This window comes from Alosa pseudoharengus, unplaced genomic scaffold (assembly GCF_046254945.1).
Source record: "Alosa pseudoharengus isolate Yale_2024_CS ecotype anadromous, Long Island Sound unplaced genomic scaffold, YU_APseudo_1.1 YU_APseudo_1.1_scf_7, whole genome shotgun sequence".
In the NCBI taxonomy this organism is placed as follows: Eukaryota; Metazoa; Chordata; class Actinopteri; order Clupeiformes; family Clupeidae; genus Alosa; species Alosa pseudoharengus.
The window spans coordinates 30,966,413-31,027,360 of NW_027468859.1; the positions used below are offsets into that span (position 1 = coordinate 30,966,413).

A 60,948-nucleotide genomic window follows, 5' to 3' on the forward strand; every position below is an offset into this window, starting at 1 on the left:
GCGTGTGTGTGTGTGTGTGTGTGTTTCTAGGTACCTCAGAGGTTGTCATCAGACTCAGCATCTTCTTCATGGTGCTGATTGTACCTGTTCTCATTGGAACTGTTCATTTAGTGAGGAGGAGGAAGCAGACAAGTAGAGGTGAGAGTGACACACACACACACACACACACACACACACACTGCTGCTAGAGGGGATTGCTGTGGGATCGATTGGAAATGTGACCAATTCATAAGTAACACAATAACACAAGTTATTTGTTGGTGGGCGTCACAATGAAACACAGATGAAGGAAGGTGCCTAATGGGACGGTGGTAAGAAGTGGGGAAAGCTGTCTGTAAGGAGTTCGCACTACGTAAGAAGTTCGTCAGGAGTAGCCTACTCTTGAACACCTGAGAGAGTCTACTGTAACGTAAACTCTTTATAACTTTAGCATATAGGCATATTAAGGAGACTAGTCATCGTGAACAGTAGGATCACCCAATCTATCAGATTTTTTTCTGCTCGTTGTTCTATTGTGACATCAATGGAACCCTGCAAAATCATTATTTTATTGGTCAACAGCTCTTTTTCACATGCGAAATTTCGCATGAAATGAGACCGTTGCAAAAATGTTTTTAATCGCAACGAATTTCGTCCTCGGTGTGTACAGACTAATACGAATGCATGTGTTTAATAGGCTGCGTAATTTCGTGCGAATAATCGGACTCGGTGTGTACGGGCCTTTATTCATAAATCACAAAGGCTGCTCTGTTGGTGTTTTTGTTGTTGATGATAAATAAGCTTGGTTGTTGATTGGCTGCTGTGGGATATCCTTTAGCACAAGGAATTTAGCACCTCTTCTGTGAAGATCTGTCCATTAGCTTGACTCATTAGAGCTGTGCTAGTTTCTGACTGTTTCAGATGTTCTTAAATTGTATCCTTCATCTCTGTCTGTCCACAGAGGACCCCTCAGCCATGGAACTGCAGGTGCTGAACTGACCGGATATCGTTTCAGATTTCCAAAAGGCTTCATGCTGATGCCAGCACACCTTGAACATTTGTCGAGAAGTTTCCCCCCAGTTTTCCCCCACTCCCATGGTTTTCATTGTGCCTCTTAGTCTGAACATCTGATCATAATTTTATACTGTCGCGCTTCTGAAGCAGACCAGTGACGCAGATTCAGTAAAATACTTACGAATTGTGTTTTGTAGTTTTAAAGTGTACAGTACTCCACTAAAACATACTTACACATAGGAGTACAGCAAGAGTTTTAAAGTGTACTCTACTAAAACACACTTGCATAGAGGAGTATAGTAAGCCTGTTTTAGCACACTTTACTAAAGCATATGTAGGCCTCCATAGAGGAGTACATGAAAAGCAGGCTCGTCTGATTTACAAGTAGCCTTAAAACATACTACACTGAGTAGAGCAGGCACGGTGTCTTAGTGCCAGCATGACACACACACACACACACACACACACACACTCTCCTACGTGTAGAGCAAGAAGAGATGCTAGGGAAGATTATCCATACTGTGTGTTGTCACCATTCAAGTGAAGTTTGTTTATTCTTTCGTTAAAAGTTATTTCTTCATAGTTAAAGCCAGTGTTGTAGGTGTAGGCAGGTTTCTTCTCCAGAGGGCCAGAGAGCTAGCTGTGCTGACTGGTTGAGGGGAAGGTGGGGGTGGGGGGAGAGACAGGATGCTACATCTCTAAATAGTGCTTGCGTCTTTAACACGGATATCAGGTCACCCATGTCCATATCTTTACACGTCTTGCACCTCCGCACTGGTCCTCTGCTCTCCTGTTTAGTTCTTGTGAGATACGAAGGTGTTGCTTGTCATAGCACACATTGTCATTAGGTAGTCTTACATGAAATATGACTAAAATGTGCCGCTTTTAAGTCCTTACACAACCATCACACTCACACGCACAGACACACACACACACACACACACTGCTCTTTTACTCACAACCATGTGCAACAGATAGATAGATAGATAGATAGATTTGGCAATGTTGTATCAGTTTTTATCAGTTCAGAATAATATCCCGCATCATATCTTTCATATCTCATAATGACCTTGAGAAAGTTATCCATGCCTTTATCACATCATGGCTGGATTATTGCAATTTCCTCTCCCTTGGCCTCCCCCAATCCTCACTTAGACGTTTGCAGCTGGTCCAAAATGCAGCTGCACCCCTTCTAACTGGCACCAGGAGGCATGAACATATCACCCCTATTCTGGCCTCCTTGCACCGCACTGGTGACCGTGATTTGTTCAAGTAGCAGTTGTTCCTGGACCAACATTCTAAAGACGGTCCTGGACCAACAACTCTTTAACCAATCACAGCCTTGTGATGTCATCAATGTGAGTCTTCTGCTTCTCCCATTGCCATTTTGAAATTTCCCTCCAGAAACAACCAGTGGATCACCAACTTGTATCTCAATAAAGGTAGGTCCTTGCATATTTGTGTGTAAAATAGTTGTAAAATAAAGTAATTCCGAGTGGAATCTGAATATATGCACCTTAGATTTTTTTTTTTTTTCGTTTTAGTTGACTTGGTTCCATGTTTGTCTACTGTTAGCTGCCAGGCTAGGGACCATACATTTACTGTAATACATTAGCTTCCTAATAGGTAATTCAGTGGCTATGCATCTTTTAAATAACTTATTTCGAAGGGATACAGTAGTTGAAGTAGCTTTGAAGCTCATTTAGCAATCTTGGTGCCGCTGTTATTATGTTAGAGGCTAGGCTAGGGAACATAAATTTATGCTACCAAATTAGCTTGCTAATAGGTAGGTGCAGCATGCAACTATGTGAAGTGCCAAGCCGGTGTTATGTTAGTTCACTTGCTAAGGAGCACACTTTTGGACTACTAATGTAGCTTGGTAATAGGCTAAAGCAGTAGCTTTTGTGTGTACATGGTCCTGGAGCGACGTTGCCATGTTGGTCTTGGACCGTCTTTACAATGTTGGTCCAGGACCCACATTGTCATGTTTGTCCAGGACCGTCATTACAATGTTGGTGTTGGTCCAGGACCGGCTTTACAATGTTGGTCCAGGATCCACATTGTCATGTTTGTCCAGGACCGTCTTTACAATGTTGGTCCAGGACCGACATTGTCATGTTTGTCCAGGACCGTCATTACAATGTTGGTCCAGGACCCACAATGTCATGTTTGTCCAGGACCGTCTTTACAATGTTGGTCCAGGACCGACATTGTCATGTTTGTCCAGGACCGTCATTACAATGTTGGTCCAGGACCGACTTTATGGGCTGTATTTTGGGTCACCAGCGCATGGCGTAAAGTTCGTTATTCACCGGCGCGAAGTTGAATTCGTTATTTTGCACCTTTATTTTTTAAGCATTGCGCCCAGGGGTGTGGCAATTAACAACCTAGGGAGGGACCTGGCGCATTGTCTAAAAATCGCTATCATACACCACCTAAACCTGGTCAGAAGTCAATGGCGAGTTGTTCATATGCTATTTTAAGAGCGCATGTCAACAGTCATATTGGCAGGTGCACGCACCATCCTTCTATCATTCATGAACGCACACCAGCGCACGTCCATGCAAAGCATTACAAATTGCATGATTACAATGGTAAACATAATTAGAATAAAGATATTACGAAATACTGTACATCTCATGATGAGTAGTTATTCACCATCATTTGCAAATTGGTAATGACGGTTAAAAGTGATTAGGGGAGAGGCGAGAGACACGTATGGAGCACAGCTGAAGATGCACTGTCACGAGATATAAGCAACTCCTCTGCAGGATAAATGTTGTTTTATTCAGTCATTTGAGCAACATTAGGGTAAGTGTTGCTTTTTCCAGCCTATGTTTTCGATGGTAACCCATTGTCAGTCAATAGTGAAAGTAACTGCATATAACTGTCTTGTCGTTGACTGACTCCTTGGTGAAGTTAGTTTCACTTTGCCAATGAGTTCAAATAATAGACGAGTGCAAATGCGTGAAGGCTATGCTAGGTTTTAGTAAAGCATGGTTTAAGAATGACTATTCCATACGGTCTCGCAAGCAGCCTCCTTCAAATGCGCTGTTGAATGCCAAAATACCGATGCATTTATTTGACATATCGCGCGTTGCGCCGTTAAAGGGAATGACAGATGTCATTCTCATTGGTTTAAAATGATGTTACGCCCCAAACACACCCATATGACTGATTAAAAGACCTAGGAACACCTTGTTACGCCATGCGCTCCACTTTTGAGAACGAAACCCCTCCCAATGTGAACTGGACATCCTACTAAATTTGAATAGACTTTTGACGAGTGACGATGCACTTTAGAATGTCATGATAGGGCCCTATAGCTTGCTAATAGGCAATACAATCTGTCAGTTGTCATTAAACTGTTTTTCTTTTTTTGCTACATTTCTGAGAAACTTGCCGTGTTTAAACCTTTATGCAATAAGCTACAAAATATTTTTGTCTGCTTTGTTTATTCCAGGAAGTTTGTCCCTATACATGACAGGGAAGTTGGTCAAGGTCCATCATAAGGAAGTTGGTCCAGGTCCATCACAGTGAAGCTGGTCCAGGCCCATCACAGTAAAGCTGGTCCAGGCCATCACAGAGAAGTTGCTTCATGTCCATCACAGGGAAGTTGGTCCAGGTCCATCATAAGGAAGTTGACCCAGGTCCATCACAGGGAAGTTGGTCCAGGTCCATCGCAGGGATGTTGGTCCAGGCTCATCATAAAAAATTTGGTCCAGGTCCATCACAGGGAAGCTGGCCCAGGTCCATCATAAGAAATACCAGTCTGCACACACTCTGCTTTGGTCTGGACCCAAATGGATGGTCAAGCGATACATCACTGTTTCAATTTAATTTTCTCCTCATTAATCTGTTTATATACTATAATTAAAGGGGGTGTGACAGCAGTTTAAGAAAGATGTTTAGTAGGGGATTGACTTTTACCATGTTAAGCTATAGAGAGTGACTGAGTGTGGGTCGTTAAGGGCACTTATTTGGAAAAATATATTGAAATATATTTTAAGTGTCAAAATTGTTTTTTTTTCTGTCAATTTTGAATATGTACATATATTTCAAAATATATTGTGAAAATATTTGTCAAATATTTTTTTGTGTATGGGGAACATTATATTAATATGAACACTTACTGTTACAGCTATAGAAATGGCAGAATCATTGTGAGGTGGGCTACACGCTTCACAATGACAGCAAAGAGTTGTCATCGTTATGTGCTTTGTCCATCAGACAACGCAGCTTTCTGCAGCAAGACACGCATGCTGATTGACTTGGTTCCACTTCCTATATACCACATAACGATAATACTGGAAATTTAAATGAAGGATCAATATTCGGTTTTCCTTTATTTAATTTTAAAATATTCGGTCCTCGGTCGGGTATATTTTATAATATTTTATAACATATCATTAATGGCACTTCCAAAAGTTTTTATTAGATAGATTGGTGCTGGGTAATAAGTCTTAGTGAATGTCTGATAACAACTCTTTGCTGTCATTGTGAAGCGTGTAGCCCACCTCAAACATGGGACTGCCATGTGGCTCACACTGTCCATTCACTTCCCCCTATTGATGGACATTGCTAGGCAAGCTTCAAAGTGCCTCATAAACAAACCACAGTATATCGGTTTCTAAATCTGCAGTCAGCAAGTCCCCAAATAATGTATGCAAGATCAGCCACTGTTTCCAAATAGGAAATGTGACTCAACTGTACAATAGTTCAAAGATTACCCAAAAAGAAAAAGTTAAAGGCTATATTGGGTAAAGTTATACTGATGTCCCTGACTCTATAGCGATGTTAACTGTTCTTTTGTGACACATTATGTTACAATATTACAATAAATTGTGAATGCTATTCTACAGTATGTTGCCACTGTCATTCCACAATCTACCCCAAACTCTTTTGCAACCAATAAACATGATTCTCTGAGATTGTAAAACATTTATATATGGCTTGGTGACACCTATACAGGTAAATTCAGAGATTCTTAGAAAAGTGTATGGCTCCATTCTCTAACAACTTGTAAAGGGACTTTGTGCACAATCCCAGATACAGGACAAAAACAAGGAAAAGTGTACACACTCCTTGGTATTTTCTTTTCTTGATTTTATTTTCTCATAGTTTGGCAAGACGTTATGACCTTGATTGTTCTTCCTCAGATTCACTGCAAACACAGGCATTGCACATGGTCTAAATCACCTGGCCTACAGTATAGGGGGGAGCCAGCTCAGTGACTCATTAACCCTTACAGGTATGGCAGGCAAGCTTGTGGCGTGACTAATGCCAAACAAATGCATAAGAACATTATAAGAAACATTAGTAGAACTTTATATAAGACCAAAACAGATCTCTAGTGTATACAAATGCAGATTTGAAAAAATATAGTTAAATCAAACTGTAAAGTTCCCTGGTGGTAGATCTAAAAAGCCTCTCTTTTTAAAAGCTGACTGTCTATGTTCCCTCCTCTTCGGTGGTTTTTGACTTGTTTTATACCTATGAACCTCCAAATTTGTTTAAATGAACCGCCAGGGGACTCTTATCATGATTGTTTCTGATGTTGCTTCTGTGTTCACATTCTTGTCTTCAGAGCCCTGCGTGTTTTTCCTATATATGCTTTCCCACAGGGACATTTGATCAAATATACCTAATTAGTAGTGCTGCATGTGATTTTTCCTTTAACCCATAGTTCTTTTCCTGTTATAGGGTGATTAAAGGAGTGACATTTGTGTGTGAAATTGTCCTTTGCTCAGTGCCCACATGGATAATTTCCATCTGGAAATATTGCGGTGTTGGTGCAGGTGGGCAGTCTGTTTTCATAGTGTCTGATGTTGTCTGGCCTCTTGTAGAAAATGAAAAATATAATATAAAATATAATATATACAAAAAATATATTTTGACAAAATATATATTGACAAATATGACAAAAATATATTTTTTTGACACTTATAATATATATTAATATTATATTAACAATATAATTCAATATATTTTTCCAAATAATTACTCTTACCGACCTACACTCCATCAGTCTCCATAGCTTAACATGGCAAAAGTCAATCCCCTACTAATCTTATCTTTCTTAAACTGCTGTTCCATGTCCCACCCCCTTAAATTATAGTATAAACAGATTAAATTGAAACAGTGATGTATCGCTTGTGTAGCAGACGTTGCTGCCATTGCACAAGGCTATTGACCATTCATTTGGGTCCAGACCAGAGCAGAGTGTGTGCAGACTGCAGAGTGCCATTGGACCTGGGCCAGCTTCCCTGTGATGGACCTGGACCAACTTTCTTATGATGAGCCTGGACCAACATCCCTGCGATTAACCTGGACCAGCTTCACTGTGATGGACCTGGGTCAACTTCCTTATGATGGACCTGGACCAACTTCCCTGTGATTAACCTGGACCAGCTTCACTGTGATGGGCCTGGACCAGCTTCCTTATGATGGACCTGAACCAGCTTCACTGTAATGGACCTGGACAAACTTCCCTATGATGGACCTGGAATAAACAAAGCAGAAAAAATATTTTGCAGCTTATTGTATAAAGGTTTAAACATGGCGAGTTTCTCAGAAATGTAGGAAGAAAAAAAAAAACAGTCTAACGACAACTGACAGATCTGTATTGCCTAATAGCAAGCTATTTTTTTGTATTTTACCTAGCCTAGCAGCTAACATTAGCACTAATTACCATGGCAAAAAGATTGCTAAATGAGCTTCAAAGCTATATCAACTATTGGGTCTCTTCTTGGTAATAGGCTAAAGCAGTCACTTTTGTTTGTTGTACATCTTCCAGGAGTGACCACCATTTTGGTCCAGGACCGTCTTTACAATGTTGGTCCAGGATCAACATGGCGATGTTGGTCCAGGATTAACATTGTAAAAACGGTGCTGGACCAAAATTCTAAAGACGGTCCCTGACCAACATTGTAAAGACGGTCCTGGACCAACATTGTAAAGACAACATTGTAAAGTCGGTCCTGGACCAACATTGTAATGACGGTCCTGGACAAACATGACAATGTCGGTCCTGGACAAACATGACAATGTGGGTCCTGGACCAACATTGTAATGACGGTCCTGGACAAACATGACAATGTGGGTCCTGGACCAACATTGTAAAGATGGTCCTGGACCAACATTGTAATGACAGTCCTGGACAAACACGACAATGTGGGTCCTGGACCAACATTGTAAAGACGGTCCTGGACAAACATGACAATGTGGGTCCTGGACCAACATTGTAATGACGGTCCTGGACAAACATGACAATGTGGGTCCTGGACCAACATTGTAAAGACGGTCCAGGACCAACATTGTAATGACAGTCCTGGACAAACACGACAATGTGGGTCCTGGACCAACATTGTAAAGACGGTCCTGAACAAACATGACAATGTGGGTCCTGGACCAACATTGTAAAGCCGGTCCTGGACCAACATTGTAATGACGGTCCTGGACAAACATGACAATGTGGGTCCTGGACCAACATTGTAAAGACGGTCCAAGACCAACATGGCAACGTCGCTCCAGGACCATGTACAAACAAAAGCTACTGCTTTAGCCTATTACCAAGCTACATTAGTAGTCCAAAAGTGTGCTCCTTAGCAAGTTAACTAACATAACACCGGCTTGGCACTTCACATAGTTGCATGCTGCACCTACCTATTAGCAAGCTAATTTTGTAGCATAAATTTATGTTCCCTAGACTAGCCTCTAACATAATAACAGCGGCACCAGGATTGCTAAATGAGCTTCAAAGCTACTTCAACTACTGTATCCCTTCGAAATAAGTTATTTAAAAGATGCATAGCCACTGAATTACCTATTAGGAAGCTAATGTATTACAGTAAATGTATGGTCCCTAGCCTGGCAGCTAACATCAGACAAATATGGAACCAAGTCAACTAAAACGAAAATAAAAAAAATCTAAGGTGCATATATTCAGATTCCACTCAGAATTACTTTATTTTACAACTATTTTACACAAAAAATATGTAAGGACCTACCTTTATTGAGATACAAGTTGGTGATCCACTGGTTGTTTCTGGAGGGAAATTTCAAAATGGCAATGGGAGAAGCAGAAGACTCACATTGATGACATCACAAGGCTGTGATTGGTTAAAGAGTTGTTGGTCCAGGACCGTCTTTAGAATGTTGGTCCAGGAACAACTGTTACTTGAACAAATCACGGTCACCTCCTTGCACTGGCTCCCAGTTGTTTTTAGGATTCAGTTTAAAGTTTTATTATTTGTTTTTAAGGCACTTAATGGGCGGGCCCCAATCTACATCACCGACCTTGTACAGCACTACTCAGTTCAAAGGTCGCTGAGATCCTCAAACATCCTCAACATGTTGAACGAGTGTCCTGTGAAGTGGGATTCAAACCAGGTACGGGCCGAGCTAGAGATGCCCATGTTTGTGACTATAGAGAGAAGGATGCGGGAACATGAGCTTTGCAGCCTTTGGGCACTTTGACAATGATTGCAAGAAGTTACACAGGTTGTTCATAAGTTATATATACATATATTCTGTATATATTTCACTTGTAAAGTGACACACAAAGACTACCAAACAGTGAGTGGTGGTTTATCTTTAGATTGGTTAATAGCAGCATGCACATTAACAGACATGGTGGAAGTGGCTTCTCTCTTTTATGGGTGTGCATATATGTCATCTCTTTTATGATGTGTTGCTGTCCTCTGTGCATGAGAGCTCTCAGAGCCACCAACAGATAGACAGACAGCTTCACATTCACACAAAACAGGCTGCATTTTGGTCTATGGATAGATGGCGCTGTTGCTAATCTAGTTAATCTACCCACCCCTGGACAGATAATGACTTCCATACAAACGTCCTATGGTCATTTCAGTTTACTTTCTGGTTGGTTTGATTTTCAGAAAAACAAAATGATAAAACAATACTTTTATTTTACGATGTAAAATTATGTGAGTTTTTCCCTGCATTATATTTTTGCAACGTCTTTGACACATTCTGGTCGCGGTCAAAATTGACATGTTTTTAAAATAACAATAACGTTGGTTCTACTTCATTGATCCGAAACCAGCTTAATTTGATTCCTGAAACCTCCCCCTTTGACAGACACCAACGGCACCTCCGGACAACGAGTGTAAATCTGTTAAAGTTAGTCATTTCCCAAGGGTGCTTCAGCCCTGTGCCGCTGGAGTTCTAAGGGTTAACATTCTTTTTTTTCTCTTTAACCGGTTTTGCCAATACTCACTATACTGGAAGTGCATTTTAACAGCAATGTATAGCAGACATCCCAACCTAACCTACTTAGATACTGAAATTCAGATGTTTGTTCAATAATGTCTAAGTACACCAAATAAGGAAGGCCTATTGATAGAAATTGTTATAGTAAAATATGTAGATTTTTTTTCATGTAGCCTTGGCAACTAGCCATCTTGTAGCCTATAGGCCTGAGTAATATGCAAATGAAATTACACTTGTTAAACTCACCTCAACAAGTCTTTTGCAATCATTTAACCCGCCGTGAGCAATGCTAAAGTTGCTGTTACAAACAGTGCAGTGTGCAAGATTATCATTATGTTTTAATCTTTTGAGACAATTGGGTACGCTTTTGTGTAGTCTGATGTGAAATGGGTCTTAAATCTTCCTTTTTGAGGGGCACTGACGCTGCCATGACGCTTCTGTTCCTAGATACACTGACTGAACTGATTAATTATGTTTGGGAGAAAAGAGATATAAGCACTTACACTGAAAACGGATTGGTTGATTTAGCAAAACAGACCAGGATGCTCTCTGTCTTGGATGCGCTTCAGGCAGAAACGCACCACTCCTCTCTCTCTCCCTCTCCTTTGTGTGCGCATTAAGCTATGCACACGCGATTTGAAGCAAAGATTCTAGAATCTTTGATTTGAAGTCCGGTCTGGCTTGCGTGCTCTTGTTCGCTCTACTGTAGGTTCCGGGAGATTTTATGTAATTTGCGGGCGTCAAAATTGTTTTTTTTTCTGTCAATTTTGAATATGTACATATATTTCAAAATATATTGTGAAAATATTTGTCAAATATTTTTTTGTGTATGGGGAACATTATATTAATATGAACACTTACTGTTACAGCTATAGAAATGGCAGAATCATTGTGAGGTGGGCTACACGCTTCACAATGACAGCAAAGAGTTGTCATCGTTATGTGCTATGTCCATCAGACAACGCAGCTTTCTGCAGCAAGACACGCATGCTGATTGACTTGGTTCCACTTCCTATATACCACATAACGATAATACTGGAAATTTAAATGAAGGATCAATATTCGGTTTTCCTTTATTTAATTTTAAAATATTCGGTCCTCGGTCGGGTATATTTTATAATATTTTATAACATATCATTAATGGCACTTCCAAAAGTTTTTATTAGATAGATTGGTGCTGGGTAATAAGTCTTAGTGAATGTCTGATAACAACTCTTTGCTGTCATTGTGAAGCGTGTAGCCCACCTCAAACATGGGACTGCCATGTGGCTCACACTGTCCATTCACTTCCCCCTATTGATGGACATTGCTAGGCAAGCTTCAAAGTGCCTCATAAACAAACCACAGTATATCGGTTTCTAAATCTGCAGTCAGCAAGTCCCCAAATAATGTATGCAAGATCAGCCACTGTTTCCAAATGGGAAATGTGACTCAACTGTACAATAGTTCAAAGATTACCCAAAAAGAAAAAGTTAAAGGCTATATTGGGTAAAGTTATACTGATGTCCCTGACTCTATAGCGATGTTAACTGTTCTTTTGTGACACATTATGTTACAATATTACAATAAATTGTGAATGCTATTCTACAGTATGTTGCCACTGTCATTCCACAATCTACCCCAAACTCTTTTGCAACCAATAAACATGATTCTCTGAGATTGTAAAACATTTATATATGGCTTGGTGACACCTATACAGGTAAATTCAGAGATTCTTAGAAAAGTGTATGGCTCCATTCTCTAACAACTTGTAAAGGGACTTTGTGCACAATCCCAGATACAGGACAAAAACAAGCAAAAGTGTACACACTCCTTGGTATTTTCTTTTCTTGATTTTATTTTCTCATAGTTTGGCAAGACGTTATGACCTTGATTGTTCTTCCTCAGATTCACTGCAAACACAGGCATTGCACATGGTCTAAATCACCTGGCCTACAGTATAGGGGGGAGCCAGCTCAGTGACTCATTAACCCTTACAGGTATGGCAGGCAAGCTTGTGGCGTGACTAATGCCAAACAAATGCATAAGAACATTATAAGAAACATTAGTAGAACTTTATATAAGACCAAAACAGATCTCTAGTGTATACAAATGCAGATTTGAAAAAATATACAGTTAAATCAAACTGTAAAGTTCCCTGGTGGTAGATCTAAAAAGCCTCTCTTTTTAAAAGCTGACTGTCTATGTTCCCTCCTCTTCGGTGGTTTTTGACTTGTTTTATCCCTATGAACCTCCAAATTTGTTTAAATGAACCGCCAGGGGACTCTTATCATGATTGTTTCTGATGTTGCTTCTGTGTTCACATTCTTGTCTTCAGAGCCCTGCGTGTTTTTCCTATATATGCTTTCCCACAGGGACATTTGATCAAATATACCTAATTAGTAGTGCTGCATGTGATTTTTCCTTTAACCCATAGTTCTTTTCCTGTTATAGGGTGATTAAAGGAGTGACATTTGTGTGTGAAATTGTCCTTTGCTCAGTGCCCACATGGATCATTTCCATCTGGAAATATTGCGGTGTTGGTGCAGGTGGGCAGTCTGTTTTCATAGTCTCTGATGTTGTCTGGCCTCTTGTAGAAAATGAAAAATATAATATAAAATATAATATATACAAAAAATATATTTTGACAAAATATATATTGACAAATATGACAAAAATATATTTTTTTGACACTTATAATATATATTAATATTATATTAACAATATAATTCAATATATTTTTCCAAATAATTACTCTTACCGACCTACACTCCATCAGTCTCCATAGCTTAACATGGCAAAAGTCAATCCCCTACTAATCTTATCTTTCTTAAACTGCTGTTCCATGTCCCACCCCCTTAAATTATAGTATAAACAGATTAAATTGAAACAGTGATGTATCGCTTGTGTAGCAGACGTTGCTGCCATTGCACAAGGCTATTGACCATTCATTTGGGTCCAGACCAGAGCAGAGTGTGTGCAGACTGCAGAGTGCCATTGGACCTGGGCCAGCTTCCCTGTGATGGACCTGGACCAACTTTCTTATGATGAGCCTGGACCAACATCCCTGCGATTAACCTGGACCAGCTTCACTGTGATGGACCTGGGTCAACTTCCTTATGATGGACCTGAACCAGCTTCACTGTAATGGACCTGGACAAACTTCCCTATGATGGACCTGGAATAAACAAAGCAGAAAAAATATTTTGCAGCTTATTGTATAAAGGTTTAAACATGGCAAGTTTCTCAGAAATGTAGGAAGAAAAAAAAAACAGTCTAACGACAACTGACAGATCTGTATTGCCTAATAGCAAGCTATTTTTTTGTATTTTACCTAGCCTAGCAGCTAACATTAGCACTAATTACCATGGCAAAAAGATTGCTAAATGAGCTTCAAAGCTATATCAACTATTGGGTCTCTTCTTGGTAATAGGCTAAAGCAGTCACTTTTGTTTGTTGTACATCTTCCAGGAGTGACCACCATTTTGGTCCAGGACCGTCTTTACAATGTTGGTCCAGGATCAACATGGCGATGTTGGTCCAGGATTAACATTGTAAAAACGGTGCTGGACCAAAATTCTAAAGACGGTCCCTGACCAACATTGTAAAGACGGTCCTGGACCAACATTGTAAAGACAACATTGTAAAGTCGGTCCTGGACCAACATTGTAATGACGGTCCTGGACAAACATGACAATGTCGGTCCTGGACAAACATGACAATGTGGGTCCTGGACCAACATTGTAATGACGGTCCTGGACAAACATGACAATGTCGGTCCTGGACAAACATGACAATGTGGGTCCTGGACCAACATTGTAATGACGGTCCTGGACAAACATGACAATGTGGGTCCTGGACCAACATTGTAAAGATGGTCCTGGACCAACATTGTAATGACAGTCCTGGACAAACACGACAATGTGGGTCCTGGACCTACATTGTAAAGACGGTCCTGGACAAACATGACAATGTGGGTCCTGGACCAACATTGTAATGACGGTCCTGGACAAACATGACAATGTGGGTCCTGGACCAACATTGTAAAGACGGTCCAGGACCAACATTGTAATGACAGTCCTGGACAAACACGACAATGTGGGTCCTGGACCAACATTGTAAAGACGGTCCTGAACAAACATGACAATGTGGGTCCTGGACCAACATTGTAAAGCCGGTCCTGGACCAACATTGTAATAACGGTCCTGGACAAACATGACAATGTGGGTCCTGGACCAACATTGTAAAGACGGTCCAAGACCAACATGGCAACGTCGCTCCAGGACCATGTACAAACAAAAGCTACTGCTTTAGCCTATTACCAAGCTACATTAGTAGTCCAAAAGTGTGCTCCTTAGCAAGTTAACTAACATAACACCGGCTTGGCACTTCACATAGTTGCATGCTGCACCTACCTATTAGCAAGCTAATTTTGTAGCATAAATTTATGTTCCCTAGACTAGCCTCTAACATAATAACAGCGGCACCAGGATTGCTAAATGAGCTTCAAAGCTACTTCAACTACTGTATCCCTTCGAAATAAGTTATTTAAAAGATGCATAGCCACTGAATTACCTATTAGGAAGCTAATGTATTACAGTAAATGTATGGTCCCTAGCCTGGCAGCTAACATCAGACAAATATGGAACCAAGTCAACTAAAACGAAAATAAAAAAAATCTAAGGTGCATATATTCAGATTCCACTCAGAATTACTTTATTTTACAACTATTTTACACAAAAAATATGCAAGGACCTACCTTTATTGAGATACAAGTTGGTGATCCACTGGTTGTTTCTGGAGGGAAATTTCAAAATGGCAATGGGAGAAGCAGAAGACTCACATTGATGACATCACAAGGCTGTGATTGGTTAAAGAGTTGTTGGTCCAGGACCGTCTTTAGAATGTTGGTCCAGGAACAACTGTTACTTGAACAAATCACGGTCACCTCCTTGCACTGGCTCCCAGTTGTTTTTAGGATTCAGTTTAAAGTTTTATTATTTGTTTTTAAGGCACTTAATGGGCGGGCCCCAATCTACATCACCGACCTTGTACAGCCCTACTCAGTTCAAAGGTCGCTGAGATCCTCAAACATCCTCAACATGTTGAACGAGTGTCCTGTGAAGTGGGATTCAAACCAGGTACGGGCCGAGCTAGAGATGCCCATGTTTGTGACTATAGAGAGAAGGATGCGGGAACATGAGCTTTGCAGCCTTTGGGCACTTTGACAATGATTGCAAGAAGTTACACAGGTTGTTCATAAGTTATATATACATATATTCTGTATATATTTCACTTGTAAAGTGACACACAAAGACTACCAAACAGTGAGTGGTGGTTTATCTTTAGATTGGTTAATAGCAGCATGCACATTAACAGACATGGTGGAAGTGGCTTCTCTCTTTTATGGGTGTGCATATATGTCATCTCTTTTATGATGTGTTGCTGTCCTCTGTGCATGAGAGCTCTCAGAGCCACCAACAGATAGACAGACAGCTTCACATTCACACAAAACAGGCTGCATTTTGGTCTATGGATAGATGGCGCTGTTGCTAATCTAGTTAATCTACCCACCCCTGGACAGATAATGACTTCCATACAAACGTCCTATGGTCATTTCAGTTTACTTTCTGGTTGGTTTGATTTTCAGAAAAACAAAATGATAAAACAATACTTTTATTTTACGATGTAAAATTATGTGAGTTTTTCCCTGCATTATATTTTTGCAACGTCTTTGACACATTCTGGTCGCGGTCAAAATTGACATGTTTTTAAAATAACAATAACGTTGGTTCTACTTCATTGATCCGAAACCAGCTTAATTTGATTCCTGAAACCTCCCCCTTTGACAAACACCAACGGCACCTCCGGACAACGAGTGTAAATCTGTTAAAGTTAGTCATTTCCCAAGGGTGCTTCAGCCCTGTGCCGCTGGAGTTCTAAGGGTTAACATTCTTTTTTTTACAAGGAAGAGTGGAGAACACACACACACACACTTCTCTCTCTCTCTCTCTCTCTCTCTCACACACACACACACACACACTCTTACTCACACACACACACACGCACACACACAAACGCACACACACAAACACACATTCATTCCTCACACACACATATCCTCACCCCTCTCTCTCTCTCTCTCTCACACACACACACGCTCACCCGTCTCTCTCTTTCTCCCTCTCTGTCTCTCTCATACACACACACACTCTTAGTCACTCACACACATACACAAACACACCTTCATCCATCTCACACACATACACACACACACACACACACACACACACACCTTTCATGGAAATAAGAACTGGATTCCACTTGTTTCCCTTTTCCTCTTTTTTCTATTGTTTTACAAAAATTAAAATGAGAGCACAATTTAGCATGTGCATGCAATTTTGTAAAATGGTTATACACCAAAACATATCTTGCAATGACCCCTCCAGAGATGAGATGATTGTCAAAATCAGGAGTATGCGCACCACAACAAAAAAAAACACTGGTGACGGCGCACCATAACATACAAGTTTGTATGCCCCTTCCAAACTGCGTTAAAAGGGTATATTTATCAGCCAGAATTTCACATTTTTCCCGGGGGAGACACCCCCGAACCCCCCGTAATATGATCAGCACCACCTCTCACAAAATACTATCAACGTCCCTGCTACCGGTCCGTCAGAAATATGACAACTGTTGTCCAGTCCGTTATGTGAAAAATGTTGCTGTAGACTGTTTGGACAGCAAAGAGAGATTACAGCCTAATAATAAAAACAGCTGCTGGAATTCATTTCTGTGTGGGCCTGAGTTATAATATGTGACATAATGTACTACATTTTCATTGTGTGAAATTGTGCACCAGCCTGCACAGCGACAGCAAAGAGAGAAGCGCTGGCTGCACGCGCACCTCACTTGCACACGCAAACGCGCCAGTCGCGGTCAGGGGGAGGGGGGGCCTTTTTTGATATTGTGCACAGGGGCCCATATTTGTTTAATCCGTCCCTGCGCACCATACTCCAAAAAACACTGGTGACGGTGCACCATAACACACTGTAACTCATTGATATGACTGCACACACATAGGCTTAGGCCCAAATACATAAAAAGATTATCACTTACATCAGAGCTGCATTTTCCTGACATTCTCACATACTTACAGTATGGCAAATCCCACGAGTCTGTCCCATTGAGCTCCTCAGGTAGCTTTTTATTAGTTTCAATTTAGAAAAAGAAGAGGCCACTGTCACTGGGCTGGTCAGAAAAGACATGAAAACAGTACAAACTTCCCCAAAGCTCAAAGTGATGCATCTGTTCTCGATTATCAGCATCTTCATCAGCTCCTGCACTGCACTTCATTTGGGAAATACACACACACACACACACACACACAGTCACACACACATACTGCAGGAGTATCACTCCTCCTCTTGTGACTTGCACGATGTTTCATCAACGTTTTGACCTGAGCTTTGTATCTATTCTGAGACTGTGAGAACATGGACTGTAGTGTAGAGAGTGACCCACCACAACAGGATGATGACGTGTGGTTTTAACTTCAGTTCCCAACAGAAACCTTTAACACACAGTGTGGGGAGGGGAGGTAATGAAGTAATGAAGTCACAGACCCACACAACCCATATATGTTTCACCCCAGACGATGGCATGAAGACTGACTGCTATCAGAGACTTTCTAATGTGGAGACACATCACTCAAAAATACTCCATAGAAATGCATGGGGCTAGTTTGTCACGCCAATATGGCCGTTGTCTACACATATCCCACCCCTTCCTCAGCAAAACGTCGACATGTGAATACGTTGAGCCAATCATGTGGTGTGATGTGAATACATTGAGCCAATCATATGGTGTGTTGTGAAGACATCGTGCCAATCATGTGTTGTGATCTCGCCGCTGGAGCAAGATTGGTGTCGTGAAGCCTTGGGCACGCGCATTTCTGCTGAAATGGATGCCCGACGAGTGCCCAAAAAGCGTTGTCAAATGGCCGCCGAGTGGAGGGACTTGCCTAAAAGGACTTTGCTGCTATTCATTTGTACTGTAGGCTGCATGTTAACTAGATATTAACAAGTGTTGTACATCACCTCTGAGTGTAAACATGTTCACTCCTGAGTCCAGAGAGGAAAATACAGACACTGATAATGACCATATCAGAAGTACAGACACTGATAATGACCATCTCAGAAGTACAGACACTGATAATGACCATCTCAGAAGTACATACACTGATAATGACCATCTCAGAAGTAGAACAGACAGCACAGTGTGGAGAAAGGAACTCATGGCAAAAGAATAAAAAAAAAACTGAGTTGTTCATTGGTCAGTATGCAGCGCTGTGTCATCTTATCAGGAAGTGATGTATGTGCGATTGGCAAACAAGTTTTCGTCACCACCTGTGTGAGGCTCATAGCAGAGACACACCAGCTCAGAGATCAGAGGAAATGGCAAAGCTGCACAACCCAACAGTGGGACTACTGCTGACTGTGCTGCTGCTACTGCAAGGTGAGACCAGGACAGACATATTACAGGATGGTTCATAAACATGTCTCATACCTCAGGGTTGTGAAAGCCTCTTAAAAAAAATCCACAGGCTTTGAAGGTGATTTAGATAGACTAAAATAAAATCATTCATAAAATGTAAATACAATGTGCACAATTTTAAATAAAATGTCATGTTTTATAATTTCTCTGGAATGTTTACACTTTCCAGGTACCAGAGGAGACTCTGATGTCACTGTGTTCTCCAGTAAGGGAGGGGGTGCCACTCTGCCCTGTAACAATGTGATCTCATATTACCCAAACTGCTCATCAACTACTTGGACCTACAGCAGAGATGGAGTGAATGTTGTTGCAGAAGTCGCCCTTGGGAAAATCATACCAGGTATAACCAAAGTGAAGAGACTGAGTCTACTGCCTAACTGTTCTCTCCACATTACTGATGTCACCACTCAGGATTTCGGACTCTACACCTGTCGGCAGTACCAAAATGGAGGATCTCAATATGGACCTAATGCTCCAGTTCATCTCTCTGTTCTTAGAAGTAAGTGTGATAAATCAGACACTCTCACTGAAAAGCTTTAGCTTCTGCTTTGGCATCACATTTCATATCCAACTGCACGTATGGGTTATTATATGTATTACTTGAAGAGATGCATAAAACATCACTGCACAAGACACGTTCTACACACTGTAGCAAGCTGTAATGATGTGATCCATTATTTAATTAATTTCCTGTTAATATTTGGTTATTCTTAGTAATTAGTATTTTATTCTGGTGTGGTTTATTGATTTATTGATCTGTGTTCCTGTTTTGATTTTATTATGACCGCTGCGCTAACTATGGAGTGTAATATGTGCCAAAATGTTCAAACAATACTTTTCAAATTCAAACAAAAATCAATTAATCAAAATATCAAATACAACATTAAAACAATATAATTACATTTTATATTGCCAAACAATATAATTACATTTTGAATGTGAATGAAATTGTGACTGTCCACCAATAGTGGAGTTGAGTGAAAGGTTACACACACACACACACACACACACACACACACACACACACACACACACACACACACACACACGGGCATTCACATACATACATACATGCACGCACACACACATGCATGCACACCATTACCCCCCCCCCCCCCCCCCCTACACACACACACACACACACACACACACACACACACACACAAACAAACACACATGCACACACACACACACACACACACACACACACCATTATCCCCCCCCCACACACACACACTCACAAGTGAATACACACACACACACGCACACACACACACACACACACACACGCACATATACACTAAAGCAAAACCTGGCACAGAGCCGGAGCCAGGTGTGTAACAGGTGTGTCTGTAGCAGTAACAGGTGTGTCTGTTTTTATTTCTCCCTGTTGTGTAGTTTACTCACATGAGAGCCAAACTGACAGTGATGTGAATCTGGAATGTTCCCTGCACATCTATACAGACAGTAACAGTGTAGCTTGTTTTAAAGATGTCCGTCTGAGCTGGGTGGATGACGGAGGGGCTGCGCTGCAGAACACCAGCAGCCTCCAGATTAGAAGAGTATCTCCCTGTGACATCACACTGACTGTGAAACCCAAAGATCCAAACCCCACTCACTCTCAGAGGACATGGAGATGCCAGCTGACCGCAGAAGGGCAGGTTCAGACTTCTGTCTCCCACACAGTCAGGGTGGCAGGTCAGTGATTGTGCTTCTCTTATGTGAAACATATGTTGTGCTCTAACATCACATTCAATATAATCTCCAACTCCACATCCACCAGACTTCACTATTCTTCAACCTTTGCAGTGAAACCAACTAGAACTCCAGTGGTGACGAGAGGACCTGCACCACCACAACCAGCACCAATTCCAACTCCAGGTTCTCCATCTCATCTGGGTAAGTGTAGAATGGCACCAACTCCAACATCTCAAGCAACTCCACTACAGCCTACGTCAACTCCACCCAAAACAGCACCCACTCCTACTCCAACTGCTGGTTCTCCATCTCATCTGGGTAAGTTTGGAAGGGTACCCATCTTATCTTGTGTAATACAGCAGAAATGGGTATTGCACCAATAAATCAAAGCCTGGCAGGTGCGTAGATTCCAGTGTAATGTAATATATATATTATATATGTATAACATTATATGGTTATGGTTATATTACATGTATATGTGCCCAGAAACACCACCAACACCCTCAGCATCTGTATGTTCTGAATCTGTAGCAGCATCTGTCCCATGTAACTCCTCATCATCCCATTTCTCTTACTCACTACTGAGTATTACTTTACCCCCCCCCCCCATCTCTCTCCTCCTTTAATTAATACTTTATATGTTTTATTTAGTATTATAAAATATGTCTTTCTCAGTCTCAGTCTTCCTCTCTGCTGAGTATTCATTTATACTTCTTTTTTTTATAATTTATCATTTAATAATTTATATTTTAGAATTGAGTAATTTAACTCCCGCTGTCTCCCCATCTCTCAGCCTTACTTGCTGCTCTCAGCACTACTGGGCTGCTAGCTGTTGTGGCTGTTTGTGTAGCAGTTCTTCTGGTGAAGAGGGCAAGAGCATGTAAGTGTCTGAGATCCATCTGTGATATTGCAGTTTATAACACTGGGAAAAACCTAATTAGTTGATTCTATTCTGTTTACTTTGGTGTCCTGTCCTCATGTACCGCAATGAGCAGGTGGAACCAGAGATGGACAACTGACCCCGACAGGCACAGTGAGTCAAACACACATCACCTGTCTCCTCCATTAAATACATCCCAACACAGACACACATCAACTGTCTCCTCCATCACATAGAGCTCAACCTAGACAGACACATCACCTGCCTCCCTAGTTACACTCATCCCAACCCAGGCACACACATCACCTGTCTCCTCCATTACAGTAAATACATCCCAACACAGACACACATCAACTTTCTCCTCCATCAAATAAATACCAACCCAGGGACACACATCACCTGCCTCCACCATCACATAGAGCCCAACCCAGGCACACACATCACCTCTCTCCTCCGTCATAGAGCCCAACCCAGGCACACACATCACCTCTCTCCTCCGTCATATAGAGCCCAACCCAGGCACATGCACACATCACCTGTCTCATCTGTTCAGCTCAGACACACATTGACAGTATTACTCTTTCCTCTTGCTATTATAAATATCAGAGAAGTGTTCTGGGACCTCATAGTGCACTAACCAACCCAACCCCTGTGCTTTGTTCAGTGTGGCTTATTACCATGTAGAGTTCACCTAGCGTGTAGAGTTCATGAGAGAGCATTTCTCTAGTTCTGTAAGACCATATGGGCATTATGGGCAGCCGTGGCCTACTGTTTAGCGCTTTGGACTTGTAACTGGAGGGTTGTCGGTTCGAACCCCAACCAGTAGGTACGGCTGAAGTGCCCTTGAGCAAGGCACCTAACCCCTCACTGCTCCCCGAGCGCCGCTATTGTAGCAGGCAGTTCACTGCGCCGGGATTAGTGTGTGCTTCACCTCACTGTGTGTTTACCAACCTGGTCTCATTAGGGAAACGTTCCCCTGGGAACGTTTTGGCAAACCTAGCCAAACGTTCCACCAGACACGTTTCTGAGGTGCAAACTAGCCAGCAACCCAGCGGGGGTGCTAAAGAGAGACGTTTAGACGTTGTTTACTACAGTTAGGTCTGGTCAGACTAAATTGTAGCTTACACAAGCTCAGCAGTATTCTTTGGTTAGCAAACCAAAGTTTCGGATTAATAGTGCCTATATCTCGCTACGCTTTACAAAATATAAGGGCACAAACCCTGAACTGCCGTCTCAGACATAATTTGTGTGAGAAATGTTCTGTGAGAAACCTATACTGTATGTCTTTTCTTGTTTTTTTATATTTTTTATAGTTGAATAAACATGTTTGGACTCAAAGCCTGTTGTGGTTTTATTGTGGAAACAAATACTCAGCACCATCATTTCCCTCCTGCACTTACAGCCATATTCCAAGTGTGCAGGTAATATACTGAAGTGGGCTAATCCTGCATTTGAGATGTGTACAGTTTATTTGTGATGTTGAATTAGCTCACAATGGAAGAGTGTGCTGGCCTGGCCTGTTATAAGGGCTTATGGCAAAGATGTACTGGTTTAAAAGTATACTGGTTAGAAAGTATACTGGTATTAAAGTATACTGGTATTAAAGTATACTTCTTGTCTTCTCTTTATCTCTCCTCCTTGTCCCTCTACTGGTGACTGATGTGGGTTAAGTTAGATGTGGCGGGCCTTGGATACACACACCATCTCTCTGTCTCTCTCTCTTTCTCTCTCTCTCTCTCACACACACACAAACACATACACACTTACTTTGTGTTGCTGCAAGATTTCAGCTTTTCGACCTGAGCTTTGCAGAAGTATCTATTCTGAGACGTGCAAGCATTAACTGCAGTGTAGAGAATAACCCTGGACAAAAGGATGGGGACGTGTGGTTTAACCACAGGTAGGTGTGGAGGTGAAGTCTGCAGAACCCTGCAGCAATCAGACACCCACGTGACTAGAAGAATGGGGCATGGGGACATTTTAAAATGTGTCTGGGAGATCTGACGAGAGCTGGTCAAAAGACACACTGATTTTTACACATACAGTTCAAGGTGTACAGTCAGAGACGTTGCTACTTGTGTTTACATTCCAAGACTGCCTACAGTAGGCTACGTCACATCTATATGACGTCCCATTGCCGGGGATGCATCAGAGTGCATTAGTGTTTAGTACAAAAGATATGTGGTCACATGCCTGACCACTTCGTCAAGTGGTTTGAGCGATCGCAGCACAATGCGTCTTTGTGGATGATTACACTTTTATTTAGCTCTGTCCACTTGTGATAAAATCACCCAAGACGGATCTTAAAAACAAGTATAAATCCGCATGAAGACCGTTTTTCTGTTTCTGTTCTGTTTTCTGTTTCCCTACTACTAAATATTAGCAAGGGTTACTGTAGGCCTACATCTGAAGTCTTGCCATAAACAGCTTGACTCCTGATGTAAGGACACTTTTAACTCTCAACAGTGGACAAGAACAGCATGAAAAAATAAACTAACATTGATGCACAAATAAAATATAAAAACAGAACAGTCTAAATATACTGTGGTTTGGTTACATTGGTCAGTGTGTGGTGCCATGCCATCTTATGCAGAAGTGATGTGTGTGTGACAGGCAGATTCATTTTCATAACCCCCTCTGAAGCTCAGCGCAGAGACACACCAGCTCAGACTGTGGCTTTTCCCCAAACTCACACATCATCACACCAACCTGCCATATGAAAGAGGCTAAAATGCATTTAGCACCAGTGTCCTGTTAGCATTAGCACACCTCTTTAGCTGTTCCACTGAACATATCCCTCTGATCAATGGGCATACTACCCTTGCCCCAATAACCCTTACTCCAATTCCAGGCTATCAAAATAAAGTGAGCTGCATTGGGAGAAGCAGAAGCTGTTTCTGAAATCAATGATCAAGGCCTGCAAAACATAACCCCGTGTGAGTGTAGAGACACAAGCTGACCACCTGTGGATACAGAAGCATCTGTGACCGTCAGTCTTCTTCTGTGGTCTGATGCTATAGTGAGCTCATTGTGGTTGTTCAAAGAGGTTGCGTTACATGTTTTGGTTAATCCCATTGATTAATTTACTGGTTACAAAAATTACATAGTCAGTAAGGATTACATTTCAAAGTAATCTGACCCAACCCTGGTTCTCAGTCACCAAGAATAGCATGTGGACAGGTCTTAGACATGTTGTGCTCTCAGTCACCAAGAATAGCGTGTGGACAGGTCTTGGACATGTTGTGTTCTCAGTCACCAAGAATAGCATGTGGTCTTGGACATGTTGTGTTCTCAGTCACCAAGAATAGCATGTGGTCTTGGACATGCTGTGTTCTCAGAGTCACCAAGAATAGCATGTGGACAGGTCTTGGACATGTTGTGTTCTCAGTCACCAGTAATAGCGTGTGGACAGGTCTTGGACATGCTGTGTTCTCAGTCACCAGTAATAGCGTGTGGACAGGTCTTGGACATGCTGTGTTCTCAGTCACCAAGAATAGCATGTGGTCTTGGACATGTTGTGTTCTCAGAGTCAGAAAGAATAGCATGTGGTCTTGGACATGTTGTGTTCTCAGAGTCACCAAGAATAGCATGTGGTCTTGGACATGCTGTGTTCTCAGAGTCACCAGTAGTAGTGTGTGTGCAAGGTGTTACTTTTTAGCTGATATAAAGGTGTCTATTCTGAGATATCAGTTCTCAGAACCACAAACCACACAGGACGGTCGGGAAGGTTTTCACCTCGTCTCACACGCACAAACAGCACATAGCTACATTCACAGGAAGGTTGTAGAAGGTCTGAAGGCTGTAGAAGGTCTTGACTGAGTCACATTCAGTTAGCTCTCTCTCTCTTATACACACACACACACACACACACACACAAACACACAATGAAAGATAGCTCTAGAAAGTGTGCTGTGTGATGTTTATAATGGTGTATTTGCCTATGATGTTGTTGCACACCACCTGCAGCACCAGAGCTCATTGATCTTTAGTGATGTTGAAGGTACATGCTGGAATAAAATAAGTTATGACTGTGACACACTCCCTTTAACACTCCACTGAATAGAATATGCACAATAGCAGACATGGGCAGTATTTGAACTAGATGTACCGCAGAGCGGTACAAAATATGACCGCCGCCCAGTCCAGCACATTTTTTCCACAAAAAGAAATCACGCTGAAAGGCCTATATGATTCTAACTGTCTCACTAAATTGCATTATCCACACTCAATTCTCACTGGTATCTGCTAGACAACAAGTACCAAAACATGATTAGTTCATAGATTTCACATGTAAAATTCATTTTATACAACCCCACCTCCATCTTGCCTGTTTATAATTCTGAGAAATTCTTGATTGTTTGTGTTATGTTTATGTTATGTGTGTGTGTGTGTGTGTGAGTGTGTGTGTGTGCGTGCGTGCTTGTGTTTGTGCCTGCGTATGTGCCTGTGCATGCAAGCGTACATATGTCTACTGTGTGAGTATGTGTCATACGTATGATTACTGTGAATGTATGTGTGTGTGTGTGTGTATCTGTGCACATGTGTGCACATGAAATGGGTTAACATGACCCCTGGAGGCAAACATACAGAAAAAAATGGTCATCCTAGGCCCTACAGTTCTCAAGATATTCACAGAGAACTGTGTCTGCCCTACCCTCCTTTCGGGGGGTCCAGTCCAGCGGGGGGGCTACAGATCAAAACGAAAAATGACGGTTCCATGCTATCCATGTGGAGGTACATGCCCACCAAGTTTTGTGTACCCCGGTCTTTCAGTGTCCCGGGAATCCTTGTTGGTGTACGTCACTAAATGTACACATAAATTATTTTATTGTAAGGCCCCCCATGAACGAAAGTACACAAACCTTGGCATGCATTCGGGGGGTGTCATAATGATCCTACACTTTTAATTTCGTGCAGTTTTGACCTTGTCAGCCAGAGATATTGTGATGAAAACACCTAATTTTTTGCTTTTTAATTTTTAACTAGGTGGCGCTATACATAAAATAAGTGGTAATGGGATGGGTTGACATGCCCCCTTAAGACCAACATACATAAAAAAGGTGGACCTCCTAGGCCCTACGGTTATCGAGATATTCACAGAAAACTGTCTCCGGCCACCTACAGGCCAGTTGGTGTATAGTAACATAAATGAATTTATTGTGTGGCCCCCCATGAACGGAATTCCACGAAACTTGGCGTGCATACAGAGGGTGTCATAATGATCGATCCTACACTTCCAATTTTGTACAGTTTTGACTTTGTTAGGTCACAGATACCTTCAATTACAACACCTCATTTTTACTTTTTTGTGTTTAACTAGGTGGCGCTATACATGAAATGAGTAGTTATGGAATGGGTTGACATGGCCCCTTGAGATCAACATACAAAAAAAAAATGGTCCTCCTAAACCCTACGGTTTTCGAGATATTCACAGAAAACTGTGTCTGCCCTACCCTCCTTTCGGGGGGTCCAGTCCAGCGGGGGGGCTACAGATCAAAACGAAAAACGATGGTTCCATGCTATCCATGTGGGGTTACATGCCCACCAAGTTTCGTGTACCCCGGTCTTTCAGTGTCCCGGGAATCATTGACAGAAATTTGGGCATGCGAAAAAGAAAAAAAAAAAAAAAAAAAAAAAAATCTGACTAAACCTATATGACCGCCGCTTCGCTGCGCGGCGGTCATAATTACATGTATTAGAAATATGAATACAATTACTTTAGGGTATTTTGTCAGTTGTATTTTTTGCAGGATTGGAAAAAATCTAATGTAGTTTGTAACAAAATACTTTGAGGGATTGTATTTAGAGTATTTCAAATACTTAAATACTTAAATCTGTCAATTATTTCCAGATATTCATCACTCAGTTCAATATACTACCTGTAACCATGACAATAGGCTATGCTTATCATAGTCGCTTGATGGTCTTTTGTCCCCCATGTTGCCAGTCATGTATGTAGGCAATAGACGATGCATTATAGCACAAAAAGGGAAATGCATTTCAGTTTAAAAAGAGAACGACCTGTTCAATTTGCTGTACTACTTTCATTGGTTACGGAAAATTATGGTGGGTAGTTAGTTTCCCTTGTTACTGTTGATTCCACTGTTGTGAAGCCTGCTTGTTGTCACTTCAATCATCGTTTATATTGATATGGGACGGGGATTAAACAGTTTTACCAGCTTTACTTCATAGGAGCCCCAGTGTACAGAATTAATAGCCCCCTGCCAGCCATTCAGAAAATAGTATTCTTGTCTTATGGGGATAAGTTTTCAATATGCCTTGTAGTTTCCTTTAAAAGTTGGTATACCATGATTATTGTGTGGGTCAAATTACTAGCTACTTGTATTTTATACATTTTCACATCAGCATTTTGTTTTTTATTTTGTTTCATTTCATGAGCCAGTATTTGTAGTTTGTAAAAAAATAGTTTTTGAGGTATTTGTGTCCACCTCTGCTGTATATGCATGATTTCACTGACACACCTTTGCTGTGTTCTCCAGTGTTGGAGGAAATGCCCTGCTTCTGTGTGTAAAGTATGTTTCTTCAAACTACTCCTACATGGCTAAATAGCAGCTCTAGGCCTACTTTATAATTGGTATCTCATGGACAGATCAGGTGCAGAGCTGAGGAACAGTCTACCACAGACCCACACAACCCATATATGGTTCATCATACCTAGACGATGGCATGAAGTCTGATTGCTATTCATTTGTAGGCTGTATGTTAAATAAATATTATAAAGTGTTGTACGTCATCACTTCTGAAGTCGACACCATCAGGAAACAAGTTCTACTGATTCCAGAGAGGAGAGCAGAAACACTTTTAATACGTTTCTCAGGAGCAGAGCAGACATCACAGTGTAGAGGAACTGATGGAATCTGTCTATAGATGCTGTAGTTGTGGTATAGAGGTCAGTATGCAGCACTATGTCATCTTATGAGGAAGTGGTGTGTATGTGTGACAAGCAAATAAACTCTCAACACCCCCTATGTGAGGCTCATAGCAGAGACACACCAGCTCAGAGATCAGAGGAAATGGCAAAGCTGCACAACCCAGTGGGACTACTGCTGACTGTGCTGCTGCTACTGCAAGGTGAGACCAGGACATTGACACATTAGAGGATGGAACATGTGTCTTGTACCACAAAAAGCCTCTTGAAACAGGTTTCATGGGCTTTGACAGTGATTTGGATAAACTTATTTGGATTTGGATAAACTTAAAAAATATCATTACAATGTACAGATATTTTAATACAATGTTATGCTTCATTGCTATTTAGAGGGTGTTAATAATGTTCACTTTCCAGGTACTGATGTCATCCTACAGTTGCTGAGTGACATTCAAATGAGTGGACAGTGACTGTCAACTCATTTGAAAGTCACTCATCAGCCGTATCAGAAAAATGTGCAGTGGTCTCTTAATTTTTTCCTGAGCTGTATATATTTTTTAATTAAAAGTTAACACTTTCCACTTTCCAGGTACCGGAGGAGACTCTAACACTGTGTTTTCCAGTGCTGGAGGGACTGCCACTCTGCCATGTCATAGTTACCAACATTACCAAAGCTGCTCATCAGCTACTACATGGGCCTCCAAAGGGTACAGAGGGAATGCTGTATTCACCTTTGAGAAGAACAGACCAGATAACACACCCAGATCTGAGAGACTGAGTCTGCTCCCTAACTGTTCTCTCCATATTACTGATGTCACCACTAAGGATGCTGGACAGTACACCTGTCAGCCGTACCAAAATGGAGGATCTCAATATGGACCTAATGCTCCAGTTCATCTCTCTGTTCTCTCAGGTAAGTGTGCTAAATCAGACACTCTCACCGAAAAAGTCTGCTTTAGCATCATATTTCATATCCATCGGCATATATGGGTCATTAGTTGTATCAGAACAGATAGAGCCTAGGATAAAACCATAAGACATGTACACATGTAGCAATTACCGGTAATTTCCTGTTAATATTTGGCTATTTTTAGTAATATTTGGCTATTGTATTCTATTCTGATGTGGTAACAGTGGTAGCAGTAGTCCTAGGTCCACATGGGCTCTGTGCTTACGTTTCATTATCCACAATATTTGTGAGCTAACTATGGGCGTCATCATCACACTTCAATATTCAGAAATCTGGTTTTCTATTTCTGGTCGAAGCTGCATTGTATTGATTTTAATGTGATGTTAGACAGTGCGTAACGCACCCTAACCTGTAAAGTAAACGTATATTTTTTTCTGTCAGTCATACAGTATGTTGTCTATATTGGGTGCAGAATCAGGCTATTATCAGATGTGTGACAGAAGCAGCGGGCATAATTTAACTTTGCGGCTCCGCAGATCAGCATTCTCCTTGTCAAGAAGGCCCATGGACAGAACAGACGATCCAATGCTAATCCATTAAAACGGTGTCTGTTTAGTTAAGTCTGGTGTGTGACCCACCGCACTTTTCTTTAGGTGTGTTGCATTAGTTTGTATTTGTTTTATCTTTGCTCTTTTGGATTTGCTTGCTTAGATAGTTCGATTGCTTACTTCGAAGAGCTTTACACTTGGGTTTCAAGACTTGTCTTGGTTTAAATCTTTTTTCACCCTGTCATCAGGGTGAAAAAAGAGGGGGGCTGTGGCCTACTGGTTAGCACTTCGGACCTGTAGCCAGAGGGTTGCCGGTTCGAACCCTGACCAGTAGGTACAGCTGAAGTGCCCTTGAGCAAGGCATCTAACCCCTCACTGCTCCCCGAGCGCCGCTGTTGATGCAGGCAGCTCACTGCACCGGGATTAGTGTGGGCTTCACCTCACTGTGTGTACACTGTGTGCTGTGTAGGGTTGCAAAGGGGTGGAACATTTCCGGAAACTTTCCATGGGAAGTTAAGCTGGGGAATTTTGGGAATATTCCAAATTGGAAACTTTAATGGAATTAAAGAAAATTATGGGAATTTACGGGAATTAACTGGGAATTTTTGGTAATTCATTACATTACATTACATTAAATTACATTTGGCTGACGCTTTTTTAGCCAAAGCGACTAACAACATGGTAAACAGTTTAAGTTTTAGAGCAATTCTCAACAATTTTAGGACAATTTAAAAACATTAGAGTACAGTAAGAATAAGTGCATCAGTGAGTGCTGTTTTTAACAGTTACTTGTCAGTTTAAGACGGTTGGTGAGTGATAGGATCAGTAAGACTTGTTGTAAGTGTTGCTATGAGAGGAGATGTTCTCTAAAGAGCTGGGTCTTCAGGAGTTTTTTGAAAATGGAGAAGGATGTCCCTGCCCTTGTAGGAACTGGCAGTGTGTTCCACCAACGAGGAACAACAGATGAGAAAAGTTTGGATTGGCCTGAGCGTACCGGTGGTAGAGCTAGACGTCGTTCGTCAGAGGAGCGCAGCGGTCTGGAGGTAGTGTAAGTCTGTATGAGGGCATTCAAGTAGGTGGGAGCAGAACCGGAGACTACTTTGTAGGCAAGCATTAGAGCCTTGAATTTGATGCGGGCCGCCATAGGTAGCCAGTGTAGCTGGATGAGCAGCGGGGTAACATGTGCCCTTTTGGGTTGGTTGTAGACCAGGCGCGCCGCCGCGTTCTGGATCATCTGAAGTGGTTTCACTGCGCAGGCTGGGAGACCTGTCAGGAGGGCATTGCAGTAGTCGAGTCGTGAGATGACTATTGCCTGAACCAGAAGTTGGGTAGCATCTTGAGTCAAGTAAGTCCTGATTTTTTTTTTTTTTCAGGCCATAAGTCATACGTTGTTCATATCTACCTATAGAGATAGCACCCCTTTTGCGGTCGCGACCTATTGGTTTTTAATGTACAAAAACATGCAAACAGCAAAGTAAAGCACCAAATAAACACCAAAACGAGGCTACAGGGTACTCTTAAGTTACTATATAATTAATGCCACCTACAGGTGAATGCATAGAACATAACAATCCTATGGTTTGTGTACCCTGTAGCCTCGTTTTAGCAGCCAGTGGCCGCCATGTGAATAAGGCGAATTGAGAGTGTTCTTGATTGAGATTGAGTTTTCCTGATGAACAAAACAATATTTCAATACCATCCCTGACCATTGCTGATTAGCCATTGCTGTTCTTTTCTACTGCAGCAATATTGTAGCAAGGCTTTAACTTAAACTCTTATTTAATTACTTCAGGCCAAAAGTATTTAAAGGGGAGATTTTTTTTCTTAATATGCAATTCAACACCAAGTAAAATCTATAAAATCAAGTTTGCAAGACTACTTCCTCATCAAAGTAATGAATCAGAACAGTCTAGATACTGTTCATATTTCCATTTGTTGCCTCATCCGCATTTAATGAAAACATGGTAATTTTGAGTTTTACAGACAACTCAGTTTTCCAATGAGCAGCAATACTGTGTGTGCTCATGCAGGAGGTCTGCGCATCTGATAACGACAATCTGGAGAGGGCGCTTTTGTCTTCAGCAACAGATTGTATAAGGTTGACAAGAGGTTGCGATATGGTGAGGGACAGGTCATGTTGCGCTATGAAAGAACATGCGTAGCCTATATACTTAGCGCAAAAACGGTCAGCCATAGATAAACGTTCACAAATCATGACGCTAATATGCGAGGTTCTGGTAGGCCTACTGGTTATGGTTTTGTGCTATACATTAATAATAGCAAAGTTTTAAGTTGACTATTTTATTTGCATGGTTATTTTTTGTCAACATACGCTCACAACCTACTGTCGTTAAAAGTGAGGCCTAAGCAAAATAGGCTACAAGGCTGTCTGTACGTCATAAACACGACTGACCCCCTTACTTAACATAAAATAATAATGTCGCGAACTGTTCACGCTCTGAACTGAACACGCTCAGTCAAAACCTTCCGTCGGAAATTGTGAAAAACAGTTGTACCTAGGCTACATGTCATAACAGACGGGAGGCATAGGCTACGGTTTATATTGCGTCGCTTTACACATAATGTTAGTTGCATTGATTAAAAACTGTAACAATAATAGTACATCGGGTGGCATAGCAGGCTATCTGTTCAAGTCATAGGTGACACCCAAAATGAATGACCTCCCCTGACAAGAGTTCGCAAAAGTAAGAAATTGTCTACATTGATGCATGGAAAGAACACAGCCTCCGAATTCGCACATAGAGCTCACAAAAGCATATCCAAAAAAGTTAAACGGATTGGGCAACCTCATCAGCTGTCTCGATTGTGTCACTGTAATCCAACTTTTAGACCGTCCTCCAGACGTGTTCTTTTTTTTTTAAGCAACCGCCCCAGGCCAATGAGACAACATAGGCTAAACAAAGCCAAACTCATGGCTGACTTATCTTCTTGAGCGATCTCTGATTGAGACACAGAAAGTTCTCAAGAACACTATTAGGTCTTTAAACATTTACCATCACACACATTCATTCATCGGACCTAATATTTGTAGTTGCCTTAAAAAAAAGGAAAAGAAAAGGTGAGACCCCCCCTCCTTTTTCTCACCGGATCTGCATCGATCTCAAATATGACATTTCTAAAATCAAATTGACGGAAATCCGTCGTAGGACTACGACGGAGAACGTTAATCCTTGTGATTTACGCTACGTGAGGATATTAGACTAAATCTACTGATCATTTGAAAAATTAAGACCTCCGTGAAAAAATTCCAGACTTTGAGGTGAAATTCAATACTTTTTAAGGCCTTCATTTAGGAAAATGAAATTTAATACTTTTTAATACTTTTAAGACTCCGCGGGTACCCTGTCCTAGATTTCTTGCAGTCCTGGTAGGTGAAACAGACAGGGAGTCAAATTTGATGTTGATGTCGTGGTGTATGGTAGGTTTAGCTGGGAGGACCAGCAGTTCAGTCTTTGAGAGGTTCAGCTGGAGGTGGTGTGCCTTCATCTATGTAGCTATGTCTGAGAGGCAATCCGAGATCCGTGCTGAAACAAAGGGGTCATCAGGTGGAAAGGACAGATAGAGCTGTGTGTCGTCTGCATAGCAGTGGTATGAAAAGCCATGCGAACGGATAATCTGTCCCAAGGAGGTGGTGTAGATAGCAAAGAGAAGGGGGCCCAGCACTGAGCCCTGGGGGACCCCTGTGGTGAGATGGTGAGGTGCAGATAGCTGACCAAGCCATGATACGTTAAACGAGCGTCCTGTGAGGTAGGATTCAAACCAGGAGAGAGCAGAACCGGAGATTCCCATGTTAGCGAGTATAGAGAGAAGGATGCGGTGATTAACCGTGTCAAAGGCAGCCGATAAGTCAAGCAGAATGAGTACTGATGACCGAGCGGTCGCCCTGGCTTCTTTTAAGGCTTCTGTTACAGACAGCAGAGCCGTTTCGGTAGAGTGGCCGCTTTTGAACCCAGACTGATTAGGATCCAGAAGGTTGTTCTGTGAAAGGAAGTCAGAGACCTGTTTGGAGACTGCTTGTTCAATGCCTTTGGATAGGAAAGGCAGGAGTGAGACAGGGCGGTAGTTCTCGACTTGAGCAGGGTTGAGAGAAGCTTTCTTAAGTAACGGTGTTACCCGGGCCATTTTGAACGCTGTTGGAAATGTGCCGGAGGTTAGCGAGGCATTGATCACATGTGTGATAGCTGGAGCGATGGTCGGGCTGATGGACTGAAGTAGGCTCGTAGGTATAGGGTCCAGCGAGCATGTGGTAGGACGGCTGCATGTCAGGAGTCTAGATACTTCACTCTCGGAGAGAGGCGTGAATGCTGAAAGAGATGTTCCAGCAGTCCCTAGAGGTTGTAGGAGTGCGGTATCTGAGTCAGATGCGTTGAGTGGGCATGTAGAGAATTGACTGCTGATTGCCGCCACTTTGTTTGTAAAAAATGAGGCAAGGGTATCTGCAGTAAGGCTGGATGGAGGAGGAGGCAGCTGAGGGTTGATGAGCGATTTGAAGGTTGAGAAAAGTTTTCGAGTGTCTGTAGCGCTGTTGATTTTGTCATTGTAGAAAGCCGTCTTAGCAGCAGTGATGCTGGCTGAGAAGGAGGTCAGGAGTGTCTGGTAGTTTTTGAGGTCGTCAGTTAGTTTGGATTTGTGCCATTTCCTCTCCGCGGCTCTGAGTTTTGTGCGCTGCGATCGGAGGGTATCATTTAGCCATGGATGAGAGTGTTTGGATCGAGCTGGCCTTGTGGTAAGAGGGCACAGCTCGTCTAGACACGAGGTCAGTGTGGAGCAGAGCGAGTCTGTGGGTAGACCGGAGGCAACCACAGAATAGAAGTGCGTTGGAGACAGGTTCCGGATGTTGCGGCGGAACGTGACCATCGGCTGAGGAGCCGGAGACTGTTCTGTCAGGCTGACGTTGAACTGGATGAAGAAGTGGTCAGAAAGATGGAGAGGCGTCACCAAGAGGGTGTCTGTGCTGCAGTTCAGAGTGAAGATCAAGTCAAGCTCTTTGCCAGCTTTGTGAGTCGGTGGGCTTTGAACCAGTTTGAGGTCAAAGGAGTGGATCAGGGCCAAAAAGTCCGCTGAGCCTGGGGCATCTAAGTGGATGTTCATATCACCTAGAACAAGAAGCGGACAGTCATGCTCAGGGATGGAGGACAGCAGAGTGTCAAGTTCGTCCATAAAGTCGCCTAGTTGGCCTGGAGGGCGATAGATGACCAGCACGTAGAGTTTTGCTGGGGCGATCACTGTGATGGCATGGAATTCGAATGAGACATATTTGTTTGATGGCAGTAGCGGGGTGAATTTCCATTTGTTGGAGATCAGCAGGCCCGTCCCGCCTCCTCGTCCAGATAGGCGAGGGGTGTGAGATAGTGTAAGGTTAGTGGAGAGTGCAGCCGGGGTGGCAGTGTTCTCTGGTTTGATCCAAGTCTCAGTGAGAGCAAGGAGTTCCAATGAAAGGTGGTTGGCATAGCCAGCTATAAAGTCGTTTTGTTGACTGCAGATTGACAGTTCCACAAGCCCATGGAGAAGGAGGTTTCTGTAGGTAAGGACCGTTCTGTAGGTAAGGACCGTTTAAGTTTAAGGACTGTTTCATATACAAACATTAACATTTTGTTTCGTAATAAGCAATATGATTTGTTTGTTCGTATTTTCGCTTAGCTTAGCATACAAAGCTAGCTACCATGCTAGCGGGAATCCAATTCTCTACCTATGGTTTACTAGCGTGCTAAGATGGCAACACTGAAACCACTGAACTGCCCAAGATAAACCACGCCACTCAACAACAAAATCCGATTGGTTGGAACATTAACTGACTATCAGTTTGTTCAGTTAAAATCCCAGAAAATGGTAAAAAAAAAAAATATATATATATATATAATGACACAACATACCACCCTAACCAAACCTTATAGATTATTTAAGTTATATATAAGTTGTCAAGCTTAATCAGACAGATTAATCGTCCCATTACAGTTTATGCAAAATGATGTACACCTATTTGAATGAGGACAAAAGTGACGACAAGCCAATAACTGGGCAACTCTGTTTGCAAACTTCCCCCAGTTTCACATCAGTTATTCCCACATGAGATGACATTTTCACAGGGAATTTATTTTCCCCATGCACGTGCAGAGTAGAAATTTGACTGAAATTGCATTAAATCAGGTAGTTTTAACTAATATTATGCTGCAAGATGGGGTTTTGTCCACTACATTTAAGTTCCCTGTTATAGACTAACTTGCCATATTAAAAATTCCCAGTTTATTCCCATTATTTCTCGTTTATTCCCGTTAATTTCCATATATTCCCGTTAATTCCCATGGAAAGTTTCCAACTTTGAAAATTCCCGGAATTTTGCCACCCTAGTGTTGTGTATGTTTCACTAATTCACAGATTGGGATAAATGCAGAGACCAAATTTCCCTTCCCGGGATCAAAAGAGTATACTTATACTCATCACAGCAACAATCAGCAAATAATGAATGTGGCTGGGAAGAGTGTTTGCCACACTTACTTACACACACACACAGCCACACACACTCTCTCTCTTTCTCTCTCTCTCTCTCTCTCAAACAGACACAGGCACACATACACATACACACACACACACACAAACTCATTCCCAAACACAGACTCATACACACTCTCACCCCTCTCTCTCTCTCACACACACACACACATATACAGGATAGACTGATCAGATCAGCCTAATCAGAGGGTCCTCCACTCTGACTCTTCCATGTCATACTCTGGTGTTTGATTGGTCCTTTCTGGGCGTTATCTGACCATTCAGGCTAGAATCCCCATTGGCTGTCTGGACCTGGTACAGCATTTGTGTTGAGGTCAGAGGTGTCACAGCAGTAACAGGCGTGTCAGTAGTGGTAACAGGTGTGTCTATTTTTCTTTTCACCTGTTGTCTAGTTAACCAAGAAGTGAGTAAGAGAGAGACTGGGAGTGATGTGAGTCTCCACTGCTCCCTGGCCACCTATGGAGGCTGTGAGAGACTAGTTCATCTTAAAAATGTCCGTCTGAACTGGGTGGATGAGGGAGGGGCTGAGCTGCAGAACACCACCAGCCTCGAGATTAGAAGAGAATCTACCTGTCACATCACACTGACTGAGAAGCTTAGAGCTCCAAACCCTGTTCACACACAGAGGACACGTAAATGCCAGCTGACTGCAGAAGGGCAGGTTCAGACTTCTGTCTCCCACACCGTCAAAGTGCCAGGTCAGTGATTGTGTAATTCTCTTATCACGTATCTCTCTACATCAGGGGTCGCTCGCCGGGTCGCGACCCCCACTTTGGGAACCCCTGTTCTACATGATAGGCCTGGTATGGAAATCAGAATGGTGGTTCAAGTAAACTTAGATATCTTCTCACGTCTTTGCAGTGAATCCAAGTAGAACTCCAGAACCTCCACCAGCACCAGCTCCTACCACCATCTCCACCATGAAACCAACATGGCCTCCAGATCCATCACACTCCTCCACCATCAAACCAACATGGCCTCCAGATCCATCACACTCCTCCACCATCAAACCAACATGGCCTCCAGATCCATCACACTCCTCCACCATCAAACCAACATGGTTTCCAGGTCCTCCACACTCCTCAGGTGAGACAGTAGCGCCCCCCAGTGGAGGCTCATCAGACAGCTGTTCACCCACCCACTCCTCACATAAGACTTTACTGCATGTGTCTTAGTACAGTAGATGGCACATAGCCAAAGATATGCCTGATTCATCATCAAAGATATGCCTGTGTCATCACCACAATACTATACTGATATTACCCCCTCTCTCCTCTAAAAGAGGTCTAAGTGCCCAAAGTCTACATCCATATCTCTCTCTCCCTCTTTCTTTCTACCCTCCCTCTATCCCCCTCCTCTCTCCTTGTGTCTCTCTCTTGTCTCTGCATTAAAGCTGTAGTTATCAGAGAGCCCATTTACAGTAAGTGCCTTTGCGATCTTCCTGTTTGTATATGAGTCATTCTGTGGCTCTCTACCACCCATTTCATGTCTCTCTATATTCACTGTTGTTTCTCCATAAAGGCAAAAGCTTCAAAAATAGTAATAGATAATACAAATAATACAAAAATAAATAAAAGTTAAACAGTTGTTGGCTTAGAACAACTGCTGTCTTATATTAAAGGCATCTGTGGGTAGATACTGTAACTTGCATACGTTTTATAAGAGAAAATTCAAGAATGATATTCAGCAAATAAGTGTATAATTAGTCCTTAATTATACATACGTTTTGCACCCACATATTTTATCTCTTCAGGTGTCCCTCTGATGGCTGGAGTTGGTGTCTCTGTTGGTCTGTTGGCTGCTGTGTTAATGATAATTGTGGTGATGCACAAGAGAAAATCAAGTGAGTGTTTCAAACACATCTGACATCTTTGTGGTGGCCATGTATACTACATTCTATTATTTAATCTTATTTATATTTCAGAAGTCGGAGGAGAACCGAAACTCAACTCAGTGAGTAAAAAGCCATTTCCTTTTGTCTCACGGAAATATGTTATTCAGTCACTCTAGAAGTTTTATACCTGAATATGTTTATAAATGACTCAAGTGTTGTTATATGTTTATAAATGACTCAAGTGTTGTTATATGTTTATAAATGACTCAAGTGTTGTTATATATTTCCTTTTCAGACATACACAGGAAATGTTATAAGTAGGAGATTCCCCATAGTGACCAATCAACAAACAAGCCTATTTCACATTGTACATGATGCGAAATTCAATAACAACATACAATTGGCTTGTGGCATTGGCTTGTGGCAGTTGCTCATACGTAGCATGTTGTACCCGAGATCTGTAAATGCCCTGTACTCCACTGTACAGCATGTGCTGCCACAGAGGCCAATCGAAAACCAAGCCTGTCTATTACACAGCAGGCTGAGAAACACCACAATACACAATTGGCTGGTGGCAGTTAATAACAAGCCGCCTGATTTAGCCATTAACAAAATAATGATTTTTGCATCATCAGAGGTTTTTTTCCAGACAAAAAATACAGATATCTCTCGTCTCAGGGGGACATGAGGGACGGAAGAACAATCATTTGAAAATACTACCAGGTTTCTACTGATACAAAGCTCAATGCTAATTGGTGAAGTATCCCTTTAAGTTCATCAATTTCTAGATGACCTCACACATTTGATCAGTTGATAAATTTCTAGATGACCTCACGCATTTGATTCAGTTGATCACTTTATAGATGAGCTCACTCATTGGATTCAGTTTATCCTCTGCTGTCCCTGTCAGTCCTTCCAACATTCCTTTTAAATCAGCAGTCCTAATTGAATTGATTATATACATATGTAATGGTGACAGTAGTTATGAGGGGCCATCCAAATCTAACCTGACACAGAGTTTAGCTGAATCCTTGGTTCACCCATGCAGCTAGAACCTATATCAAAATAAAAGTCTTTGCACATTTTCAATGTCATACATAATCATTAAAGGAGAATTCCGGTGTGATTTTGACCTAAAGTGTTCTGAAACATGATACACAGCAAATATATGAGTGTTAAAATGTTAGGGACGGTGTTGAATAAAGAGTGTTGGTGTTATTTTAACACCACACAGTTATAAAATAGCACTGTTAGTGTTGCCTGTAACTTATTTGCGTTGTCAAATCGGAGTGTTAAGCTCAACAGTGTTGATGCAGCTCTAAGCCACGCCCTTACGTAACGGTTGTCCAGGACGTGATCGATCAAGAAGAAAAACTTTCTCCTGCGCCATTTTCTTTCACATGGGAATACGCAAAACGGTAGAAGGTAAGTGATTAATTTGACTGTCTAACTGGGTATTCAATACTTAGTCATACACCTATTTAACATAATTAATATTTGCTTCATTTTTTGTGCTTATTTAAGTTGTAACCGTCTGTTTTGTATTGTAACATTAGGTAATAGCTAGGTTATAGCAAAGATTTTAGCATGACTCAACGTTACTCTCAGGTTATAACGTTAGTGAACAGTTTACTCCCTGATAATGAACCTACTGTGTAAGCGGGAATATATCGTTGGAAAAAATGAAGTTATTAGGCTGTATTGGTTATGTCAGAGTTGAAAATTGCAATGTGCAGTGTTTAGCGGGAGTAGCATGTTATTGCTAACTAGCAAGCTGGCTAACGTTAAGTTAACGTTAACGTAGTGCTAGTCACATTTGGTTGCTGCAAGCTGAGATGGTGAAAACATGTAGCATGCTAGCCATCATTGACAGGATTGGTGTGACTTATGACATGGACTTCTAACCATGTCCATATTTGTCTACAAAAATACATCACAACATCGAAAAAGCATTACTGGTAGAAAGACGTTGCGAACGCAGCATTAAAAACTACACCTCCCATCAACGTTAGCGGTTTCGCGGTATTTCGGAACATACGAAGGGGCCGGAAGAAGCGGAATGTTCTTCCCAACCACCGACTTCATTCATCGAGTTGATCAAGTAATATACCAACCACGAAGAAAGATAAAGGAAGAGAACAGGGTGGCATTCTGAGATGGTAGTGAGAGAAGGAATGGTAATATTTATTTTAGCCCTGTTGATGAATTGGCTGAAATAGGCTATGCAAAATATAGATTTGGTGAACCAGGGGAAAATGAATGTTAGCCTCCTGTAATACTCGTCTTCTCCAATACAAAGAGTTGCTACTGACAACTCGACTTGCATGCATGCTCATTTTCACCGAATATAATCTTCATAACGACAATTATGTCCATGTTGTATATTTATAAGTAGGCCTACAAAACGAAAATTTGCCCACTGACCATAAGTCAGATATTTCAAATAAATATAAATATATTTGATTAGGCTATGCTGGGTTTCGTGGAAGTGAAAATGGCTGTTTTAGTAGTAGTATTAGGCAGTATGGAGTCAGATAGGCTCAGGTCACCATGGACATATTTGGATTTGCCAAATTTTGCAGGAGACTCGATATACAGGCTAATTGCAAATATGACCTGTCAGGATCCTGCAGGGACTGATTGACTCATGTGACTGTCTCCACCCTTGTATGGTCTGCACTTCCTGTCTCATTAGTTTCCCTTTGTTTCTGCTCGCACCTGTTCCCCGTAATTGTCTTTTTGGTCTAGTCCAGTCCTCTGTCTTTCTGTTAATTAGTCTGTGTATATTTACCTGTTCCTCTGTTCTTTGACGGTTTGTTTCTCTGTCGTGTTGGAAGTCTTGTAAGTATAGTTTGTATACTTAATAAAACGTGGTTGTTCATACTTTTGTTTGAAAGAGTCTTGCGCTTGGGTCCTATCCTGTCTACCCTGACATATTAGATTAGATTTTATTAGATTAGACAGTGTATAATACTAATAAAACAAAATCTAGAAAAATGGAATGAACTGAAATTAATTAGGCACTGATATTCTTTAGACTCGTGTTCCTGTAAATGTCAGTCATTCTTAATCTTTGAAACTGGTGCATTGACATGTTTAACTGTTTGCCTGAGATTTATGTTGTATCAATTTATTTTTTAGCAAAGAAATGCTGGTTCAAATGGAGTGCAAGGGTGTCCTGAAATGGGTTCGAATACCAATGAAGGATGATCGCTATGATTACTTTCAGTTCATTCAAGAAGGTAAGTAAAAGGGTAACTCACCCATTTTTTCACATTACACCTATTATTGCATGCCAATATGGGTCAGTTCTTGATTATTAACAGCCAAGTGAATAAACCTCATGATTGTTTTATTCTAAAACAGTTATTTCATTGTGTTATAGGTTAAAACTTAATGGCATGTGTTTGTGATGCTGTTGCAAAACAGCTTTTATGTACATTATCACCACCTTCTCGCGGCAGTGCATTGGTAGTCCAATGATTACCATTTCTGTTTATATGCCGCACCCGAGTATTAGTTGCAGAGATGCAGGAATTTTACAAAATTACTGTATCAACTGTGGTTAATAGTTGAGAAATTACAGTTTTTTTTTTATTTTTATTTCAGTTTCAGCTAAATTCAACCTGCCAAACGAATCTGATGTGGACCTGAAGGACTCATCAGGAGTTGATGTAGATGCTGACATTTTTGATGAGTTAGTGAGATCTGCTGCAGTGTCTTTCAAGGTGTTCACTGAGGACTCTGGTAAGACACAGAAATGCCCCTCCCATTGCATTTACATTTAGGTCATTTAGCAGACACTTTTGTCTAGAGTGACTTAAAATGAGTACATCTGTCAATAGGAACAGAAACAACAATATTGCTATTGGTAAAATTGGGTGATGTTGCCTTATGTAAAAAAATATTCCCCCCCCCCCCCTCTTCCCTTAGCTGAGAAAGAGGTCTCTGAGGCCTCCTTCTGCTCAGATGAGGGGTCATTCTCATCAGTTGAGTCTGCGAGTTCAGGCTCCACTGTTATTACAGAATGCACCAAAGCACGGAGAAGGCAACTGGTAGAAGGACCACCTGACAGTAAGGCAGCAAAAGATGTAAGTAGTTCTTAGGTTGTTGGTAGGATGTCAAACCATTTTTAAAATGCATAGCAAGTTTACATGCAACGTCTATATTACAGATGGTCTATGTAGCTCTACATCAAAAAAACGGGGGTGAAGACGTATTCAAAGAGTACAACGCGACCAAAGGCCTTTCTGATCAAACAAGAAGAAAACTTGTCAACATCCTGGTGGCAGATATGATTGAGAGTCATGGGTAAGTGACCAATAAAATACAACCCCAATTCCAGAAAAATTAAGACGTTGTGTAAAATGTGAATGAAAACAGAATGCTATGATTTACAAATTATGTTATCCCTTTATTTAATTCTGAATAGTGCAAAGACCAACATAACAACTGTTGGCACAGAAAAAGTTATTTTTTTTGGAAAATATATCATTTTGAATATGATGCCAACAGCATGTCTCAAATGTTGGGACAGGGTCATTTCTTTTTTTTCTGGATTCTCTGAATATTTTCATGCTGTTATCTACTGTAGATGAAATCCCCAAATTTTTCGTAATTTCATGTTAAAAAACATTATTTTTATTTAATTATTTGGCCACCCAAAATGTTAACCTTTACCTTCACTTCTGAGAGGCTCGAATGCTTTTTTAAGAAAAATGTATACCCAATCATGGTGCCAGTTAACCTAATTAGTTGTGAAATGTTCCTCCTTTTGTTGTCTATTACACAACTTTTCTAGCCTTTTGTTGCCCCCGTCTTAACTTTTTGAGATGTGTTGCTGGCATAAAATTCAAAATGTGCTTATTTTCCATGAAAGTTGAAAGAAATTTGTAATTGTCAGCATTTATGTCATTTTTGCAGCAACCTTTTGGGAATTGGGGTTGTAGTCTACTTCATAACTGAAATACTTGTTAAAATGTCTGTTATATACTCTGTTCTCAAGCTTTTACACCAGCCATGTTAAACTTATTTGAACTACTTTTCAAACTGACCCTGTCTTGCTATGGTGTAGGAGGGTCCCATCAATCAATGTCCGTGTGTCCTATGCCCTTGGAATAGTCACCCTTTTCTCCAATTTGAAGGATAAGGCTTCACCAACTGGTTATGTGAGTATTTCCTCATTTAGTCTAATTTGGTCATGTATAGAGAAGCCTTATTGTGAGGTCCTGATACAGACATCAGCTTTGATGGATTTTAATATTGATCGTGCCTCTTGCTTGTGTTCTTGTCTGACAGGAACATTACTACGATCCTCACAGTGGCCAAGGTTACCTGGCCTACAGATTGAAAACGGTTCAGCGCAATATCACAAGTGACTTTAAGAGGAGCTCCAAGTCTGCTGATCAACATGGCCCTAAGACTCTGCGTAAGACATCAACATCTGAGCAGCTGTCAGGTGATGAATGCAGAGAAGCGATGTCCGTGATGAAGCATTCAGCAGACCAACCAGTTGTTAAAGAGAAAATGAAGGCAACCTTCAAGCACCGTCAGAGTATGCTGCACGATCCAGACCAGTCTTCAGTCATCCTAGATCACTTTCCCCGATTCCTGGATACACCAGGCTTGGTAAGAATAGAGACTAGCTTGATGTACCAATTATTAAATATGTTGTGTACCATGTTTTGACATGGTTTCTGTTTGTGTTAGATTAACCAAGACTTCACAATGCTATTTGGAGAAGACATCTCAGGCAAGTTTATTGCAAAATGGCCAACGTTCTACAAACCTAGGATTATCACGGTCAGCGAAGGCCTTAGCCCTGGTACTCATGTGGATGACCTTCTGTCTGCTCAAGAGGAATCAAATGATTATGGTAAGTGTCCACGGATTGTGTTTGCCAGTGTTCTTCATGTGCACCCATGAACTATGACTGTGTATACTCATGCGATGTGGGTGTTGCCATACTAATCCACTTGGATGGGACAGTGACTTGGCAGCTATCCTCCTGCTCGTTCATCTCTTACCTCCAACCGCAAAAGGAAAAAGACATGGGAAAATCAGTGCCACTGAAGCGACTGACCATGTGGTCAAGTTCATGAATGTACGTTCGGGACATAAATGGTGACTGAATATTGTTTTGCCTCTTAACACTTAATTTGCCTATGATTTGTCACTTTCTTGGTCAGCTGTGTGCATCTCCCCCCTCACAGCAGTTAAAGGGACACACCAACATTTAGGGAAATGATTTATTATTTATCGTCTCCCTCAGAGTTAGATCTGTGCGTGCCGTAACTCAGTCTGACACACCCACTGTTAGCCTAGTTTAGCACAGCTCATTGAGGTGGGCAGATGCAACAAGCCTACAGTATAACTCAAAAGTGACATTAGAACTCCAACATTTTCCCATTTGTATGTAAACATCAATGTAAAATGAGATGCAGTGGTTTTCTAAGCATATACATCCTTGGAACTATGTTCTAATTCAGGCGAAGCACTACTAGTTGGGCAGAGTGATTTGCATGCAGCACCTAAAAAGCACGGTGTTCCTTCTGAAAATCCCAAGTAGCAGTGCTTTGCCTGAATGAGAATGTAGTTCCAAGCATGCACATGCTTAGAATATAGCTGTCATTTCACATTTAAATTTTAAACACATTGTAATTATTGGTCACATTATTCAAATAGGACGATGTTGGCGTTCTGTTGTCACTTTTTTGAAAAAATTTTTTAGGCTAGTTGGTCAATGAATTATGCTAATCTAGGCTAACCGCATCAGACTGAGTTACTGCACGCACAGTGACGAGAAGGGTATGCATCATCATATCTAACTTTGGGGGATAACATTTAAAATATTGTAATGTTCCTTTAAAAGAAAACGCCTCTTAGCAAAGGATGGGTGAACATGGAATATTTCATCTTGTTTAATATATATTGTATATATTTTACGGTTGTAGTCTGGTGACCAAATGGTTGAAGTATATTGTTTACATAAAATAATGCTCTTAAAATGATTTGGTGATATTTTATTCACTGTTATGGTGACACTGTAATCAAGGAGGCCAAGATAATGAGGGAATTCATTATTTATTTAATATGTATGCACGTTGCTCTTGGTTGAATAGATATTCAGTAGATCCCAAAAAACTCTGCCTTTAATGTGCCATGTCATTGAGATGTTTAGATGCCTATCCAGCTAAAGGAAGGTAGAGAATGTTTTTTTCTGCCTCTTCGGTGTTTAAACAAACACAAAATACTGTTCCTAATTTCCCTTCCAACACTCTTAGGTGGGGACGAGCATGGTGACATTCCTTGACAGAGTTGGATCAGCACAGCCCTTCCTCCTATGTGTTGGAGAAAAGAAGAGTAGTATCCAGAAGTTTTACGTCATCCTCGATCAGAAGACCATTCCCTGCGTGGCACAGACAGCTGTGGCTGCCTTCGACGAACTGTTTAAGGCCCACTTTGTCTTTGCTGTATCCTACGACGAGGCCTTGTGCAACTTCTACACCTTCATTCAGACTACCGTATATGGGATTGACGTCGGCACTACAAAAGAGAGTCCACGGGTCAAGGAAATCAGGGCAAAAGTTGATCATATTGAGGTTTGAAAATATTCACCTGTTACATTTGCAAGGTACAGCACAAAAGTTGCTCTTTTTTTTTTTGCCCCCAACATTTGAAGTCTGGTCATGCTTTGTATCCAGGACATTGCGTTTGAAATGTGCCGAGACAGGGTGTTTTTCTGTTTTTTACACATATTGAGGATTGAAGAAACATTTATTGAGAGTACATGGAGACTGTGTAGCTTCAAGTTCTGTTGACCCTCCTATGTGTATTAAGATTATAAATCATTATCAAAGATTTTCACTTGAAAATGACGAAAGAATGTACAGTATATTGTGCCCTACTGCAGTTTTGTCTGATGTGCCTTGAATTGTGAAATGATTTAATACAAAGGTCATTTTTTTTCTAAAATTTCTGCCATTTGTCTTTTATTTCAGTTAGTGGGGTATTGGGGAATTTGACACCAGATAGATAGATAGATAGATAGATAGATAGATACTTTATTGATCCCCAGGGGAAATTCAAGAAATGCCAATAACACCAGCTAGTGTTATTGGTATTTACACCTAGTAGTGTTAACTATTAGTTATTTTTAACACTTGAGTTTTGTTGTATTCACACTACACTGGTGTTGGTGTTGAAGAAAGCAGTGTTCTTTTTTAACATTTTATCTTAACACTAACACCAGTGTAGTGTGAATTCAACACCATAAAGTGTTGTATAGTATTGGTGTAGTGTTGAGTTTTAACAATATACAGTGTTGATTCAACAAAAATTGGGTGTTGACTTTCTAACACTTTCAAAAATGTTAATTTAACACTAGAGAGAGTGGATGCATATAGACACTTTGCTGGTGTTAAAATTAACACTGTGGGTGTTAATTTAACACTGGCAAATTTGCTGTGTACCGAGTGTGAACGTATGTCATATAGCTCATCTCGGCTTGTCCCCTGCACTCCGAAATCTGGCGCTAGTTAGCCAATGCTACCAAGAGGCGGTCAATGTTGGTGGCTCGGGCATCGGCATAGCCATGCAAATAAATCACTGTTTTACACCATTTACAAGGCTCAACGTATCTCCACACTTCATTGGTATACTTCCCAAGGCCCTGACATTTGAAACGAGACATTGAGAACTTTGAAAAAGCACTGGTAGTTTACTTACAAGACGATTTATACAGACAGTATCTTCAGGAAGTTTAGAGCTTGCAGCCATCTTGAATTTAGTCACGATAAGTCGAGTGACGAGCAGGAGCGAAACTACAGCTGATAAGTCACGTGAATACTCGCTTTAGTTGTTGACTGGAGTTAGTGGGCTAGCTAGGCTATTGCAAGGATGTCGGATGATGAAGCTACGGAGTTTTATGAAGACTTTGAAGACGAGGAGGAAACATTTGAGTTTGATGGGCGTCCTTATTTATTTGAGCCTGAATATACGGAGGAAGAGCTGCATGAGCGCCGTGAAAGGAGAGAGATTGAGAGACAGCGTGCGGAGCAAGCAGCTGCAAGCACAGCCACAACACAGCCTCGTATCACGGGGAAATGGTGGTGTTCCTGCCGGTGCTGTGAGATAATGCCTACCGATATGGAGTGTTTTTGTTGCAAAGAGTGGGACCTTTTGCACCATCGCACTCAAGACGCACGCTGCGTGACATTAGCGCAAGGCTTTTCTTCCCTTCTGGACTTGTGGGTATTGGAAGCCTTTTTCCATGTCCCAAAATTAAACTGGACACGAAGACCCACGCCGGAGGGGCAAGATGGACATTTATCTACTGAGTAAGTACTCTACACACTTGGGTTTTATTGCTTTTGATCAATCCAATAGTTACTGTATTTGTAGTTTTAATTGGCAGCTAAAGTTACTTGATTATGATAATGATATGATAACAATGATATTGACCGAAGTGTATTCACCTTTCCTTGCCTTTCCCTCCCCCCTCCCCCCTCCCCCCAGACAGTGCAGACTTGTGGCTTACCGGGTTTTCCTTGAGTGGGTGCTTCAAGGAGAGAAACTGGGACGAGGGGAAAGACAAGTTCTGCCAAGCTGTGTGGTTACAGCAATAAGAAAAAAATACCCCTCTACCAGTGGAGTATACCATGGATTCCAGGAGGCAGAAGACGCTTCCAGGATCATCTAGTTACCAATTACTAAAATGTGTTACTTTGTTGATATTATTTGTATTGCAATGTGAGGGGGTAATAATATTGTTCATACTCATTTGAAATAACAACAATATAAAATCAACACATTTTGTTTGTTTTCATTCCAAACTACAATATTTATTTATAGACAAACAACAAAGATGTAGACAGCATCATAGAACATGAAATAAACACAAAAGGAAAAACAAACTATGTACATTATAAATAAAAAATGCAAAGAAAACGATACTCTAAAAGAACAAAAGAAATGTCACTACAAGTCAGAGTTGCTTGAACCGCGACAGCCTTTGGGCCACCAACTCAGACGGGTCTGGCCTCGGCACTGGTGCTATGTTTTGCAACAACCTTCTTGGGCGAGGAGGAGGACGGGGCCAAGGTTCCAGGCTTTTCTCCTCCCTCAACTTCAAGACGTCCTTCATCAGGTCTTTTCGAAAGTCCTGAGAGGTGGGCTCATACACTGGCTTAGCCACCCACTGCTGTGTCGTCTTTGTGTACATGTACTTGTACTGCGGTTTTCCTATCCCACAGACAAAAGTAAAAATAAGTTGTTGATTATGTAGGCTACTATAACACTGTTTAGCTATGTGTGCCATGGTAAAATAAGTCCGAAATCAAGTTAGTTATTCTACTAATTACTGTACTGTTCAGAACACACAAAATTTGGAGACAAAGCCGCTTCCTTACCCTCAAGCGTTGTTTTTTGTTCCCTTCCAATATTGATATTGTGATCTATGATGGCCAATTCTGTGCGGGCTCTCATCGAGTCGTATGTAAAGTGAAGCCGCTTTGGTGCGTACTTCAGGGTGACGTTGTGAAAGACTTCAAGAGATCCTGCAAAATATGTCCAATTGAAATATATCAATCAATATCAGTCATGTAAAGTGATAATAGCTGGTGTTGAAAAGTTAAGATGTATAAGGAATGCTGACTGAGGTTACAAAGGATAACAGTGTGACTAGATAATAAACAGCTGTTCACTTCCTCTTTTTAATAACAAAGATAATGCAATTCTAAGAAACTCATTTCAATGACTGTGAAGGCATACCAGTGTGCTTGAACAGAGCCATCTGTCTCAGGTCACGCAGGAGGTTTTTTTCCTCAACCAACTCTGTGAGAGCACGGAAAGCTGGGGAGTCATGTTCCAGCCACTTTTTCTTCTCCTGATCCTCCTCTGAGAGAGGTGGATGAGCACATTGGTACTCCCGCCCATTCTCTTCCCATCTGTGGATGCCACGAATATGGTGAAGAACAGATGTCCACCGTCGCACACACTCCTGAAAAACCACATAAAATACAACCCTTAGAAATTATGGAGAATACTTTTGTGAGTTCATGTGTCAACACGGTCTTGGGTTATACATGTTTTAACTAAAATATTTTTCCTAATGTGGGTCATAAAATAATGATTCATAATTTCATGGTTACCTGTTCATCACCATGGCTGGAATTGCATGCCCAGTATAGGTGATTGCTGATAGACCTCAGCCATGGTCGAAGCTCTCTGTAATTTTTTTTATTAGAGACAGACACCAGTTTCTTCTTGAGACCTATGGAGAGTTCAAAAACAATATGAGCTTCCATTTCACCAGCAACAACCAGTCAAACACGTGTGGATATCTAGTAAATATGATGCATACTCTTGTTCACATGCCAAGGGTCATATTCGTGACGAATGTTGCCATAGCTTTCCCTCATTAGTTTCCTTATTGATGGCGATCTGTCGGTCGCCATCACCCCAATGTCCAGCCCGAGATCGAGGAGGTGATTTAGGCCTCTCTGAAAGCCCATTGCCTCCATTGCCACCGAACTCGATGCTTCTGTAACCTAATAACATAGTAAAAATACCAGTTTGTTATTTCACAGGGCATGTGCATGTACATAGTCCCAACTCATTGCCTTGACAGCAACTGTATGCTTATTTCACATAACAACAACAGGCATCTATGCTTGTTTACCTGTACAAGTTCAAAATGAAGAATTTCTTTTGTTGCATCATCTTGAAATGAATAGGTGCTGTACTTGCAGCTGTAGCCTTTTGGAAAAACAAACATGTCTGTGATTTTGAAAAAAAAAGGAATTGTGTATATTTGAAAGTCAACCAAAATCTGATGAATAACAATGCTTACCAGGGCTATCACACCTCGCATCACCACACATTTCCAGTTTTTCCCCCGAAGCAGAAAGTTGAGAAATCCTCTCCAGAATTTTTTGTTGTTGTCCCTTGTATGCATGATTGATTACAGGGATGAGGTATTTCGATTGAATGGCGTAAAACTGAGTCTTGCCTGGTAGCTGCAGGTTGATCAGGTCTGCCCAATCTTTGATGTCCGAGTAGGTGGCTCCGGTGAAAAATGTTGCAGCACATGCCAAGAGGTTGTTGCGGCCCATATTCCTTTGGTCAGTGCATGATGCCCATTCCCCGGTGTGTCCCTTCAAACACGTCCAGTGTATTCGGATCTGGCTGGCACGTGTGGCTACTCGTTTTTCCTCAATGGCCACACCACACTGAGCGCATGTTCTAAAAAGCTCCATCAGCTTGGCCTCATCGACTAGCCACTTTCTTCCTGCCCATCCATTTGTGCTGCCAGAGCTGGAGACAGAGTCAGAGCTTGGGCTGGATGAGGTGGTGTCACTCAGGGGCACAAAACTGGTGTCTTTAGGGTCCAAATCCATTTCCCCAAAACTAATGCTCATATCTTGCACAGATGTGTCTGAAGCACCTGCAGCTCCTTCCTCTACATCTTCCTGTTGATCAAAGGACAGATGAATAATGTCATTGTTGGAAAAGATTACACATTTACTTCTAAATGGAGCATCAGTGTAGCACATTATCACCAGAACCATATATGAAATTAAAAATTCAACTCACTGATTGTGTCACACCACTGGCTTCCCTCGAGGGACTCCACAATGAGGGGGGTGTTTCAGTCCTTTCCTTCAAATGTATAAAAAAAATGACATTCAGTGGTGACCAAGGTGTTGCAGACATTACAGTGTAAAGTAGTAGTAGTAGTAGTAGCACCCCCATACTATGCTCCTATGGGGAGCCTCAGCAACATAGGCACATAAACACATGGAAGACAACAGGGGGGGTGGAGGTGGCCCAGTAGTCAATCAGCCATCCTTTCCTGCAGCCATGGTCAGCGCTGTTCCAGACCCGCTTGTCAGACTAGGAGTAAGAAGCGGCGAAGGCATGGGTGTGTGTGTGTGTGTGTGTGTGTGTGTATGTATGTGTATAGAGTTCATAGTCTGTTTGCAGGTGGGGTGAAGGGATACAAAGAATGTCTCATTGCAGTTATCTTCTGGGGGAGTTATTATTCCAGCAGCGGACTTGGCCAAGGCCAGTGCTGGATAAGGGGAGCCAAAAAGTAGATACTATTCTAGACTATTCTATGGTCCATGTGAACTGCGGCTGACTGTCAACACAATACATGGCTTACCTGTGGGTATTGCCATGATGCGGGTCGTGGAGTGTATTGTCCAGATGATGATGGCCTAGTAGTTCGTGGCCTTACTGAGGGCTGTTGTGTCACACCACTGGCTTCCCTTGAGGGACTCAACAATGATGGGGGTGTTTCAGTCCTTTCCTTCAAATTGATAAAAAAAATTACACATTGATACTTCAATGGTGACCAAGGTGTTACAGACATTACAGTGAAATGTGAACACTGACTGTCAACACAATACGTGACTTACCTGTGGGTATTGCCATGATGCAGGTCGTGCAGTGTATTGTCCAGATGCTGATGGCCTAGTTCGTGGCCTTACTGATGGCTGTTTGGGGCTTGAAATGGTAAAACTGAGGCCAGTGGACCAATCAGACCTCCTGTGTTGCAGTTGTCTATGGGTTTTTTTAGGCGTGGACTGGGGGGCAGCAGCCATTTCAGAGGGATACATTGCCGGGTCCTCAGAGGTACTGGTCTAAGAAAATACATACACACAAAATAAGTTTATTTATTCATTGGTTTATAGGACACTTAGATGCACACAGCAGCACATCTGTTTTGCAATCAATCCAAAGTGGCCCCACTCTGTTCATTGACCATCACTTGCTACTTTTAGGTACTCTAACTACCTGGAAAGTTCTAACACTTCAAACTGTGAGGAATGTACTCCCCAACACCCCCCGCTAATACTTTACACCATTACGCCTAACAATGCAACTGAATGCAGCATAGCAAACCCATCCCCCAAACACCTTAGCGGACCCCAATCACGGTCAGCCAGGTTAGCTTACATGGCAAGTTCTATATTGTATTTATCAAAAATATCAGAACAAACCACACCCCTCCGTCCCTCTCCAGCAACATTTATGATGGTGGGCTAAATAATAAATGTAGCATAATCTGCCTCATTTCTCTTTCCGGAATACAAAACTAGCTGCTACGTGAATTGTTTGCAAACACAATGTTCAGTGCTGCACACGATTTATACATGCTAACATGGTTCACACAATTTACAGTCTAATAACCAAATAAATTCATACCTCCGGAGAAAGTTGTGTCGCTTTCGGAGAAGGTTGTGTCGCTTTCGGGATGGCACATTTCTTCAGACGCATTCGTTGTCGAGGGTTAGAGCCTGTTGTAATGAAGTCGTCTGGATCAAAATGTGCACTACAAACACGGTAATCCTTCTGTTTCAGTATATGGATAGGTGTCTCGACATCGACAACAAGCCACTGCTTCCAAGTTGACTCGTGTAGAGGTAGCCTGTGAAAACTTTCTGGAACATAGCATCTCCTTGCCGCAACCTGGAAAAGCACAAGCGCGAACCATTCTGTCTTCTGTTCCTTTTCTCTTATCCTTCGTAATGCCAGCTGAAGCTGCAGTCAGTAGGCTATGTAGTATGCACACATGCCGGCCGGCCACTCCTCCTTCTTCACGTGTAGCCTACAGCACGTCTTCCGTCAACAACATTATGCAAGATTCACGTCACTGAGTAGTAAAACATTTTGAGCTAAGTTTATGCCATTTGTTGTAAGGTGCTCTTCGTTGTCATGTACATCGTCAATACATATTTTAAGCAGCAACTGGAATCCATGCATTTCCACGGAATTATTTTTGCAATCTGATCCATATCCTGTTCATTCGTGCTCGTCGCTCGACTTATCGTGACTAAATTCAAGATGGCTGCAAGCTCTAAACTTCCTGAAGATACTGTCTGTATAAATCGTCTTGTAAGTAAACTACCAGTGCTTTTTCAAAGTTCTCAATGTCTCGTTTCAAATGTCAGGGCCTTGGGAAGTATACCAATGAAGTGTGGAGATACGTTGAGCCTTGTAAATGGTGTAAAACAGTGATTTATTTGCATGGCTATGCCGATGCCCGAGCCACCAACATTGACCGCCTCTTGGTAGCATTGGCTAACTAGCGCCAGATTTCGGAGTGCAGGGGACAAGCCGAGATGAGCTATATGACATACGTTCACACTCGGTATCATGTTTCAGAACACTTTAGGTCAAAATCACACCGGAATTCTCCTTTAATATGACACATAGCCATCAGCAAGACAAAGATTTGTGCCATAGTCATGAAGTCTGTTCCACCGCTAAATTGCTCTGCTAACACCGGCATTACAACCAGAATTCTGAGCTGAATTCAACAGTTACTTCATGGATAAACATAGATAAACATACAATGTTGACAATTAACTATTCATTTTTCAATCAAATCAATTCAAGACCCTCATCAAAGTCAAGGATTCTTCCTCTCTCTCTCTCTCCCTCCCGCGGCTGCCTGAACTTTCTAATTGGTCAAGCAAAACTGACCATGTGGAAAGGGAATAGATTGGGGGAGGAGGGGATATCTGTGAATTTAGTGGAAATGTTTAAAGGGCTAGTGGAGTCGAGGGTCAGAGTGGAATATGCCTTCTTCCAAGTTACAAATAACTTTAGTTGGTTTGGATGTAAATGGTGTGTGGGTAAAGGCTTGATCCATTTTGCTGATGATGGAAGACTGATTTTTAAATGGTGAAACAACATTCTGTACCACTGGTTGGCCGTGTGTATTAATGGGGATTGAGTAATTGATCCATAGTATGGTTCAATAAAAGGGATTTTAAAAGTCAAAAAAAGTCTCTCCCTCCCTTCCTCCCTCCCTCCCTCTCTCTCTCTCTCTCTCTCTCTGTCTTCTGTGCAGGATGAGGAAAGATCTGATCTGCACTATGCATCCTTTCAGCCCCTCAACCCAACCCAAGCTACTGGGACTTCTGCAGTGAGTCACTACTCATCCGGCTCTAGTTTGTATGACTCACAATGATCACAATGCAATGCATTAAAGCAACACCAAAGAACTTTTCCTCTGCACGCACGCTATTTGTTTATCCAGCACCGGCTTTGCAAATAATGTTGTCCACAGACAAGGTAGGCTATATGTTGCATGATTTTATGAAAGTACGATGTATTGCGACATCGTGCAAGTAAAATTTGTAGTTTCTTATGTCTCATTCCATTGAGCTACAGATCCGCTACCCGATCTGGCAAACTTACATAGTGCGGTTATAGCCGAAAGAGGGCCGCGAAGTGAATGCAGAAGTGCTGTTTACCCTATAACGAGTTGGTGAACCACTGAAACAATTTTGGAAACATTATTTTAAGGTACAAAAAACTCTTTGGTGTTGCTTTAATACCCACCCACATGCATAAACTAATGCTATTAATGAATTGGGCTTAACATTTTAGTAATCCACGTAGCACCATGCTACATACAGTACAACCACTGGTGAGTTGGTCCACAGATTAGGAAGTTCTCAGCACATGGATCAGTTTTAGGTACTGTTTCAAAATCATAGGTGATAACTCTCATTTTAAAGTCAATCTCTGTCCCTAGATGTTCAAAAAAATGCTACAAATTACTCAACTGATTACTGCTAGATTACGCCGTGCAATGTATGCGTCAATAAATTATATAAAACTAGTGCAGTGCCCGTTCAAACATGCCATTCCTGAAGAAAACCCGTAGCTCAATTACATGCCCACAGGTATGCCTGCTTTAAAAATAGGATGATAGGGAAACATCATTCCAGCTAAGCATTCAATAATGAATAGGCTACTGAATATTATAATATATTAGTCTATAATTCATGTGGCCTCTAATAGGCTACAGTACATGTGTAATACATTTAGGCATGGCTGCATGTGACATTTCTACAGATCAGAATGACATAAGCCTAACAACTGTTTTGAGTTAAGGCTAAATGTGTATAGCTTACTGAATAACTTCCTGCTATTCGAAGCCTCAGTTTATTGCACATACTTTTATTTTGAGTGGTCACTACATACACGTGTTTGATTGATGGCGTGATAAGTGAAGTCGCTCAGTCTGCAAGTTGTTGTCTAACGTTGGAATTATCGTTTGTTTAGTCAAAGTCGCAAGTCCAAAGTAGACAGTGCAGTGCAGCGATAAATGTCCTACGTAAATAAGCATATTTTGAAATATGCATTCAAAAATCTTCAAAATCGAGGGTGCACACCTTTGTGCCACGTGCGAGCCACACACGAAATCTTAGGTCAGTCTGACAAACGGTCAGCGAGATACAGTATGCGTGCCACAGACACACAGACACACAGACGCTTCTTGCTTTATAGATAGATTGGCATCATGTCTGTTCTCATTGCGTGGTTTCCACAGGATGGTAATCGTACATAATGTGCGCTGCATATTCAAATGAATGCCCATCGTGTTTAAATATGTTTATATTTACACTCCTCACTGTGTTGTGATGTGCTTGTTTGTTTGTTTGTTTACAGAAGCAGTCTGAGGACACTGTGACCTACAGCACCATCATGCAGTTATCTGGTGGTGAGGACCGGAGCAACAGACCTGTGGAACCCAACGCTGTTTATGCCACTGTTCAGAAGAATGACAAGATAAAGAATTAACACAGATCTATGGCATTTGCATATACACACACACGCACACGCACACGCACACACACACACACACACACGCACACACACGCGCACAGACGCGCACACACATGAACACAAGTGTCAACATTACTCTCTAACCCATGTAGACATGTGTCACTGATAAGGCTCTTACTGTAACAGATGCCTATCCAATGAAATTAGACAGGCATTTGACTTCTGTCTAACTGTTTTATTCAGGAGCTATCAAACAATATTAGACAGGCACTAGAATTCTGTGTAACTGTGAAGTATGTTTCACCATCAGAAGATATAAAACAGACATTAGACTTCTGTGTAACTGTGTAGTATTGTTTAACCATCAGACAATATTGTGTTAGACTTCTGTGATAACGGTGTGTTGTTTAGCCGTCAGGCGATATTAGCCAGGCATTAGAGCTTTACAGTGATCAAGATGATGAGTCTGTGAGTCTGTGAGCTCTACATTGTGAGCTGAATTTATAAAAACAATTTATGAAATGTGCACACATTTCATCACACAAAGATCAAAATAGTTTTCTGTGCTATAACTTTCTAGTGGGCACATAGTAAGTAAATTGTGCAGATGTTAAAGCAACACCAAAGAGTTTTTTCTACCTTAAAATAATGTTTCCAAAATCGTTTCAGTGGTTCATCAACTCGTAACAGGGTGAACGGCACTTCTGCATTCGCTTCTCTCTATCGGCTATAACCGCACTATGTAAGTTTGCCAGATCAGGTAGCGGATCTGTAGTTCGATGGAATGACACATAAGAAACTACAAATGTGACTTGCATCTGATGTCGCAATACATCGTACTTTCATAAAATCATGCAACATATTCTACCTTGTCTGTGGACATTGTTATTTCCAAGCAGTGCTGGATAAACAAATAGTGCGTGCTACAGAGGAAAAGTTCTTTGGTGTTGCTTTAAATTACATTGTGGACTCAATTGACAAAAATGTCCCCACATTTACTAAATTGTGTAAAAACACACACACACACAAACACACACACACACACTCCACACACCATGATATTCCTTTGAAGCGACCATGCATGATATTCCATTGAAGCGTTTCGACCTTAGCTTTGCAGAGGTGTCTATTTTTAGACTATGAGAACATCAACAGCAGAATGGCCGTCCACAACAGGATGAGTTGTGTGGTTTCATTTTTATTTCTCTAGAGAAACATGCAGCGTCTGCATGGTGTCAACCCTGCAGAAACCACAGACCCACAATAGACTCACCATATGTTTCATCATAACTCAAATGCTCACATGAAGGCTGATTGCTGAAGAAGGGAAATTCTGTCATTTTCCCACCTGAGCTGTACTGTCAGATGTCTTAAGGTACTTTCATTAGGGACAATAATGAAGGTACTTCTAACTTACTCAGTTCAAAGGTCCCCGAGATCCTCAAATAAATTTAAACATGAATTTCCCCTTGGGGAACAATAAAGTATCTATCTATCTATCTATCAATCTATCTATCAATCTACTGTATCTATCTATCTATCTATCTATCTATCTAAAGGGCTTCTGCATGTGCCCCGCTCATGGCTCAAACAGAGGGTTGATAGAGCTTTTGCAGTTGCTGCTCCACGTCTGGAATCAGCTCCCACTGGATATTACAGTAGATCTGTCCCCTCCATTTTTGCCTTCAAATCCAGGCTAAAAGCCCACCTTTACAGCCCAGGCTTCCTTGTTCCCTACCCCTGTACTCCTGCTCATCCTATGTATTTCTGTGTTGTGTGCCCTGATATTGAATGTTTCTTTTTATTTATGTTTTCTGTATTGTTTGTCTTTTTAGTTATCCACTGTACAGCACTTGTCAACACTGTCAGTTCATGCTGTGTTTACAGTAAATGTGCTTTATAAAATACATTTACTTACATATCACTAACTTCTAACAATAGGACCACAGGTTGAAAAATACAAAACAAAATCTTAAAATATCAGTATTCATAAAAGTATTTCAAAGTGTTTCTGTGCACCTGAAGAGTGAGCCATCAGTTACATGTAAAGTAATTCATAGATTGTATGCCACTCCTTACAAACTTAGAATGGGACTGCTGTCAACTCCTAATTGTACTTTATGTCCCCCCCCCCCCCCCCCCCCCCCGCTGAGAAATATGTGCAGACGAAAACAATTGTTTAAACTTAAATAAATTACCACTAGATGCCAATTTTGTTTCTCAGATAACAGATCTCAGCTAAGCATATCTTAAATTTGCCCAGATTATATAGTCATATATATATATATATATATATGTTGGATGTCCCCACCGAAGCTGAGACCAAACCTACGCCCTTGACAGTGAGTAATTTATCAGTTTATCCATTTATTCACTTCGACAGCAAATAGCCTACATTGGCCTGTAGGCTACGGCTCAAGTCCATATAGTGGCCTATGGCTCCTTAAAACCTCTTCATGTAATCTTGCACAGAAGGTTGTGATCTGACAAATCTGCAACTGGTGTCAAATATATTGATAATGTGAGTATGTTATGGAGTTAAATACAGTTCTCATTCCAACCACACTGGTAGTATGTGCAATGTGTAGGACCTTTAGCACTGGAGTACAAAATCTCCCAGGTTCATTTTCACTAATACATCACCTCTAAACGTGCATCCAGGCTGCATTGCCTCTATAGTACTTACCCATCCCCACTTCTCTCTCTCTCTCTCTTTCTCTCTCTGTGTTTCAACTAAAGTCTTATAAAATAGAACTTTAAAATTGTGAAAGAATGTGTTCATTAGAAACTGACCAAGTAGAGAAAGACGTCACCAACCCCACTGGCCACATGTTGGTCCCCCGTCTTCCCTCCTCTCCCTTGCAGATGTCCACCACCTGTAGGGGTGTTGCATTTGCGGCTGCATTTGCAGTTAGAGCCTTTCACACTATTTTGCAGAGTGTGTGTTTTCGGGGGAGTTTGTAGGAGAATCTGCTGTGCTGAATGTAACACGCTATTACTCATTTTTTAGAAAAAAAGATGTCAAACATTTGCATCTAGAGACAGACTAAAACATACACTGCTGAATTAATTCCAGAGCTAGTTGCTATTCACCATTTTTAATTAGAGTGGAAATGTGCTGTGTATGCATTTAAACGTCTGTAGCATATATGTTTATTTCCATACCACATATGATGACAATGTTAAAGCACATACATATGACTCCTTTCATGTACTTATATATGAAATAGCTTTCTATGTTTACTGTAATATGCTGTGTGGCTGTATCATGGTTGCATCAATAACTGGAATCATCACTTTTGTGACCTTTAAAATGGTCAGACATACACAGAGAGGCCTGTTCTGACCCTATGTTGGTTATTTTAAGACTTGGTCTCCAGTCCTGGTTAATAGATACTATATGACAATGTAAAAGTGACCCTGTGATGTCATATCCTTTTCGTGAGGGCCTTTGAACCTCATTGACCACCGCTGGTATCTCGGACATGGAGGCGTGAAACTAACTCACAAACAAGCACCTCCTCTAAATAAAGACACAACACGTTTCTTAAAATCGGACAGTGTAAAGCACGAACGCAAAGGAGAGAGACCGACTGAGAGGTTTTACTTCAGTGGCCCACTCCACACACACGCACTCAGACAAAGAGGAAAGGAGAAGAGAGGAAAGTAAAAGAGAAGAAGAGAGAAAAAGGGAGGATAAAGGAGACTTAAGCAATAAGAGGCCGTAAGTTACACTGTTTATAGAACAGCTAGTTGTGCTTCATGCCTAAAACCGCCCTTGACCGTTCTATAATCAGTGTAACTGATCAGTGATGGTTCTGCAGTAGTACGAACATGACTGAACCACATGTCAATGGATCATTAAATGTCATTTTGAAACGGCAGAAAAAAGACGTGAGTGGAGTAGTTTTAAAATGTGGCATCATTATCAGAATACATCAGTGGGTGAGAAAGAGTGATGGTATGTTGCCATTTTGAATCATACAGTATTTAATGAAAAGCATGTGACAGAAAGTGTAGATTCATCATTCCTGTGTCCCTAAAACACAGAAATGAGATCAGACAGATCAGACAGATATAATATATATGACAACTGTATTAGTGTCAACTCTGTCTGTCTATTCTTTAGGTGCTCAAGGAGGAAACAGCCCCACTGAGTTCTCCAGTGCAGGTGGGACAGCTACTCTACCCTGTGCTAATGTGCTTTATCCAAACTGCTCCTCTACTACATGGCTTTATAGCAGTACTGAACATACTGTAGAATTTTTTGGACATGGGAAGATAAAACCTGAAAACACCAATAACAGATCTGAGAGACTGAGTCTGTTCTAGAACTGTTCTCTCCACATTACCAATATCACCACTGAGGACGCAGCACTCTACACCTGTCAGCAGTATGAAGAAGGTGGAACTCAATCTGAATATGAATCTCATTTTTATCTCACTGTTCTCCATGGTAAGTTTCTTATTATTATATAGACACAGGCACATGTTGCAATATCTAAGAAAAGATTCTGAAGATTTCATTTTTAAGTCAAACAGCAAGTCTCCCATAAGCTGAAATGATTAAATGTATGTTGTTGCTGTGTAGTACTCCTGTTGCAGTCTGATGATGTCATTTCCTCCTGCAGTCTCTGCTTCCTCCAGAGGGACTGAGATGGAGGTGTGCAGTAATGTGACTCTCCACTGCCTCCTGCACACACACGACAACTGTACCAGATCTGTGAGAGATAAGAATGTCAGTCTCAGCTGGGTGGATAAGACAGGGTCTGAGCTGAAGAACTCTAGTAACCGCCAGATCAGAACCACATCTACCTGTTCCATCACACTGACTGTGAAGCTCAGAGCTAAAGACTCCACTTCCACACAGAGGACATGGAGATGCCAGCTGACTGCAGGAGGGAAGGTTCAGACTACTGCAATCTACACCATCAGAGTTAAAGGTTAGACATGTTCCCGTAAGACTCTTTTTCCAACAGAAAATAATAATGCATCCTGTACTCAATGAGCTTGACATTGACTAATGGCAGATAGTATATGGTGAACTGAACCTGATTGGTTAGCTTGTTCCTGGACACATCAAGATCCCTCAACAAAACATGTGTTTGTGTTGTTATTTGTCCCCAAATCCAGGGACAGTCACCACTGCTTCCACAAACTCGGGTAAGATGTGCCTTACAGCTAAAACTAACGCTACAGTTATCATAGGCTATACACAAAGGTCTACTCAATGAGGACTGTGTTATTTGCATCTGTTTATCTTTATTGCGTTTACATAACTATAATTCAAAGGCATCTTTATTAACA

General features: G+C 41.4%; 3 protein-coding genes and 1 long non-coding RNA gene across 6 annotated transcripts; 3 read left to right on the plus strand and 1 right to left on the minus strand.

Annotated features, from left to right (window-relative positions):
- Positions 1 to 28,359: 28,359 nt before the first annotated feature.
- On the plus strand, positions 28,360 to 57,142 carry LOC143109378 (uncharacterized). 3 transcript variants are annotated; one of them, XM_076272092.1, is made up of 9 exons: positions 28,360 to 28,432; positions 28,819 to 29,142; positions 36,611 to 36,916; positions 37,080 to 37,304; positions 37,612 to 37,638; positions 37,972 to 38,061; positions 38,143 to 38,171; positions 53,915 to 53,989; positions 55,525 to 57,142. In XM_076272092.1, the coding sequence occupies exons 1-9, from the start codon at positions 28,375 to 28,377 to the stop codon at positions 55,654 to 55,656; spliced, it is 1,266 nt and encodes a 421-aa protein (XP_076128207.1). In that variant the 5' UTR covers positions 28,360 to 28,374; the 3' UTR covers positions 55,657 to 57,142. The 3 variants fall into 3 exon arrangements, with proteins under 3 accessions (XP_076128207.1, XP_076128205.1, XP_076128206.1); XM_076272090.1 differs by lacking the exons at positions 53,915 to 53,989; positions 55,525 to 57,142 and adding an exon at positions 38,348 to 39,398; XM_076272091.1 differs by lacking the exons at positions 37,612 to 37,638; positions 53,915 to 53,989; positions 55,525 to 57,142 and adding an exon at positions 38,348 to 39,398.
- On the plus strand, positions 39,418 to 46,026 carry LOC143109379 (uncharacterized). Its single transcript, XM_076272093.1, has 9 exons — positions 39,418 to 39,477; positions 41,194 to 41,294; positions 41,662 to 41,799; positions 41,986 to 42,143; positions 42,227 to 42,363; positions 43,127 to 43,220; positions 43,351 to 43,680; positions 43,762 to 43,927; positions 45,336 to 46,026. Exons 2-9 carry the CDS (start codon positions 41,201 to 41,203, stop codon positions 45,362 to 45,364), a joined length of 1,146 nt encoding a protein of 381 aa, XP_076128208.1. The 5' UTR covers positions 39,418 to 39,477; positions 41,194 to 41,200; the 3' UTR covers positions 45,365 to 46,026.
- Positions 46,528 to 47,859, plus strand: LOC143109380 (uncharacterized). The gene is made up of 2 exons (XR_012983841.1): positions 46,528 to 47,390; positions 47,569 to 47,859. It is a non-coding gene; the product is annotated as an uncharacterized LOC143109380 (long non-coding RNA).
- LOC143109377 (uncharacterized) lies at positions 47,880 to 52,568 on the minus strand. The gene is made up of 11 exons (XM_076272089.1): positions 52,264 to 52,568; positions 51,474 to 51,698; positions 51,218 to 51,364; positions 50,647 to 50,712; positions 49,904 to 50,522; positions 49,733 to 49,809; positions 49,415 to 49,601; positions 49,203 to 49,324; positions 48,823 to 49,051; positions 48,462 to 48,608; positions 47,880 to 48,294 (listed from the first exon to the last, which is right to left on the minus strand). The coding sequence occupies exons 1-11, from the start codon at positions 52,333 to 52,335 to the stop codon at positions 48,038 to 48,040; spliced, it is 2,148 nt and encodes a 715-aa protein (XP_076128204.1). The 5' UTR covers positions 52,336 to 52,568; the 3' UTR covers positions 47,880 to 48,037.
- Positions 57,143 to 60,948: the final 3,806 nt, after the last annotated feature.

Coding starts and splice junctions, on each gene's coding strand:
- LOC143109378 (XM_076272090.1), top strand. CDS start 28,375: ATGGCAAAGCTGCACAACCCAGTGGGACTACTGCTGACTGTGCTGCTG. Junction 36,917..37,079: donor CCACACCGTCAAAGTGCCAG/GTCAGTGATTGT, acceptor ACGTCTTTGCAG/TGAATCCAAGTAGAACTCCA. Junction 38,172..38,347: donor GAGAACCGAAACTCAACTCA/GTGAGTAAAAAG, acceptor TTTCCTTTTCAG/ACATACACAGGAAATGTTAT.
- LOC143109377 (XM_076272089.1), bottom strand. CDS start 52,335: ATGCGTCTGAAGAAATGTGCCATCCCGAAAGCGACACAACCTTCTCCG. Junction 49,810..49,903: donor TGCGAGGTGTGATAGCCCTG/GTAAGCATTGTT, acceptor TTTTTCCAAAAG/GCTACAGCTGCAAGTACAGC. Junction 48,609..48,822: donor GGCTCTGTTCAAGCACACTG/GTATGCCTTCAC, acceptor CATATTTTGCAG/GATCTCTTGAAGTCTTTCAC.
- LOC143109379 (XM_076272093.1), top strand. CDS start 41,201: ATGCTGGTTCAAATGGAGTGCAAGGGTGTCCTGAAATGGGTTCGAATA. Junction 43,681..43,761: donor TCCTGGATACACCAGGCTTG/GTAAGAATAGAG, acceptor TGTTTGTGTTAG/ATTAACCAAGACTTCACAAT. Junction 43,928..45,335: donor AGAGGAATCAAATGATTATG/GTAAGTGTCCAC, acceptor CAACACTCTTAG/GTGGGGACGAGCATGGTGAC.